At 41.3% G+C, this 58,916-nt stretch overlaps 3 protein-coding genes and 2 long non-coding RNA genes across 8 annotated transcripts; 3 read left to right on the top strand and 2 right to left on the bottom strand.

The window, feature by feature from the left end:
• Positions 1-3,509: 3,509 nt before the first annotated feature.
• On the bottom strand, positions 3,510-7,294 carry LOC131303037 (PKS-NRPS hybrid synthetase cheA-like). Its single transcript, XM_058329830.1, has 7 exons — positions 7,142-7,294; positions 6,616-6,714; positions 5,351-6,537; positions 4,140-5,227; positions 4,034-4,044; positions 3,795-3,944; positions 3,510-3,605 (listed from the first exon to the last, which is right to left on the bottom strand). Exons 1-7 carry the CDS (start codon positions 7,292-7,294, stop codon positions 3,510-3,512), a joined length of 2,784 nt encoding a protein of 927 aa, XP_058185813.1.
• A 575-nt stretch (positions 7,295-7,869) lies between these two features.
• Positions 7,870-49,301, top strand: LOC131304777 (beta-galactosidase 10). 4 transcript variants are annotated; one of them, XM_058332152.1, is made up of 19 exons: positions 7,870-8,335; positions 9,329-9,424; positions 9,540-9,652; positions 9,792-9,858; positions 10,010-10,102; positions 10,686-10,829; positions 13,386-13,474; positions 32,382-32,487; positions 32,631-32,718; positions 32,874-32,992; positions 33,497-33,661; positions 37,050-37,258; positions 39,070-39,179; positions 39,390-39,499; positions 44,557-44,664; positions 46,071-46,181; positions 46,296-46,507; positions 48,133-48,469; positions 48,990-49,301. In XM_058332152.1, exons 1-19 carry the CDS (start codon positions 7,904-7,906, stop codon positions 49,098-49,100), a joined length of 2,820 nt encoding a protein of 939 aa, XP_058188135.1. In that variant the 5' UTR covers positions 7,870-7,903; the 3' UTR covers positions 49,101-49,301. The 4 variants fall into 4 exon arrangements, with proteins under 4 accessions (XP_058188135.1, XP_058188134.1, XP_058188137.1 ...); XM_058332154.1 differs by having other exon boundaries at positions 8,207-8,335; positions 9,339-9,424; XM_058332153.1 differs by lacking the exon at positions 7,870-8,335 and adding an exon at positions 9,022-9,076 and having other exon boundaries at positions 9,339-9,424.
• Positions 10,836-12,920, top strand: LOC131304781 (uncharacterized). The gene is made up of 2 exons (XR_009192472.1): positions 10,836-11,696; positions 11,813-12,920. It is a non-coding gene; the product is annotated as an uncharacterized LOC131304781 (long non-coding RNA).
• On the bottom strand, positions 21,785-23,942 carry LOC131304780 (uncharacterized). The gene is made up of 2 exons (XR_009192471.1): positions 23,609-23,942; positions 21,785-23,523 (listed from the first exon to the last, which is right to left on the bottom strand). It is a non-coding gene; the product is annotated as an uncharacterized LOC131304780 (long non-coding RNA).
• Positions 49,302-50,899: 1,598 nt separating the features above from the next.
• Positions 50,900-53,178, top strand: LOC131304702 (uncharacterized). The gene is made up of 3 exons (XM_058332033.1): positions 50,900-50,922; positions 51,052-52,335; positions 52,479-53,178. Exons 2-3 carry the CDS (start codon positions 51,207-51,209, stop codon positions 52,511-52,513), a joined length of 1,164 nt encoding a protein of 387 aa, XP_058188016.1. The 5' UTR covers positions 50,900-50,922; positions 51,052-51,206; the 3' UTR covers positions 52,514-53,178.
• Positions 53,179-58,916: the final 5,738 nt, after the last annotated feature.

The following is a 58,916-nucleotide window of genomic DNA, read 5'->3' as shown; positions in this document are numbered from 1 at the left end:
GGCTTAGGGGTTTGAAGGGATGCCAGAACATGCTCAAACTCCGAGGGATCCCTACGCGTTGAATTTTGTTCTTTGGCTGCATTTTTTTGTTTCGTTGACTTCCGACCGCGTGGTTGTGTATTCACTTTGGGTTCAAGGAGAGTACTGATTTTCAGATGAGCAAGCTCTTGCATTTTCTTAACATAATATAGCTTTACATCAAATTGATCTTCATTCAAGAACTTGTTGTAAAAACTATCAAAGTGAGCCAAAAGCGTCTCCTCCATCGAACCCTCATTTTGGGGTGCAAGCAAAGAAAGCCTCTTCCAATGGTCGTAGATTAACTCAATCAGTAGAGGGATATTTGCCATCTTCTAAGGAGCAATCTCATGAGCGCAAGGTAAACCATGGGTGTGCCTCAAAGAACACTCGCACTGACGCTTCGATTCCCCAAACCATTCGACTTGATGGGATGCCGCTAAAACAAGTGTCAGGGCATTTGACGAAACAACTCCCCTTAGCCTATCAAATAGAGTTGTCCTAAAATCATGTTGCACAGAATTAAGGCTCTTCTCAAACGAAGTTTTGACTTCAGTAACTTGTAACAGCATCAATCTGTGAATCTTCTCCCATATAGTATCAAAATTGCATTGCGAGTTTTCAAGATGATTTTTTAGCTTTGAATGAAGGACAAGTTGAAGTAGGTATAGTCGATGGCCCTACATAACTACCAAGTGTTAAAGTGTCAACCTGTAACACCCAAAGACCAACCAGGTAAGTGTAGGATTTTCTATAGTTTTATTCAGATATTAATATCTGAAAACTGGCACTAAATTCGGATATAAGAGTCCAAAAATGTTGACAATATTTGGATATTAATATCCGAAAAATTGTACATAATTCAGACATTAGAGTCCGAAAAGTTAGTAAATTTTTGGCATTATGTATCCCACTGTAAATACAGGATTCTCTACAATTTCATTCAGAGATTAATATCTGAAAACTGACACTAAATTCGGATATAAGAGTCCAACAATGTTGAAGATATTCGGATATTAATATCTGATTAGTTGTACATAATTCAGATATTAGAGTTAGTAAAGTTTTGGCACTGCGTGTCCAACTGTGTCGGGCCAGAACTGAAATTGAAAATGGAGGGCTTCTGAAATTGAAAATGGAGGGTGGGCTTACCTCTTGCTGCGATTTTTGCTCCGTCACTACAGCATCTGTGACATGTTTCTCAACATCCATTGTGTGATCTTCCGACTTCAAATCGTGGTCAACTATTGCTTGTTTATCAATGGAGGGAGAGGAAGCAATCGAGGTTTCCATTGACAATGTAGGAGGAAGATGAGGGGAGGAAGATAGGCAGACTTGGCTGCTGGTGGAAGGAGCCTGGTGGTGGGTGATGGCAGCTGGTGATGAAAATTGAGGAATTTGAATGGGAGAGGGAGGAGACGTTCTGGAAAGGAGGGAGGGAAATCAGGGAGATGATTTTTGGTGGCCGCTATTCGCAGCCCAGTTCTTGCTACTCGCAGTCAATCGCTATCTACAACCACCACCTTATAAGGAATTGCTACTTACAACCAAGAAATTATCCTTGAACTCCCCTTTTTACCCTTCTGTACAAAAAAACATACAGCCCTGAAGAAGGAACAAAAACATACAGCCAGGATCTGTTCCTTCTTCAGTACGACGTTCCTTTTCAAACCTAGGTTTTATTTCTTCTGTCCACAGCTCCATAGTCTGTTCCTTCTCTCCAGTCGACAGCTCCAACTCCCACCCCATTACCGCCACCACCAACTCCCACCCCACAGCCCCACCTCCCGTCTTGCGCTCTCTCTCCCTCCCTCCCCCCCCTCCGTCCCCGTGCATTTCTTCTTCTCCTTTTGCCCCGTTTCTTCTTCTCCTCTACAGCCACCAACACCACTCTCACCACACCACAATAACAGTACAACTTTGAGGCGAAGAAGGTGTGAGAAGAAAGCACAACACGCCGGCATCACCAACTATTTCGAAGTTAAACATCGGTAAAATTTTGAATTTTGTTATTACGCAGGTTTTGTTTTTCCTGATTTTTGTTTGAATTTTTTTGAGAAACCCACAGTGAGTATGCTACTATTTCGTATATTTCAGATTTGATCGAACATTAGAGTCCGATTGTTTTCCACAGTTTCGGGTATTAAAGTCTGATTGTTTGCCCCTTATTCGGATTTTAATATCTGAAATTCATTGTATTTAAAATTCATTCGGATTTTAATTTCTGAATAGCCCCCTAGTTGAATATTATAAAAGTTGAATTGTTAGGTCATTCAGAATTTAATATCCAAAATTTATTGTCTCATTCGGATTTTAATATCCAAATCTTTATACCCCATTCGGACATTACAGTCCGATTAGTCCCCTCTATTTCGATTAGCACCCCTTGGTTGTAGACAGAGCTGTAGCTTTTCTTTCAACCAATTTTTGAAGGCATCTTATTGTAAAAGCAAGCCAAATCGATGAGCTCTGTGGTCTGTACACGTGTTAATAAATTTGTAAGATGCAATATGCATGAATAATGCTCAACACACCAATTGTAGCTCTTTTATTATGCTTATAGAGATGCGATTTGACTTCACAACTATAACTCAATATCATGACACGTAGAAACACTTCCAATTTGTAACACAATAACCTAGTGAAAAGTCTGTTTTGATTACACTCCTAGAAATAGTGTCATTAACACAAATGCGAAGAAAACCCGTTTCTGAAATAATTAATTACTTTCGATTTTGATACCAAAGTCCAATTGGCTATGTTTTTTTGAAACGAGTCACCAAAGGTTGTTAATGTAGTCAATTGGTAACTTGGTATACAAACCATTGACATTGTCCAGGAATGATTGACAAAATTTTTGGATTTTAATATTTAGCTGAATTTGTAAGGTAAGGTCATTCGGAATTTAATATCTGAAATGTTTTGCCTCATTCGGATTTTAATATCCAAAGTATTTTACCCCATTCGGACATTAGAGTCCGATTTGTTCCCTCTATTTCAGTCATTAGAATCCGATTTTGAGAACCCATAAACATTCATAACATTACCCCACTCGGAGTTCTTTCTTCCCCATTGAAAAAGAATAGGAAAACCCTAGTTTGGCATGAAGAACTTGAAGTAATCTCTTGGAGTTTGACATGTAATCTGAAAATTTCTCTTCTTGTGGTAAGAAATCTTCCTTAAACTACGAGTATTGATGAATATGGGCATATAGAATCAACTTACATGGAAGAGATTTAAGAATTATGATTCTATAGTGCTTACATGGTGATTTTATACCTAATTCATCTTAAATTCTCAAATATTGTTGATTTGTGGATAATATGATTTTGACCATGGAAACCCAAGATTGATGTATGTTAGTTGATATATAGATGGATTATGACCATGAACTTGTAGAATTTTGAAGTTGCTTACTGCTATTGATGTGAAGATATTTTAGAAAATTTGGGTAGCATCCAAAGCTGCATTTTTCATCAAATTTGTTATACTTAGACAAGTTTATTGGTTATGGATCCTTTCAGTTCCTCACTCTTTTGGAGGACTTGGGATGGGTTCGCGATTATGCCACCTCTCCATTCTTGTTTCTGAACAGAATGTCACAGAGTTGACAACTATGAGTTTTCAAACAGAAATACAATATAAGAGTTTCATTGACGATCCGAAAACTATAAGCAGACGTAATCATCCAATTTTCATAACATTAGAACACATTATATAATACAACACATTAAATCGTTTCTCAATCTTCTGAATGGCTAATTGACATGGATGACCTCCTTTGTTGCTACGTCAACGCCGATGATTTCGTTGAACTTCTGAATGGCTGCAACATGTGCTGCATCCCAATTTTTAGCGATAGAAAGACGATATTTTTTCCAATTGCAAGCTATTGGTGGTAGAGGGGAACCTTTTTTAAGGAATACCTGTCAAATTGCATTACGTACTTATAAAAGATAAATTAAGATAGATTTAAAGAGACAATTCATTATATAGATGACAACAAATCATTTACCAAAATAATACCTGTACAAAGTGTCCACCGTCAGCAAACCCGATAGTAATAACCTTTCATTTCAAGGAGGGTAAAGGCTTTGATTGGAGGGGGAGGAACGTAAGACATTGAACATTTGATAAATGGACGACGACACAATTATAAGCAGATGCTATGATGTGACCCATGTCTGGCATTGTCATCCAATGTTCCTGGGGCGCCGGACTTTCATACCATGCCAAGATGTGAAGTAATTCCCTAGCCCTCTGCGTCCCCCCTACCACTTGTTCGTAAAGGTGTAAATGTGTTTCCAACTCTTTCAGCAAATCATTTCTTACCATTAACCACTCATGAACATCGTCTTTCATGAAGTCCGACACTGCTCGAAACCCATAATTCCCATCATCTTCAACATCCTTGACCGATTCTATGTAAGGTCTTTTTGCTTCTGGGAATTGATTGATGAAGGGGCATATAAAAAGTTGTGCTGGAACTTTTGCTTTCCCTTTCAGATTACGCCGCGGTTTCTCTTTGACGGGCTTAGGGGTTTGAAGGGATGCCATAACATGCTCAAATTCCGAGGGATCCCTACGCGTCGAATTTTGTTCTTTGGCTGCATTTTTTTGTTTCGTTGACTTCCGACCGCGTGGTTGTGCATTCACTTTGGGTTCAAGGAGAGTACTGGTTTTCGGATGAGCAAGCTCTTGCATTTTCTTAACATAATTTAGCTTTACATCAAATTGATCTTCATTCAAGAACTTGTTGTAAAAACAATCAAAGTGAGCCAAAAGCGTCTCCTCCATCGAACCCTCATTCTGGGGTGCAAGCAAAGAAAGTCTCTTCCAATGGTCGTAGATTAACTCAATCGGTAGAGGGATATTTTCCATCTTGTAAGGAGCAATCTCATGAGCGCAAGGTAAACCATGGGTGTGCCTCAAAGAACACTCGCATTGACGCTTCGATTCCACAAACCATTCGACTTGATGGGATGCCGTTAAAACAAGTGTCATGGCATTTGACGAAACGACTCCCCTTAGCCTATCAAATAGAGTTGTCCTAAAATCATGTTGCACAGAATTAAGGCTCTTCTCAAACGAAGCTTTGATTTCAGTAACTTGTAACAACATCAATCTGTGAATCTTCTCCCATATAGTATCAAAATTGCATTGCGAGTTTTCAGGATGATTTTTTAGCTTCGAATATGAACTCTCCACCCTATGCATAAATATGGCAAGATATTAACCGTAGCAAATGGCATGAATAAATGAAAATTTTCCAAAAACGCGTGAATAACATGAATATTAAGGAAAATGCCAGAGTTATGAATGAAGCGTTTACCTGTTACTTGTTAGGTTTCCGAAATGCATGACTTTGTCCGTCCAAGCTCCTACAAACCTCTCTTTGTAGGGTACCAACCAATTTTTCTCGACGTACTCAAGTGCTGCAGAAACCATTTCAAAATTACGCTTCAAAACACAAAGGCGCTCCTCATACTGTGCAACACTCGATGAAAGGACGACTAGGCCCCAACTGCAAATAAACTCCTCCCACATCTTGTCATCAAACATCTTTCTACACTTGGCTAATACGTTCTTGCCAATATGCCACCTACATAGGAGGTTGGTAGCTTGAGGGAAAACATGTTCGATGGCATTCATAAGCGCCAACTCTCTATCTGTGACAATAACGGACGGAAGCGCGTTGGGATACATCATGCCTTTTAGCTTCTCCAAGACCCAAGTGTAGTTTTCCGTTTTTTCACACTCCATGAAAGCAAATGATGCACAAAAAGTCATCTCCGTCGATGTTACACCAACAATTTGAAGCAAAGAAAACTTGTACTTATTCGTCTTGTATGTGCAATCCATCATAAAAACGTGGGAAAAAGCACGTAACATCTCCCCGGCAGATGAAGGAGACCAAAACAACTCCGTGACATTTTCAGTCTCGTTCCCACGGGTCCAATGAACGTAGTGGTACTTTTCTAGCCGATCCAACAAATGTTGCATTTGAGATTTTCCAGCTTTCTCTATCACTCGATACTTGTGTCGTACATTGTACACGGTTTTGATAGACATTACGTTCTCAGGATCTTGAACCTTCAAATGGGTTAAGATTTCTTTGGGTTTCACCAAAGCGACTGACAAATCAACCACCGTGCTAGTTTGCTCTGCCGACAACCTCCCGGCATACGAATGGCCCTCCAAGTACACCGCTGGAGGATGGTTATTGGTGCCATTGTGGACAGAGACAGTCCAACCATCATTGCCCTTTACAGCTTTCAATTCAAATGGGCATTCACATTTTTTGGTGCCCGTGGACCGTACTCTCTTCTTGACAGCTACCTCCTTCCCATCAACTTTCTTCACAAACGGCCTATACTTACCACTCCTTTCACATGAAAATCCCATCCTAGGTGTGCGATTCTTAATACATTTCTCAAAACCCTTAATCACAATGATAAACCCGTGTTGTTTACCAGTGCATCTTATCCAATCTACCAACGCTTCATCGGATAGAAAAACCTACACACACATAACAAAAAATTATAGCCCGTAATATAAAATTGCACAAGATAAATACTCTATCAAAAAAACACTTACCATCTCCGTTGTAAAATGCTCCGTATAATCGTTTGAAGGACAAGTTGAAATAGATATAGTCGATGGCCCTACAAAACTACCAAGTGTTGAAGTGTCAACCTGTAACACCCAAAGACCAACCAGGTAAGTGTAGGATTTTCTGCAGTTTTATTCAGATATTAATATCTGAAAACTGGCACTAAATTCGGATATAAGAGTCCAAAAATATTGACAATATTTGGATATTAATATCCGAAAAGTTGTACATAATTCAGACATTAGAGTCCGAAAAGTTAGTAAATTTTTGGCACTATGTATCCAACTGTAAATACAGGATTCTTTGCAGTTTCATTCAGAGATTAATATCTGAAAACTGACACTAAATTCGGATATAAAAGTTCAACAATGTTGACAATATTCGGATATTAATATCCGAATAGTTGTACATAATTCAAATATTAGAGTCCGAAAAGTTAGTAAAGTTTTGGCACTGCGTCTCCAACTGTGTCAGGCCAGAACTGAAATTGAAAATGGAGGGCGGGCTTACCTCTTGCTTCGATTTTTGCTCCGTCACTACAACACCTGTGACATGTTTCTCAACATCCATTGTGTGATCTTCTGACTCCAAATTGTGGTGTATTAATGGGTCAACTTTTTCTTGTTTATCAATGGAGGGAGAAGAAGCAATCGAGGTTTCCATTGACAATGTAGGAGGAAGAGGAGAGGCGGAAGATAGGCAGACTTGGCTGCTGGTAGGAGGGGCCTTGTGGTGGGTGATGGCAGCTGGGTAGGGATGAAAATGGAGGAGTTTGAATGGGGGAGGGAGGAGACGTTTCGGGAGGGAGGGATGGATGGGGAGATTTTTTGAGGTTGTATGTTCTGGGAGGGAGGGATGGATGGACAGGAGATGATTTTTGTGGTTGTATGTAATGAATTATGTAAGATGATAAAATGGTCAAATAACATGAGATTTTAGGGGTATAATGGTCAAACTGAATAAGGACATTTTTGTCCATAATTTATAAAAATTTTAATCGGCTGCGAGTAGCAAGAAGTGCGTTGCAAATAGCGGCCACCATAATATTTGAGTGATATAATCAGTGATGTAAACTACACTGTCTATCTTCCCATTCCCGACCGGTGCGCATCCTTGTTATGTCGATGAAAGAACCAGAATAATTGTTTGTCTGTCGCCCACCCACTCGGCACTGAATTTTTTTTTTTCACGCACCATCCCGATTTAAATCTCCTGTGATAAAGAATACAGGCCAGAATGAGCTGGAATCTCTCTCTCTCTCTCTCCTGTTAAATGCCAAAAACATGGCGGGACTGTCCTCTTTGTCAGCCGAACCGACCATGCTGTCATCAACGCGGCTTTTCCTTTCCCTTTCCCTTTCCCTTCATCTTATCCACGTGCTTGTACATAGATACTATTAGTGCAAAATACAGGACTCACCAGAATTCCCACCACCAGGAATATTCATATATATTCTTTGGCACTCTGTTGTCTGATCGAGCTTTCACTGAACAGAAAATGGCGAAGCTCTGTTCTACGAATCCCACACCCGTTAAAACCCGTCTTATTCTTTGCACTATCTTATCGACGGTATCGATATTGGCCACACTTGTTTCTTCAGCGGTTGCTAATAATGTGTCGTACGACCGTCGCTCTCTTATCATAAATGGCCAGCGGAAGCTCCTCATCTCTGCTTCCATTCACTACCCTCGCAGTGTCCCTGCGGTGAGTGAGTCAGAGTCCCCTCAATTTCTCCTTTCTCTCCATTTTACTCACTACCTCCTCCCAAAATTGCTAGTCTTATACTCCATACGAAAAAATTAACTCCTCCCCTATTTGATCTTTTTTTCATAAAGGAAATCGTGTAGTACATTAATTTGGTACGAGAGAATTTAAAGAATCATACACAGAACAGTGGACAAACAATTTGGGACGGATTTGCACCTGGGTTTCCAAGAAAATGCGGAAGAAACAGATACAAGTTTCCATAACTGAAACATAATTTTGTCTGTTTGAGTTGTGTTTTCCATTCTTCTCTTGTTTTTTTCTTTCTTTTTTTTTTTTTTTTTTTTTTGTCAAAGAGAAAATAACGTATTTCGCCGTGCAGGATTTGATTCGCTTTTTAGTTTTTTTTTTTTTGTTTGTTTCTGTTTCTTATCTCTAGCTTTTCCCCCTCTATTTTTGTAGTGATAGATAAGTATTTCACGGCGTTGGATATGATTAGCGTAAATTTTCTGTTCAAGTAGTAGTAGTAGTATTGCACATTTCGTGTTAGAGCTTGTGTTGTTGCAACTGTTGGGTTTGTGAAGCCTATTTTGGCTTTATATTACCATAAAGCCTAATTTGCCTGGTTTGGTGATGTAGACCTCGGATATAAATACATGCTACAGCAACTTGTATAATCATACTCTTTTCTTGAATTGTGTATGTACTCAGTTTCACGATTGGAAAATCATATTAAAATCGGTGGGTCTTTTCTGTTTGCATTTGGTTGGTATTTGTACGTTTGTTATGTTGTGGTTTGGCCCATTTCTCAACAATGGCAATCATATTTAGTTAATCTCTGGTTTTCTTGATTGTGTCAAAATTTGTGTGAGGGGAACCAATTTCAGACTATATTTCTCTCTTCGTAGATAAAGATGTTTAAATGATTGCTAAGGTGCCTTTTATTTCTGTCTAATGTTTTTTTTGTGTGCATATTAATGCTGTATGCGTTAGATGTGGCCAGGATTGGTTCAAACTGCAAAAGAAGGAGGTGTGGATGTTATTGAGACCTATGTGTTTTGGAATGGTCATGAACTTTCACCAGACAATGTGAGTGAAGTTCGATCTATTTATTTACTATATTGTTCCGTTGGGTCTCATACAGTGTATTTGTTCTTATGAGGACATATTGGCTTGGTTTTTTTCTTTTGCCTACTATGTGTAGTATTATTTTGGGGGCCGATACGATTTGGTCAAGTATGTCAAGATTGTTCAGCAGGCTGGCATGTACATGATTCTTCGAATTGGTCCATTTGTGGCTGCTGAATGGAACTTTGGGTATGTTGATAGTTATCGAAGTGGTAATCTTGTTATTCAAAAGAATTAAATGACAGATTTGGTTTAATTGTAGTTATGATGGCCGATTTTGGTATTCGATGTTTCTTGACAACTTCTAATCAGAAAATGTATTGCACAGTGGAGTACCTGTTTGGTTGCATTATGTGCCTGGGACTGTCTTCCGGACTGATAATGAACCCTTCAAGGTATAGAAACCAAATATCTAATATGATTTCAGTAACTTATATTTTACTCAAGGTATTGCAATGTGACCCCCATCTGGAAAAAAAATTTGCAATTGGTTTATTAATATGAACTATGGATCATATTGATTCGTTTGTCCATCTGGGTTTCCAGCATTACATGCAGAAGTTCGTGGCTTTCATAGTGGACCTTATGAAGCAGGAGAAGCTTTTTTCATCACAAGGTGGTCCCATCATTTTGGCCCAGGTAAGTTAAAATTTAAAACTCTTTGGTAGCAGTCTCCTTTCCTGAGTCACAAACACACAACCACTCTCTCCTTGTGTCCTTAATCCAACATTGCAACCTGTTGGTTACTGATTGCCTGGTTAAGGAGATTGCCACGAAAGGCATTTTTGTAATTATCCTCTCTCTTGCTCCCATTAACAATGCTTCAGGTATGTAATTAGGTGTAGTGTGAGCGATTATGGCTTTTGGACTAGTGAAAACCAGAAAGGTTAGATTGGTTTTCTTGGAATGGGCTCAAAAAGCATGGTTCTAATGAAGTTTAATGTTGAAGAAATTAAGACTTGCTTTGAACTTGTTGAAGGAAACAATGATACTAAAAAGCAGAAGCCATGACAAATGCCCGACAATGCTGACACAAACATGGGCAGCAAAAGGACATCATTCACTGGATCTTGACTAGACTCTAGACTCTAGATTGTCCAGAATTTAACAAGAATGCGCATCTCCTGGAATAAGCCAACTTCCTTTGCATATGTCTTGCTTTGCACTATGTGGTATCCTCATATTAACTTCTCAAACATGCAAAGCTGTTTTCCATTTGCAGGTAGAAAATGAGTATGGAGACATGGAGAGAAATTATGGAGATGGAGGGAAGCGATATGCCTTGTGGGCCGCCAACATGGCTGTTTCCCTAAATACAGGTGTACCTTGGATAATGTGCCAGCAGTATGACGCTCCTGATCGTGTGGTGAGAGTTGTTACAATAACTCGATATCTTCCATCAAATGTTTTCCTTATTAGTTATTAGTTTATCTACTTGGAGTCTTCAACATGTATACAGAAATCTAGATTCTACATCACCATCCTCAAGCTAATGATGTAAATCAATGGACAAGTCAGTTATATTTCAAAAGTCTAGCTGGGTATTTGGATTTTCCTCGTTCACTTCTTTTTATTCTAGTTGACTGGCCGCTTGCCTGGCATTTAGGCTAGCGCCCAACATGGGGAACTCAATTCCGTTCATTTTGTTTTGAAATGAACTAATCCATGTAGGCAATTATGGGAAATTGCATGAGTAGTGGTTGTTTTCATGTAAGCTCACCTTCATAAGACCAAGTTTCGAAGGTTTGGGTGAAAGAACATTGTATCACATGAAGAATATGAAAAAACACTGCACACACATGGACATTTTTCATGTGTTTGTGCTCGCTCCTTGATGAAAAAACACTACACCAATTCAAATCTCAGTGAAGCACTCCATTCTCTTATTGAAAACAACTAAATTAGTGCTGAACAACATTTCAAAAGAATAATATGAATACAAAACATATAAAACTATGCCCCCAGAAGCAGAACATTAATCACTGTCTACGATTAAAATCATTATCTTGTGTACGATTGTAATCATAACCACTTGTAGAATAATCTGTAGTTTATCAAAATCAAGTTGTTCATAATGCTATTATGTGTTGCCCGATTAAAAAAAGGCCATTACATGTCAGCTGCTTGTGGTTGCTCGTGAAATATTTTCTACACTGGTATACTCATTCTCACTGTGTCTCCAACCAGAAATCAGGGCTTTTGCAGGGTGTTTCTCTTTTTTTTTCCAAAAAAGGTGAGCATGTTCTGACAGAGGGTTTAAGTTAGTTTGGATGTTATTTTTTTATCTTTATTATCCTACCACTATTGAGCATCTGGATTCTAGACTTTAGTAGTTGGTTTCTTTCCTAGATATTTCGTGGTGGTTTTAGACTACAGGGAAAACAGTGATAGTTGGAGGGTAAATGCTTTCCTCAACTTTTGCCCATTTACGCGTAACATATATTATAATTACTTGTTTTGCCCAAAGGAAAATGCTTTGTCAAGGGAACATGAGTAAATAAGCAGGCTAAATGTCTATGTCCATGTCCTTTTGTAAGTAATACTTGGGCCAAAATCACTATTTAATCAAGGTATGAAAAGCCTGTTCATGACACTCTCTCTTTATGTATAGCAAGGTTTCTTGACTACACTTGCATTGTGATTATTGGTGCCATTTCTTGGTCTTACAATGTATACTTTAACTCTAGGCCTCCCATTGCTTGGGCTCAGTTCATCTCCCTTCTGAATAAATAAATTGGCTGAAACACTGGCATATTTCTTGCCCCTAAGGATGGAGAATCAGCTTGAAGAGAAACTAATGGCATGTTGATAGAAGAGAATGCCATGTAGAAAGGGAAGGGGGTCAAGCTTAGTCCTTGGAAATGATGTATTTCAAGTATGTGATATTGACAAGGGAGAAACTCTTTGTGGAAGACACATTAGAATAGAATACTTCAGGGAGACAGCTTGATAATTCAATGCTGGATACAAGCCACAGGAGGGATTCTAGAAGCACCTGCCTGGTTAAACTACAAAAGGGATTCTAAAGTAACCGCTTAACTAGTCATTTCAAATGAATGCACACATGCTTGGGATGTTTCTCCATGCTCGTGCATTACTCCCATTATGCAGGAAGAGATACCTTGTCAAGCTTTGTCATTTGAATGGAAATGAACTTGAAATATGTTTATTTGTGAGGGAGAGAAAGATAGCGTTTGTCCTAAAATTGAAAGCCATATTAGGCGCAAGACTGAGCAATGTGGTGGCAGGTTGACTTGAGTACAAACTCAGAGATAGATTGGAGCAAGAATGAGGTTTTCATTTGGCAATGGAGTAAGTGTATTCTGATGGCGGAAATTGCTTACTTCTACAATTTGTCTCCGGTATTTATAGATGTATGTGCAGCTATGATGGCATACCAATGAGTCGAGGAGACCCTATTTATGCCGGCTATTGAAAGAAGCACAAGTGGGAATTGGATTAAGATTAAAGAAGAACTTGCACCAATGGATTACTATTAGACTTCTTCAAGGTTTTCTCCCCTATTGTACGATGTACATTGATATGCAGTTGACCATATAGAACTCTGACTGCATTTCCATTATTACTTCACAATACGTTGAGCATTTGCATCTTATACTAAGAAATGATCTTAAATTGTCGAATTGCTTTCATAGAAATGTCTTCCTGAATGGTATAGTTTTTCATTTTTTCATTCTTTTTAACTGCATGATGATTGCTTTTAATCCATATCCTTATCATTCCTCTTTCCTACTGGAAATTTTTGTTGTGTACTTGAGTGGTATGAACTGAACCACTTGATGTATGGTTCACTTATGTTGTAATATCACCTGTCTGTGGAGAAGCTAAACATTATGAGTGGTAGCTGATGGTCATTTGAATCTTCGTTCAGCTTAGATGGCTGTAATTGTTTCTTTTGCAGATCAATACATGTAATTCATTTTACTGCGACCAATTCACACCAAATTCTCCAAACAAGCCCAAAATGTGGACTGAAAATTGGCCTGGATGGTATTACTCGAATTACTTTTACTCTATCAAATCAGATTTCTCCTCTCTCTCTCTCTCTCTCTCTCTCTCTCTCTCAGTGAATAATATGCACCCGCAATATTCTTTTATCACTCTTATATGATAATAATCAATAAATCAATTCCTAGATTCTAAGTTATAAGTTAATATTAGTCTCAGTAAAAACGAATCTTTCCTGGCTGTCATCCTATACTTTGTGCTGCCTTTATACCTCATACTTCTGTTTTTGTACATTAGCCTCATTGTCTTCGAAGAAATGTGGTGAAATATATGAGAAAACATGATAATTCTATCAAATAATAGGAAGTACCACAAAACTAGCACAGTAAGTACTATGAAATACATACTGTGTTAATAACTTAAATGAATGCACATCTTTTTAATTTTATCTTCTGAACACTAGTTTTTATTTTTATTTTTTTGACAAAACTGAACACTTGTTTCCTCCCATACCTTTTGTGATATAACTTATAAGCAACTGATAATCATTCACAACCACCTCTTTTTTTAGTGTAAACTTTTAACATACATATCTATATCAGCAATATTCAAAATCTACATGTCTACTTTTATATGTTTTGAAAATTTTGACTGAATTGTCATGATTCAAGATTCGATACAATTCACGATGTGGGAAAGGGCCAATTCGATTCTCATTTAGATTCACAATTTGACAACCTTGATTCCACATCGAAGAAGTTTCAAGAAACCTACAGGATTTGAAATCGAGGTTTCTGTAGGGGTTCGATTTGACAGGATCTTTACCGTGGTTCAGATTAGGATCCTTCCTCCGCTCCTCCGTGCTCCTTCCGCTGGACCTGCAACAAGTCATTAGGGCAATGGTTGCCTAGTGACCCTCCGACGATCAAGTTAGATCTAGGGAGAAGTGTTTTAGATCTAGGGTTAGGGCTGAATGGCATACCTCTCTAGGTGAGTATCCCTGTGTATTTATAGACCTAGGTTTGCTTGGCCTCCAAGCTAGCGCATGGAGGATACGCTCGGGTAACCGCCTCGGGTGACGTCATATATGACGAAAGGGATAAAGTGGTTACGGAACACATGGCCAGGTCAGATCCCAATGATTACTTGTTGCACAATCCTCACGGGACCCATCTGGTGTAACTACTTCTCTCAGACGGACTTGGGAGCTTATGACCGGATATGCTCCGTGCTGTTGGATACCAATGGAGCCGCCACCGAGGCACTCTTCCGACTGTTCAATTGAACAGAGCACCGGGACCTTCCACAGTTTGTATCAAGTTACAGACCGGATCCCCATGGGACTTCAGTTCATGGTATCTCTGCTAGGTTACCGAGCCCATTAACCGAAGCCACCACAATAGCCCTTCAACTTGCTGGAGCGCTACCTCTTGGCTCTAGGAAGTTGATCCGGCTCGTGAACATGCTTGAGTCATCATTCCCCAGGTAACAGAGGTGAAAAACGACTTCAATAATTGCCAGATTGCTAGCCCCAGCCCTAGGAGCCACGTGTCGATCATCGCCGAAGTGTCCAGTGTTGTGAGTTGTCTTGGCATATGTTGTGTCAATTGATTGGTACGAAACGTCCTTTCTGGGACACGTGTTGTCTCTCCAGTGGCTTGGTGATTCGGCACTCTGACTCGGTGCAGAACCCTTGCTGTTGACCGTCCGATGGGGACACATGTCAAAGATCCAAGGCTAGGCATACGACGCTTCGTTTCCCGCGTAGCTTTTCAAACGTTCCACTATAAATAGAGAAGATGGAGATAGGACGACCAACCCTTCTCTATCTTGAAGACGAAATGCTGCCGCCACCGTTCCCCGCTTTCGATCGAGATTTCGAGTGTTTTGGCAGTAGATCTTTCACACAAAACTCAAGTATGTAGAGCTCCTTGCGTTAATCTTTACCCCTTGATCGCTTTTTTCAAGTTTTTCAACGTTTTTGGCACATATTGTGGCGGAGACGCCGCTCGCCGATGTCTGGTACATGGTGGTACAGGTGTTTTCTGGCATTGTTCATGTTCTTCTCGACGCCCATCTCTTTCCCGAGGTATATCTTCTTCCCGAGGCCGTAAGAATAGTCAAGCCCTAGGTGCTCTTCCCGAGGAGGGGTGTCCTGCTACTGACCGAGACCTATAGGTTTCGAGGAGCGACTACCATTTTGTCCCGAGTATTAGACCTTCCAGTTTCCCCTAAGCATATAGCTAACGGGTTATTGCACATCCTTTTTCTTTGTTAGGTAGGGGCAAATGGTCGTTGAAGTCTCCTCAGACAGTTCCAGCAGCTCTGCTGCTTCTCTTATCATTCCCGAGGAAATCCGTGAGGCGATTCGGATCCGAGCGTTCTACCGAACCCCAGTAGACTGCATTGAACCTCTGGACCCTCTCAGAGCTCTGCACCCTGTTACAACATTCGACCTTCGGGCAGGGCCGGCTCTGAGATTTTGGAGGCCTAAGACAATCTTCAAAAGTGAGGCCCTTAATAATTGTAAACGAAAATAATAATAATAAGTCGATCACACTGAATAATTTTGATTTGGATATAGTATTTGTTTGCAATAAGAACTACCGGAGTAGTAGCATTTAAGGGGGAAAAAAGATGAATCCATACATCTACCAATAATTTTGAAGGCCCCAGAGATTTTTGGCAATCCCGCGATCTTTTACTCATCCTTTTTGTTTTTTTCTTTTGTTTATTCCCGCATTTTGTGTTTCATTTTTTGGGGCCATTGGGGCTTAAGTATAAAATGTCTTCTTGGGTTTAAAATTGAGCCCTAAAACAACACATATATACTTGGTCTTAGAAATAGGTGGAGGCCCTATTTTTTGACATTTTTTGGGGGCTTAAAGCCCACGCCTCTTGGGCCTTAGCCCAGAGCCGGCAGTGCCTTCGGGAGATGGAGGCTCCTAGCATTTCGAACCAAGGACCGGGGTCGTTTGCAAATACGCCCGAGGAGGTCCGGGGTCGGAGGAGGCCGATGAGGCCATGTCCTTATAGGAATCAGTACTTCAACGGTGCCCCGGGCGCCTATGCAGAATTTAAGAGGGTTTACAGCATCCCCCTGGACATCGAGGTCCGGTTGCTGCCGAATTTCGACCCCCACGATCTTCCGCACCGGCCGGGAGAGTTGATTTTTCCCTTGATGGCCATCACCGAGGGGGGAGTCAGGTTCCCCCGTCACCAGTTTGTGCGTCGGGTGCTTCGAACCCTGTCACTTACATCCTCCCAGCTCACAGTTAATTTATACTGAATCATCACCAGCATTATAGAGCTGAGGAGGCAATACAATTTGACGTTCAAGCCAGAGGAGCTCTTCGGAGTATACCTGGTAGGGATCAATCGAGAAAACAATTGGTACTACCTCTCCTGCCGGACGGGGTATGATACGTTTTTAATTGATCGACTACCCGACTCCGAAGAGTGGGCGAGCATTTACGTCTCGGTCTCTGGGAACTTTATGTTTGGGCCCGAAGAGAGCATCGATACTACAACCACAGTCCAGTTTGGGACCGGAACTCTTGGTCGGTTGATTTCTTTCTCCCCTGCATTAGCTTGTTTTTCGGCTTATATACTGATTTTGCTTTCTTCTGATTGCATCTTGCAACTGAAGGCGTCATGCAAGAGCTTCGAGAAAGGGCAGTCCGAGCTCGGATCACAGTTGGTTACGCCATCCCGCTCACGAGCCAATTTGCCCCGGACCTGCTCGGATACATGCCGACCTACACGAGCTACTTGAAGAAGAAGCCAAGGCAGCAGGGGGTTCCACGAGCATGCTGAGGACGAGGTAGAGGGAAAGGCAGAGGAAGAGGAGAAGAAAGAGGGGAGGAAAGAAGCAGTGGGGAAGCCGGTACATCGGAGACAGAGGGAAGCAACTCTGGGCCTTGGGGCATCATTCGTGAAGAGATCGACCGAGTGACCCCCGAGCAGACAGGACTTAGCAGGGAGATGGCTGGCCGAGGCAGGGAGGTTTTGAACTTGAGGTGCCAAAGGCCGAGGGATCGCTGCGTCGATTTTCCACCCGGGGCAACTGGTGCTGGGAGTTCGTGGGGTGTTCCCATTTCTCCAAAGGGGCCCCCGGAGAAGAGAGCTGGGCATGAGAAGGGGGTTAGCTGCCGAGGAAAGGATAAGGAGACCATCCTTATCACCGAGGAGGAGAAATGAGAAAGAGGGACTAGCGAGGGAGAGACCGATAACGAGGCCAAGGTGCGTGCGAAGGATATCCCCTGGGCTCCCGAGTTCCGCCATTATGCTGGACGTTTAATCCACCAAGCCGACAACACTTACAACATTGGTAAGGTGTTCGGAGTGCTTCGGGCTTGCATCCTTTTGAGGGATGCCAAGGTTGTGCAGGGGTGCACCGAAGACCTTACAGGAGAGATTGCATAGGCACTCCTAAATGTAAGCTCTTGTTGCTCTTCGTTTCTTCCCTTCGGTTGGATATTTTGCTCTTTGTAACATTTTCTTCCGTTTGCTGTTGGTAGGCCGGCGCTCGGGCTCTGGCAGTCAATGACAGATCACAGATGCAAAGCGCAGTAGCAGGAGATCGAGGAGCTGAAGTAGGCTCTTGCGATGAGGGAGAATGACCTGAAGATGGCTCGGGAAACCTGTGACCTTTACCTCGCGGACTTCCAGAGATGTGACAGAGAAAGGGTACTCACAGAGGGCTGAGCTGTCAAAGCTGAGGAGGATGCTACCACTCTTATGGTCACCCGAGCCTGAGAAGTCAAGGCCGGAAGGGACAAGGCCTATGGTGAGGGCTGGGACGCAGCCAGAGTGGAATACAAAAAGCAAGTCCGGGAGATCGAAGCCGAGCTGTACAGGGATTGCTTCTTGGACGGGCTACGCTACAGCCATGAGGCTCTGCTAAGCAAGCTTGATCTCCCTGAGGACCCCAACCACCTCTTGAGGAGCTTGTCTTGCCTGAGGAAGAGGATGAGGCTGTGCCGAACCCGAAGGCTGAGGTGACTCCCGAGGACAACGCCGATCCCAACATCGTCGCTCCAGCTGATACTTAGAATGGCTCATCCCTACCCTTTTTCCTGAAACACTTGTATTTTTTATTCACTATTTGATTGGACGGCTCCGGACATTTGGAGCTTGCTGATCCAGGGGTTTGTAAATAATTTTTGTTGTGACTGGCGCCGAACAGTTGGCTCGAGCTAGATCCTTGGTAGGATTTATCTTGCATCGTACATTCAGTTTGTAACTCTTGGTAAATGAATGTTTTCTTTTCCCAAACACTTGTGCTTATCTTTGAGATGCTTGCATGAATTTATGGTTGCTGCTAGGGTGTCGTGCCCCCTGCTTCGGTTAGACTTGTGGAATAGTAGAACAAGTTTTAATTGAAGCATGCACCGAAGCATACTCGAAGACTTACGATGTTCGAAAAAATTAATTTGTTGGTACCCCCTGCTTCGGGCGGGCTTGTTGTGCAAACAGGCAAAGAATCGAAGCATAGGAGTTGATGTCCGAAGCCCCTGCCGTTGGCAGGGTCGTAAGAAGCCGAGTGACCTAAACCGAAGCGAGTAGATAGAAGCTTTTTTTTTTTTTAATTTTTTTTTACGCCCCTGCTTCGGGCTAGGATGTCTCGGCTACTCGCTAGGGAATTAGTCGAGTGATGGACAAATTGTCACATGAGAATGTGGGGCTTCTAGGGGATATGGGCTGGGGTCCCGAAGGGGGGCTGGCGTAGGCCAGGAGTTCGGGACGTAGTGATGCCGAGCAGTGGGTGACTTTTTGGTGGGTTGGAATAAGGGGCTCAGGAGAAAGCCGAGTATCCTTAAGGCGATCGACCGAGGAGGCCGGGCTGACTTGGTGGGAATTCGTCTGAGGGTGTTACCCAAGAGAGGACATAATCCCTGAAGTTGAAATAAAACGGTCCGAGCGATGATATACCGAGTGATAAAAAATAAACAACAGTAAAAGTAAGCACAAATACTGTCACGAAGGGAAAATTCTCATTGATACTTGGTTGGCACTGTCGCTACGTAAGCAAGTTGTCCGTAAAGCAAAATAACTTTAGAAGATAAATTCTGAGAACAAAAAATGATGAGGCTTTGGGACTGAGGTGGTGCTAGCCATAGAACTTCTTCAGGTTTGCATTCCAAGACTTTGCAATAGGAGAACCATCTAGCTTCTCGAACTTGTAATTGCCTGAACCGAGGTGTTTAAGGACTCGGTAGGGACCCTCCCAACTGGGCATTAGCTTTCTTTTCTTGGACTTTTCCACCACTTTCTTCCAAACAAGGTCGTCGGGTTTGAACGACCTAAGACGGACGCTACAGTTGTAGCCTTTGGCAACCTCCTGCTGGTACGAGGCGAGCCTGATCCTTGCATTTTCACATTCTTCCTTGGCCACGTCGAGGTACGAAGCAATGGTGTCGTTATTGACCGACTCGTCAAAGTTTTCAGTGCGGATTGTTGGAAGCCCGACCTGGAGGGGGATGACAGCTTCCATGCCGAATGCCAAAGAAAAAAGGGTGCGTCCGGTAGAGCGCCGATGGGTAGTTCGGTAGCCCCATAGTACCCTAGGTAACTCTTCGGCCCATTTGACCCGGCGTGATTCGAGTCGGAGCTTGAGTCCGGAGGAGATAGCCTTGTTGGCGGCCTCGGCTTGGCCATTTCCCTAGGGGTATGTCGGAGTGGACGTGTCCCACTTAATGCCATATTCGTCCAGGAGGGACCGGTGTTTCTGCCCGGTGAACTACTTCCCGTTGTCGGTGATGATGGCGAAGGGTACGCCGAAGCGAGAGATAATGTTTTGCTAGACAAAACGAATGGCGTCGGCTTCCTCAATGGTGACCATGGGCTCGGCTTCGACCCATTTGGAGAAATAATCGGTGGCGGTGAGAAGAAATTTGAACCCCCCAGGAACAACAGGGAGCTTGCCCACAATATCCATGCCCCATTGGGAGAATGGCCATGGACTGGTGAGGGGGCTGAGGTTTCGGGCCAGTTGGTGGATGATGGGGAAAACATCTGGCATTTTCGGCAACGCTTGACAAACTCTTCGGAATCATGTTTCGTTGTTGGCCACCAATAACCTTGAGTAATGGCTCGGTGCGCGAGGGAACGTCCTCCGGAGTGGCAACCACTATCACCAGCATGGAGCTCTTCGATGATGCCTGGTACTTGGTGGGGGTGTGCGACCAACAGGTATGGGCCCGTGAACGATCTTTGGTAAAGCTTACCGTTCGGGTTGAGCCAGAAGAGAGCGGCCTTATTGCGGAGTCGGTGAGCATCCTTGTTAGGGGGAAGGATGTCGTTTCGTAGGTAACCAATAATTTCATCCATCCAGCTCGGACCGAGCTCAATGTTGTGTACCTCCTGTTCCTCGGAGACGTGCTCGATGCGAATGGCTTTGAAATTTTTGGTGGGCCGGACGGTGGAGCTGAGATAAGTACGCATTCGGTCGTTCCGAGCTTCATATTCCTCGGTAAGCTGGTTAACAACTAACATGGAGTCGCCGAGTCGCTATAAACGACAAGTTCTTCGATGCCCAGTGCTTCAGCGGTCTTGAGTCCGGAGATCAAGGCTTCATACTCGGCCTCGTTATTTGAGGCTGGGAAATTGATAGAAAGGGAGTTTTCATGCAGTATGCCAGTAGGAGAGAGGAGTACGATTCCAGCCCCGGCGCCTCGGCTCTTTAAGGCTCCGTCGACATACATTTTCTAAACGTCGCCATGGAACAGTTTCTAGGCGGTGCTGGGATTGGCTTGGAGTGTTGGTTCGAGGTTGGGATTCATATCCGGGGCCGGGTAGTCGGTTGGTGTAAGTTCAACAATGAAATCAGCAAGAGCTTGGGCTTTTATCACTGTGCGGGGCTGGTAGTGGATTTCGTAGTTTGCGAGTTCCACGGCCCATTGGGAGATTCGGTTGGAGAGGTCCGCTTTCTGGAGGAGAGACTTGAGAGGGTACTCTGTGAGGACGATGATTCGGTGAGATTGGAAGTACGGAGCAAGCTTTCAAGAGGCCAAGACGAGGGCTAGAACAAGCTTTTCCAAAGGCAGGTAACACGTCTCGGTAGGAGTCATCTTCATCGTCTTACTGGAGTAGTATATGGGTTGGTGGTCTCGTCCTTTCTGACGAACGAGCACCGAACTGATAGCATGCGGAGAGACGGTGAGGTACAGGAAAAGGTCCTCCTCGTCCCGAGGCGTGGCGAGGAGCGGGGCCTCGAAGAGATAAGTCTTCAGTTGTTGGAGAGCTCAGTCACAGTCCTTGGTCTAGTTAAAGCTGCGTCGGCTGCCTTTCAGGAGAGCGAAGAATCACTGGCACTTGTCTGATTAGCGATTGATGAAACGGTTGAGGGCAGCGGCCATGCCAGTGAGACGTTGGACGTCCCTCTTGTTGTGGGGAGCCGAGAGCTTCTCAATGGCAAGCAGCTGAGCAGGGTCGGTTTCAATACCGCGTCGGGAGACGAGGTGGCCAAGAAACTTTCCGAAGCTGACACCTAAGGCACACTTTTCTGCGTTGAGACGGAGCTTATGAGTTTTGAGAATCTTGAAGGCTTCGGCGAGATGGGCCTAGTGATCGCCGGCCAACATGCTTTTTACCACCTATAGACACCCCAATCTGGGCTTCCAGATTAGTTTACTTTCGATTTTTTATTCTCCAATGATGAAACAGATCAAAAACACCCCGGGAAGTGTTTGAGCTTTGAGTGTTTGAAAAACCCCTGAACCCAATCGAAGCCAATTCAAAAGCCAAAAACCTTACTGGCACGCGTTGGTTGAGAGCTTGCGCGTGCAGATCAACTTGACAGGTGTTGGTCAATGGTCAAAGCTTGACCGTTGACCAACGCGTGAGTAGGTAGCTTTGACCGTTGACCAATGCGTAAGTAGGTGGTACATACGCGCGCTGCTCCTAAAACCGCGCGCGCGGGTCAAGCTGTCAGGTGTGGTCAACAGTCAAAGCTTGACCGTTGACCCGCGCGCGTCGGAGCGCAACCCGCGCGCGCCGGTCAAAACCTGTCTCCATCACCTTTATGGATTGGTAAGCTTAACCACCAAGTAACCTTTAGCCGGCCTCGTGGACTGGCTAAGCTCCATACCTATCTCATCTCTCCCTATATATACCCCCCATGGTTCATCCATTAAAAGGGTTCCAAGTCTTTGAAAAAGGGTTCAAAAAATTCAAAGGCTTGCAAAAATTCATTTTCAAAAGGTTGCCACTTTGTACTCTTTTAAGCCAATTAAAGAGATACAAAGGCATCCAAGAGCACAATTGTTCTTCCTCCTTCAATCATCAAACATCCAACCCCTCATTCTAGCCCATAGTTGTCATGGGCGAAAAGCGCACCGAGGCGCAAAGTCCTGTTGGGCCTGAGGCGAGAGGCGCAAGGTGAGGGGCGCGCCTTTTTGAAGCGAGGCGCATCTATGCGGAAAAAAATAGAAAAAAATAGCGCACACAAATATTTCAAGTAATAAGCACTAAGCCAATGAGTTTACCATCCAAAAGATACATAAAAATATTTATGAAATGTCAAATAGCCACCGATCTCGAATAGAGAAAAACTAAAACGTCAAAATCAATAAAAGACAAGCATCCAAGTACTTTTCCTAGTTGCACTTCGATCATCCTAAGGAAGATTTAGTTTACTAATCATCGTCCATATCAACACCAAGAAAATCGTCATCATCTTCTTCTTCTTCACCAACGGATTTGTATCCCTCGTCATCTTCCTCTTCTTCCGTCGCTTCGGAACCCGCCTCTTCTTCATCTACCAAATGAATTGGATTGGATGTGGCACTCCTTGCTCGTGCTCTTGATGTTGTAGCTCTAGTTACATGGGAACTCTCTAACGCTCCAGAAGCTCTAGCAACATCAGTCCACGTTAAACTATCATCACCAAACACCTGCTCATTATCTTCATTAGATTCTCCATCCATCCTCCCACGCAACCACTCATTGCTTTCATCAACATTTGTCAAAGAAATGGGATCAATTGTATCTCGCATATCATATCGACGTTTTAGTGCCCTGTTATACTTGACAAACACCAAGTCATTGAGGCGTTTTTGCTGGAGCCTATTTCTTTTTTTGCTATGGAGCTGCAAGAATCAAAAGAACTTCTATTTTATACAAGGAGGTGAAAACAATTAATAGTTGTATATGTTATTTGACGTAGATACTTACATGTTCAAATACACTCCAATTCCGTTCACAACCGGAAGAACTATATGCAAGGCTAAGAACTCTTATCGCAAACTTTTGCAAATTAGGCGTCGTAGAACCATATGCAACCCACCAATCAGCTATGCATTTGAAGTTTTGAACTAATTAGCCATCAAGTTATGGTAAAAATAAATTATGAATAGACAATACCGTGAAATTGTAAATTACTTGGTGCCCTTGTATTTCTTTGCCTAATTGCTAGTAGCAGTCCAAAAAGTCCCTCAGCTTTCATGTAAACAGTAATCTCAGAAGTGATTTTATTTTGTATCTCTTCATCTGCAATCAACTTTGTTATGCAATCGTAAATCCCTATCATCACCTCAACATCTTGCTCAACTTGTGTGTTTGAGTAAAAGAACTCCGGATTCAAAAAATGTCCCACAACATGCAAAGGACGATGCAGCTAGATTGCCCACCTATTGTCAATAATAGCATAGATGTCTTGGTATTTTTCAACCTTTTCACCAAATGATTTGGCTATGGCTTCTTTTGCCCTATCCATAGCCTCATAGATGTATCCCATGGGAGGCTCTCTCTCGCTATCAACCAATCTCAACACCTTCACAAGAGGACCAGAGACCTTACGAGCGTAGACAATATTATTCCAAAAAGAAGCCATCATAACATAACTTGCCACTTCTTTGCCTAACTGCTCGATGTCCATTCTTCTGAAATGAACATCTTCCTCAAATTGTTCTTTTGTTGATGAATCCTAGATAAAGTGAGGAAAGCAGTTGCGAATCTTGTTTTTGCATGCCTCACCATTTCCTTTTCTCCGGTAAAATGCCTCATCATATTAATTACGCATTACGCCTGGACAGGCATAAATATAACCATTAAACCCAATGGCCTTATCAAAAACCGCCTTAAGATGTGGTATCTTGAAAATATCTTCCAACATCAAGTCAATGCAATGGGCCGCACATGGTGTCCAATAAAGATTTGGTTGCTTTCTTTGCAAAAACTTTCCTATTAGAAGTTGAAACAAAAAAGAAAGTATTACTACACAGTACAACCTACAAATGTTTAACACTTGGTATGAAATATAATAGATAAAATTCTTACCTCGGCACTATCTGTGACAATTTGGACTACATTGGGTTCACCGACGAGATCCACATACTTGTCAAAAAGTTCAAACAACCTTTTTCCATCCTTAGAATAGCTTGAGGTATCGATGGACTCAATAAACATTGTTCCCTTTGGCCAATTCACCAAAATATTGATTAAGCTCCTCTGATTCCTATCATTCCATCCATCCATCCGCCATTATAGAGCATCCATATTTCACCCAATCCTCTTTGTGATCCTTCATCAAAGTATTTACATTTTAATCACCTCCTTCTTCAAATAGGTGACTCGTGTCTCATGGTAACTTGGTGGTTTCATGCCCGGGCCATATTGCCCAATAGATTCAATCGCAAGCCCAAAACTCGGATATTTAACTGTATTAACCTCCCACAAGTTGTTTCTTTGCCCGATAAACCCCGCCATTTGTTATTTTGCCACAAAAATTACACTTAAATTTATTAGTGTTCGTGGGATCTACCAAACTATTATACTTCCATGCGGGATCTGTTCTATTCGTAGTTTCTTTGCTTGACATCTAACAGCAAAAAAAAAAAAAACAAGTTCAATTTACATTAGGTAATCCCCTGACATTAGGAATCAACCACAAATATATACGTATTTTCTTATTTTTATTTATTTTTAAAACCCCTCAGGTGGGTATTTGATATCTATTCTCCTATTTTTATTTTTTTTCTTCTCTGTGTCATATCATACATATACACCGATACACGTATGAGAAGAGAGAGAAAGAGAGAGAGAGAGGGGAAGAATACATCAGGAGAGACGAGAGACAGAGAGATCGACGAAGTAGAGACAGAGAGATTGATGAAGCAGAGAAAGAGAGATGGACGACAGCAACAGTGAGAGATCGACGACAGCAGCAGTGAGAGATCGTCAGCAGTTCGTCGGCAGTGAGAGATCGTCTGAGAGATGAGAGATCATCAGCAGTCTCGGCAGAGAGATCGTCGGCAATCTCAGCAGTGAGAGATGAGAGATTGAGTGAGAGAGGTCTCGATCGAGTGAGAGAGGCTGGCGAGAGGTAAACCCTTTTGTGTTTTTTTGGTTCAGATCTAACGGCGAGGGTTAGATCTTCAATATCCTAGGGCAGAGATCAAATTTTAAAAGAAGCGCGCTTTTCTTGCGCCTCTCGCTTCGTTGCTTTTCCTCTTCTCTTGCGCCTACCTTGTGCCTTATTGAAGCCGCTGCGCCTGGGCTACCTCAAGGTGCAAGGGGTGCGCTGGGCCTCGCCTCGCGCCTAGGCGCGCTTTTGACAACTATGTTCTAGCCTTCAAATATCAAAGCTCAAATACTCTTTCAAACCCAAAACCAAAGGTATAGCATACCTATTGTTTTCCTGTTTTGATCCCTGACGGGGGATGGTAGGGTCAAGGCTGGTAATCAATACCATGCTCTGGCCCTAAAGCTAGTAGGGTTTCAAAAACTGTCCTGGTAGGAATCAGCACGTGTCGGTCCATAGCACGTGCGCGCCACTCTATGGCTGCACACGCAGGACCGCATGGGGATTGGTTTCCTACTGTTTTACTCCCTCCGTCCCACAATGTTTGGCATTTTCAGGAATGCGTGCCATTTTTAAATTGCATATATCTTTCAATCCATAATGTTTTAGGCAATTTTTTAAACTTTGTATAATAGAACAAATTAAACTCTATCAAACAAGATCCATATTGCTTATAAAAAAATATTATGGATTAAAAGATATAGTTAATTTTTTCATAAGGCTGGAATAGTGAAAGTGCCAAACATTATGGGACGGAGGGAGTATGTCTTTTACTTTGTATAGATCACTGCAAGCATGTTAACAACCAGTTTACTGCTTTCTTTTGTTAGAATTGCTAGTTTTAGTTCAATTTGTATTTCTGTTGCTTTGGGATACCCTTGGGATCATTCTAGATATGTTCCAGAACCCATAAATATGTAAACCAAACACTGGTTAAATGGCTTAGACACACGCGCCCCGGAGCGTCATACCCGCGCGCCAGTCTGTGTCTAACCAGTGAGTGGCCTTGCATGGGTAACTTGGCCTTAGGCCGTTGTTTTGTTCCCACACTGTTTATGGGATATTTTGTTCATTTGTAGGGCTTTTTAGCCTTTAAATTGTATATTATAACCGTTTGGTTTGTCCTGGGTGTGCACTGGTCCTTCCAGAGCTCAGAGGGTTTGAAAATAAGAGTTGTGGGCTTAGACTTACTGGTGCGCGCAGGTGTGATCAACATGCAATGACTTGTTTAGTACCTGCTGGTTTCTACCCGTGCACGACACCAAAACAGGGGCGTTCCAGTCTGTTTAAACTCCCACAGCAGTCTGTTTTTATCCTATACTAACTGTTTTAATAAGCGAGCATGCTATCTATCACATCCTGCAAACATGTTACAGCTTTAATCCCCATTAAACTATTCCCCGCCCCTAAATGGCTAAAGAATTGATTAATCAAACAGAATCGCAAACATCTTTTGCAAATGCCTAAGTAAAGACCGATCTCCGGATTGGGCGAGAGGGGTGCCTTAAAACCCTTTCCCTCTCGTAACCTGACTCCCGAACCCAGATATGGTTATGACGGACTGGTGCTTTCCCTTTTTCAAATCAAACAGCGCAGAGAGCATTTCAAGTTCGATTCCTTGGGTGTCGGACCTTTAAACCCAAGTGGCGACTCTGCATTGAGCGCTCGTCTGCCAAAAGCATGCTCATCGATCCGCCTTTTTCAGGGCATGCTGCCCACACTACCATGTCGTCGATGCAAGCCATTATGGTGTCTCCTAGCAGACGCTTGAACATCTTGGTTATCATACAATGAAAAGTAGCCCCTGCATTTTTAAGACCGAAGGGCATGACGAGGTAACCGAAGATACCGTGAGGGGTGATGCAGGCCGTGTTCTCCACATCGCCTTCGCTCATGGCAATTTGATGGTAGCCCTTGTAGGCGTCCATGAAGCTTAGTGTCACGGGGCTGTTTTTCGCCTAGAAATCTGCCTGTGATGGCACCAAGTTTGCCAACAACCTGGTCTCAGCCAACTAGTGTTTACTCACACACCCGATATGTTTGAACGTCTAGAAACACACTCAAGAGTTACGGGAACCGTCCCAACCTTTATTAAGCACCAACTTACAAAGGAATACACTCAAGAACCTAGACAGAACATCCCCCTCTCGGCCTTAGGCTACGAAAATGCTTGCCTAAATAGGCTTACAATCATAAAAACGTGGCCACTAAGTATATGAGATCATGGGGCCAACCCATGATTTTGCAGTTGACACCCCCAAGTACCTTAGGGCTGTGCTGGCACTGCCAGAATCTGCCAACACACTGAAACATGAAACTGGCTGGAGATAACTGCCGATAACTGCCCGTTTCTGCGTTGGACACCTGTCCCATGCTCCCAGAAACATGTGCAGAATGCTGTTTAACCGTCAATAACCGTTTTGCCTGAGCCAACTCAAGTCTGCCTCCGTTTTGCCCGAGCTAACTCAAGGCTGCCTGGCCAATTTCATGATCCAATCCCCAACTCCCAATACTTAGCCGTTTTTCTCAATTGCCTTGTCCCACAAGCCTGCTTCCCGTTTAGCATCCCTGCCTCGATATCATCGGGCCATCACGTGCATCACGACTGCCACTTGCCTTAGGGGCCAGTGTCGACACCAACCGACACCGTCGGATCACCTTGTAAAGACATGCCTGCCTCATGCCTTCGTTTCCACCGGTTGGCTAGGGTGCAAAGTGCCACCGCTAGCCAAGCTTAGCAAGCCTTGGAAATCAAGGTGCTAACACTTAGTCAGTCATGTCCAGCCGTGGCATCGACGAGCTGATCGATCCGTGGAAGGGGGAAGAAGTCCTTCGGGCAGGCATCATTGAGGTTGGAATAGTCGACGCATACTCGCCACTTGCCATTCTTTTTCTTGACCACCACTGTGTTGGCTAACCACTTAGGGTATTGAACTTCTCGGATGTCCCGAGCGTTTAGGAGTCGGTTAACCTCTTCGATGACGGCTTCGGAATGGACCGGGGAAGATCGTCTTGTTCTTTGCACAATCGGGCGCTTGGTTTTGTCAATGTTGAGCTCGTGGCAGATGAACGATGGGTCCACTCCGGGCATCTCATACGGGGTCCAGGCAAATACTTTGATGTTACTTTTGAGGAAGTCAACCATTTGGTTCCGCTTGGTGTCACTGAGTGAGGAACCGACAAGGAAAAAATAGGAGCCGTCCCCATTGATGGGGATGGTGATGAGGTCTTCAATTGCTTTCTCGTTGGCTCTTCTGCCGATGTCTTCAAGGATTGGGGCCTCGGGAACTTCGATGAGATTAACCTAGGACATCTGTTTACTGCTTCGGACCACATTAACATAACATCGTCTGGTCTCCATAGATGTCTTCTTGACGTCCATAGGCACTTATGAAGCGGACCACCTGGTGATAAGTGGAGGCGATAGCCTTCAACTTATGAAGCCAAGTGCGCCCGACGATGGCGTTGTAAGGGCTAGGGACGTCCACCACAACAAAGTCCAAATCGAGAGTTACCGACCCGGCACGAACGGGGAGTGTAATCATGCCCAGAGGGTGGGCTCGCGGTGCCCCTTCCCAATTCTGACAGAATGGGTGGAAGAGGCGGAGACGTTGCCGGCATTGAGCCTCTCGAAGGGAGATGGCTTCCCTCGAAATTTTTTGGGGCTGGGGTTAGGGGATCGGGTCTGCTCCCTACGCCACGCACCCTTTTCAGTACGAGCGCCGTCTTTTGGTGGCTCGAGACGGTCTTTGACCGAGGAACGACGCTGGTGCTCCACCAGGTGGCCTCCATGACTGCGAGGGGGGCTATGATGGCTTCTTCGTCCGCCACGGCTCCCGACAGAGTGGGATGGGGAGATCTGTAGGAGATGCTTGATCTCTGCTAGTTCGTCCCGGATGTGCTTGTCATGCTCTACGATCGTCGTAAGGTCATCGATCTTCCGTTCCACGTGGCGGATGTAAGTGTGGAGTTCAGAGAACGGGCCCGTGTCTAGCGTCGAGGCTGCGGCTCCGACTCTGATGGACATGTGAGCCTTCCCCAGGGTGTTGGCTCCGTCGGAGCCCAAGTTATGGTCCCCGAGGGGTCTGAGCCCGAGTGTGGTATCACTGCGGTGTGTTTCTTTGACCTCCACCATATCTGGATTAGGAACGATGAACGGAGTCCTCTGGAAAGAAGGAAACGAATGCTGAGAGGATGGCTAGATCCCCAGCAGAGTCGCCAATTGTAGGGGTTTGATTTGACGGGATCTTTACCGTGGTTCAGATTAGGATCCTTCCTCCGCTCCTCCGTGCTCCTTCCGCTAGACCTGCAACAAGTCACTAGGGCAATGGTTGCCCAGTGACCCTCCGACGATCAAGTTAGATCTAGGGAGAAGTGTTTTAGATCTTGGGTTAGGGTTGAATGGCATGCCTCTCTAGGCGAGTATCCCTGTGTATTTATAGACCTAGGTTTGCTTGGCCTCCAAGCTAGCGCATGGAGGATACGCTCGGGTAACCGCCTCGGGTGACGTCATATATGATCAAAGGGATAAAGCGGTTACGGAACACATGGCCAGGTCAGATCCCAATGATTACTTGTTGCACAATCCTCACGGGACCCATCTGGTGTAACTACTTCTCTCAAGTGGCCTCGGGAGCTTATGACCGGATACGCTCCGTGCTGTTGGATACCAACGGAGCCGCCACCGAGGCACTCTTCCGACTGTTTAACTGAACAGGGCACCGGGACCTTCCACAGTTTGTATCAAGTTGCGGACCGGATACCCACGGGACTTCGGTTCACAGTATCTCGGCTAGGTTACAGAGCCCATTAACCAAAGCCACCACAGTTTCCAACTTAAGTTCAATCCATATTAAGAAACCTAGTGACTTTGCTTCTGCAAAATCGAATCTCCGATCTCGGGTTGATGATTATAATCTTTCAAATGACAGTGGTAAACTCACCTACAATGTTGAACTAGAAACATGAAACGTTTAATCTTGCCTCCTAATTCAGGTTAGAGTTTAGAGGTTTTCTCAGAAAACTTTAGAAAAACAATAATGTTGTGACTGTGAAAAAGTTATGGGCAACCTTCTTTCTTAATGACCCACGAGCCGGAAAAAGGGCATAAGGCGTATGAAATACATATATGTGATGTGACTTGCATGGATGATATGTGTCATTTTCATGGTTATTGTGTCCCTAAAAGGCTAAAACTAGAAAGGTGTACAAGCAAGATTTGTAGGCCACGTTTGTGAAAAGATCTTGAATCGGATTCAAGTATTATTGCTGGCGGGAAAAAGGACCTGAGGCATAAGTGAGAGATCAATTGGGATAGTTATTTAGTTGTTCATATGAACACTCCATCCAAAAAAATCCAAAACTAATAGTATCTTTATAATTCTTATTGTTTCCTTTTTAAAATATTACAAGTCAAACGAGGATTTTATTCGGTCAAAAATTTTTATTTGCACCTTTTCTCATATTTTTGGAACGGTCTTTCTATTGTCAGCCCAATGGGTTGACAATAAGCACACAAGAGAATAAGGAAAACACATATTTTTATATATTTTTTTACACTTTTTAATATACATTCACACTTCTTATTGTCAGCCCAGTGGGCTGATTTTAGATTTTTCCTTTTTGGAATATCATAACCCTAAAATAAGCTTTGAATTGGTATTGATCCCTGTCAAGTGTCATGTTTTCATCCATGTTCAAGTTGAGACACGGGTGTCCCCGGCTTAAAAGTAGTTCAATTTATTGGACATGCCACGTGGTGTGTCCCATATGTGTCCCTGTATGCCTCCAGCGTGTCGCGTGTCCCTGGAGTGTCTGAAACAGCTACGACAAGCAGTTAGGAGTTTGTGCATCAGGTAGTCACTAGCCAGTGATAATCCCTTTTGAAAGGGAAAAATACCTTTCTTCTCTGCGAATTATTTTTTGAAGAATGGAATCCACGAAAGGGGTTAAGTGCAAAAAAATTGACTATATATTGTTTCTTATTTTTTTATGGTTTTATATCAGTGAAAAGATCAAATACTGAATCCATTTTTTTCTGGTAGTCAAGCCGATTCAAAAATCTTGAACATGAGAGGTTTCAAAAGCTTAAGAAAGTTTTTTGAAACTGAATGTGTTAAGGAAGCTAACTATGGATGATTCAACACATGCTCTCTTGAATAGACTAGACTACTAGAGGCTTACAAGTTCTATAAGATAGCCCTAACCAGCCTTTACAGCATTCTGTATTCTTGGTGATAAGAGGAGTAATTTTGGCATTTCTGTACTGAATATAAAGAGGCTAACAAATGTCATCTTGATCTTATTTTGACCACACATGGTTATTCTCATTCCGATTGCACGAAAATTGAAGCTCACATTGTCAAAAGTTAACGCTATGCATAGTGTCCCACCCTGTCAAAGATAGTGAGATTGATGGATAGAATAGTAAGGGTGAATAAACTTGTGGAAAAAATTAAATTAACAGTGAACTAGAACAGGTTACTTTACTTTGCCTGCTGATTTTGGACTCAAACTCTTTGGATTCCTTGTTCTGTAGCTGATCCTATTTCAGTGATACTTGAAGCGTTACCCAATGCATAGGGAATTTTAAGTCCTATTGTCTCTGTTAAACAGAATATTGCAATCAGTGCTGAACATTTTCAGGTTCAAAACCTTTGGGGGTAGAGATCCTCACAGACCACCTGAAGATGTTGCTTATGCGGTTGCTCGTTTTTTTCAGAAAGGGGGTAGCTTGCAAAATTATTACATGGTATTCTTAGTTATTTTCCATCTCATGGTTATAGAATTTTTGTTTACCTTGTCATGAAGTGGGAGAGGCATTCAATACTTAATGTGTTGTTCCTCTGAAATTCTGTAAGAAGCGTAATATTTGGTGGTCTCCTTTGCCTTTAGTATCATGGTGGGACAAACTTTGGTCGCACTTCAGGAGGCCCATTCATTACGACAAGTTATGATTATGATGCACCTATTGATGAGTACGGTGAGTTTTCTTTCGTTTTTATCGGCCTTTTATTTATTTTTACCAGCAAAGTACGGTATGGTGAGTTTTCCGTATTACTCATTCCAAAGGCACCCACTCATATGGACCTCTATTGTGGAAGGTAATAAATTCTGTGGTTAATATATTCCTTCTAGGGTTACCTAGGCTTCCCAAGTGGGCACACCTAAAGGACCTTCACAGGGCTATAAAGTTATGTGAGCATGCACTTCTGAACAGTGAGCCAAACCTGCTCTCACTAGGTCCATTACAGGAGGTGACTATTCTCCTCCCTCCCCTATCTTTGAGCTTCCGACTGATAAAGCACTATGAATGCATTGCTGAGCATTGTAATGTTTAAAGTTACTACATCAGTATGCTTTTTGGTGGTTTCCATGTCTTTCTGGATTTCAGATTTGGCTTTTTAATCTGATCTATGATTTGTACATTTTGCTATGCTTTGATTTCCATTGTGAATTTTACAAGGGGGTCATAAGTATCAATCTGTTGGTATTTATTTTTATAGCAACATTTACATAATGTAAAAGTCTATTGGCCGATATTTTAGTGTTGCGCTTCCGGATGTGATTCTGAAAAGAGAGCTTCTGATGATGTGATGTGTTTGTATTTATGTACATGCATTCTCTTGAACACAGAAAGTTAATTGGTTTTGGCATAGTTAAGTACTTTACTTATGATAGGTAATTTGTTTTAGTTCTGACTTCTGGTTGGTTGCTTGTGCTTTTAGTGGGAACATTTATTGATTAACCACTCGTTATAGGTGGATGTCTATGCAGAACCTTCTGGTGCCTGTGCTGCCTTTATTGCTAACATGGATGATAAAAATGACAAGATAGTTCAGTTCCGGAATATGTCGTATCACCTGCCAGCATGGTCTGTTAGCATATTGCCAGATTGCAAAAATGTGGTGTTTAACACTGCAAAGGTGATTTCCCACCATCAAAATAACATTCCATCTGTTATGCTGTAAAGTTCTTATGATTTTACTTATCAGGAAAAGTTTTGGTGTGTGGAAGTATTGATATTGTAAATTGCAAGTGTTTGAGATTGTCCTCATCGATTAATTAAAATCTCCTAATACTAGTATATGAGTCTAAGCGGCCTCTCCATTCATTGCCAATTGGTTTTCAGTTGGATTCTTTAACAAGGTACCAGAGTTAGGCTTTTGGAGGTTTTTTGGACAAGACTCTCTTGATTGATTGCCCTGTTGTTTGTGCCTTAACCGTACCTTGTCTCGTTTTGATCCCTATGTTATGGATAGTTTGTTTACCTCTCCACGTATGGATTAGAGGTTGCACGTGCAGGGGAGTGTTAGAGATTGTCCCACATTCATTAATTATAACCTCCAAGAAGTAGTATATGAACCTGCACGGCCTCTACAGTCATTTCCATTTGGTTTTGAATTGAATTCTTTAACAATAACCGTGGCCTAGGGTCAGATGCATTCAGAAATAAGTTAAAGGTGGTAGAGAGACTAGGTGGAAATCAAATTTTTGTGGCCATTGTAAAAACTGTAAAAGTTTATGGCTAGCAGGCAACAAAAATGTAGCCACACTCAGTAAGAATAGAATACAAGCAGCTAGTTTTTCTAGATTTAAGAAGCATGGATATGGACACAAGACAAAACACGGTGTTAGAGCTTGTCCCACATCATTTAATAATTACCTCCAAAACTAATATATGTGCCTGGGTGGCCTCTCCACTCATTGCCAATTGGTTTTGAGTTGGATGCTTTAACAAGTAGTTTTTAGTTTCTCTTTGGGAGGTAATATGTATCTCCCCGTTCTTTGTATCAGTTATATACTTTTATAACATAATTTTGGATTACCAAGACGCCCTAATGCGTCCATAACATACACCCACAATGTCCCTAACATGTCTGACTAAAATAAAGTAAAAAAATCAAACACATTTAGGTGTGTCTGAAATTTGTCCGGAGAGTGTTTTGTCTGAGTTCGTCCTGTATTGGACATGGATATGTTAGGCCTTTAGACGTGTCTGTGTTTCTTATTGCAGATAGAGCCATTGTGAATGGGTTTCTGATGTGGCCTAAAGCCCTTGTATAGCATTTTGGCCCCTGAGTGCCTTCAACATCTTGCTTTCTTGTCTTCTCTATGCCATGATCTCTTGTGCTACTGCTTTCTGATTTCCAATCCTAGCTGCTGATGTAATTGCTATTTCCATTATTTCCCTCGGCCATGACTAGGTAGTTCAGCAATGTTTGTTTATTTTCCTCGTATAAATTGAGGGTTAGACCTCGCACTTGAGATTGATAACATGCCAGCTGATACCATACTCATCATCCTTAGACGCGTGCGTGCGCGCGCACTCTCTCTCTTGGTGTTTCAATTTCATGGTGCAAGTCAATTGTGTTTGTTGGTGCATGTCACTTAAGCTATACAATGTTTGCCAAGCAGGAGAAAGTCATTTGAGTTAATGGTGCAGCCCAATTTGTTTGATGGTGTATGCAACTTATGTTTAGTGCACTCTGCGTCTTGCGATGTTTGCCGAAGCAGAAGGACAAAGTCATCGTTGTATCAAGAGCCAGGCACGGACCCAAGGGGGGTCACCGCTTGATTTTATAAAATAAATATTAATAATTTTAAATATCTAAATTATATCCAATAAATTTATGATAGTGTTCTAATAAAACTACTACTCATTTTCTTTACGAGGATTTTTGCATGATCTATTTCTTAAAGTGCGAATTTTCACACAATCTTTTTTGTACAAACGCATCCCCTTCTCTATTGTAAGATACAGTTTCACATATAGTCACCAATTTGTTATTATACATATGTAAATTGTATTAATTAAGGAATTATTGACGTATGGGGTAAGTTTACTAATTTGTGTGCCCCCACTAACACAAAATTCTAGATCCGTCCTTGTCAAGAGCAAGTCATTTATATTAACACAAGTCAATTGTGTTAGTTGGTACATGTCACTCATATTTAATGCGCTCTGCAATGTTTGTGAGAGGAGGAGTGCTATAGCACAGTTAATATGGTGTTGTAGCACTACTTTGTGTGCAATGGTGAAGATCGAGTCGCTATGTTAACGGAGCAAGTCATTCCTGTTTAGGGAGCTACTAAATTATGTTACTAGAGCAAGTCAGTTGTGCATATGGGCCTCAAAAGACGATCTTGCCCAATCAATGTCGCATGCCGCACACATACACCATTTCCATCCAAAACTCTGATCCATGTTATCTATTGGACTGATTAGCCACGCCAGATGAAATTGAGAGTTCTCTATAGGGACCAATTAGACATGCTTACTAAACTATAGGGACCATTTTGTAATTTACCTTAGTTTTGGAGGTGATAATTACCCACTCACTATCTAGACTCCCTTGGACGTGCAACTCCCTACACATTTGGAGAGGTAAACAGTTCGGATCATAGGGTTCACATCAAAAGAAAGTGCACTTATGCCAATAAAAGTGGGGAATCAATCTCAAGAGTCATTCCCCAAAGCCTCCTAAAGCTAAGCTATGATCCCATATTAAAGCAAATAATGCAAAGTCTTTTGGCATTGAGTGCAAATGCTGCTCAGCTCAGATGTTAGTTTTGGAGGCGACAATTTTTTGATGTGGGACAAGCTCTAACAATGGTCATAACCTATGAAGCATGGGTACTTGTAAAACTCCCACGTATCCATACCAGTGAATTTCCATGGTGCTTCTACAGTTGTACTTTCATTGTACTTCTATGTGCATACCAAATACACGAAACATGCATGGCAATAGTTTCCTTTAGGTTTTTTTTCCCATTACCCTAGAAGTACTCAATATACCCAAGTCATAGCCCTTCTAGCATTGTACTAGTTTCTTTATATACAAAGAAGAGGGTAACTTCATAGGACTTTTTCTTAATGCTTACCGTGATTCAAGAAAAGAGATTTCAGTTTGTTCGTCCCTCAATGGAATGACATTGAATTTGGTTTGGACCTTAAGTTTGGCATTAAACAATGGTTGATATGTTGGATTGTTAATCAGCTATGTCATTAAACGATTTCTTTAATTTTCTTTGCAATTATGATGTGCCACGAATTCCTCTAAATTATGGAAAAAACATCATACCCCAACCGTATCCGTATCCGTATCGTGTTTTTAAATAATGTTTTTCCATATCGACGTACACAAATCCTTATCGACTTATCGTACATGTGCCATTACTGGTATTCGTACTCATACATGTGCTTCATAGTTCATGACATTTACAGTGTCAATGTGCGAATATATTGTTCATGATTTTATCTATATTTGTCCTATTAACGAGATTCGGGACTTACATTGGTACTTGTAATAGGTTGGGTCTCAAACTTCTAAAGTTGAGATGGTACAAGAGAATTTGCAGCCATCATCTCCATCAGTAGATGGAGACATAAAAGGACTTCAATGGGAAATATTTGTGGAGAAAGCTGGGATTTGGGGAGAAGCCGATCTTGTTAGAAACGGGTTTGTTGATCACATCAATACCACGAAGGATACTTCTGACTACCTATGGTATACAACAAGGTTGGTTTCACGAAAGAAATAATTACCCATGGAAGAAATAATTACCCACACATTCCTTGGTTGATCTATTTCCTTATAGAAGGCTTTTTAGAGGTGGATTTACCTTTCCTTGAGTCTAATCACCTTAAATTTTGTTGAACGTTAGGTTCTTCAGAGATCTTTATAGCAACTAAAGTAAAGGTCTATTCATTCCTGGCTACACTATCATAGATTCATAGGAATATAGACAATTTCCGGTGTTCTAAAAGTTGCTAGGCGCTAGTCGGGAGACCGGGCAATGCCTAGCGCCTACGCCGATTAATTGGGGATTAATCGGTGCCTAGAGATTAGTCGGTTTTTCCTTTTTTATTTTTTAAAATATTCTCCCCCCACTCCCCAAGTTTCCACAAGTTTTGAGTAAGTAGAATTGTTACATGGTCTTGGGTAGAACTCAATCCCAAAAGCTAGTTTGTTGAAGTGAGGGTGCCCTCACGCTTATATGCTTCATAATACTTTGGTACCCAAGCGATGCAGGACTTCTCTTCACTAGAGCAATATAAGTAGAACAGAACATTAAATAAAATCCGAAAATGAATGTATTAAACATTCATCCATCCATCAAAATCAAATTGTTTAATGTATAAAGACATGGAAACTAAGCACTTCCAATTTACTATACATTTATGAATTTCCTGTCAATGTCATTTTTCAACCCAATCAACCAACAAATACATATTAATATATTACATGCCTACTGCCTTTGGTTCGTGTCATTCTATAGGTTTCTTTGTGTTCCAACTTCCAACTACAGGTATCAATGACAATGCCACAAATAAATTATATTGGAATCGAATTAAAACAATAAATATTACACAGAGAGAGACAATGAGATTATGAACCAGGAGAGAGAGAGAGAGAGAGGCCTCATTCCGCCTAGCCGAGAGAGAGAGAGGCCTCATTCCGCCTAGCCGGCAAATCCCGCCAAGCCAATTAGTTGCCGACTAATCCCGCGTAGCAGCAATCTAATTTCCCAGACACCTAGTCTCCTGCTTAGGGCACTAATCGCGGCGGCAGGGCACCACCTAGGTTGATTTTTAGAATGCTGCCAATTTCATAATGGTAAATCTGGGCACATTGGCTTACCGCATGTGGTGACTAATAGTTACTAGTGGAGTAAGTACCATTAACTTTGTGGGTTCTTGCCAGAATTTGGCAGATCCACTAATGGAGGGACTTACTAGGGATTTAGTGTGGAAACATCAGAAGGGGATATGACCTAGGCCCACATGATGAATTGCCATGCCAATGATAGAAACTAGACTCAACCATTGAAAGATTGTCTTGATTTCAATGAGACAGAGTCCTCAGACTCCGAGATGTTGTAGTTTTGAAAGTTCATAGGACCCTTCTAATACAGCCATATGAGTGTCTTGGAGCCAGATTCATTGTAAACCAGGTGCATAACAAATTCGGAGTTGGTGGGGTCGAACAGTATTGCAAGGACAACAATGTCGTAGCACACCTTGAAGCATAGTGTACTCATTTCATATTTCCTCGCATAGGGATTCTTGCGAGAGAGTAACTATCATACATGTAGATCTCTGATCAATTTGACTATAAGGCAATCTGTTATAGTTCTATATATGTTACTAGGGGTCGCTTAACTTGAGTTTCTCCAAGCAAATTTGATCTGTTCAGCTACTACACATTCTAATTGTACAAGCTAACAGACTGTTATAATAAATCTGAAACAGACAATATATGCATTTAAGTTTAAGTGCACTGGCACTCTAATGTAGCTCTCAGTTCTTACAGCATATCTTCACTTGCAGTTTTCATGTTGGTGAGGATGAAGAGTTCTTGAGGGACGGAAACCAGCCAATACTCATAGTTGAATCAAAGGGTCATGCTGTCCATGCTTTTGTGAATCAGAAACTTCAAGGTAAGCTATGTCCGTGAGACTCCACTAACTTACAGTTTCCTTCCGCGGTATAAACCACTGTACAAAGATATGCTGTCTTCCGTAGTTAAAGCTCCGTAGGCAGAACTGAATTGTCACTTCAAATCAAAATAAATATCCTTCATTATAGTGCCAGACTATGTGTCGTATGCTTCCCCATAATTTAGTTATGCTTTATTTGTTGCTGTCCAGCTACTGCGTCTGGAAATGACTCTGTATCAACCTTCAAACTTCAGTCACCCATTTCTCTAAAGGCAGGGAACAATGAAATTGCTCTTTTAAGCATGACTGTCGGGCTACAAGTAAGTTTCCATCTGTATATTAAAATTGTGTTGCCTGTGGTAGCTGGAAGTGATTATTGGCTGATATTTGTTACAACCTATGAAGCACCGACACCTCTAGAGGTCGAGGTATCGCAGTGTCGGACACGGGGACACCGCGGGGACACGTACGGGACACGCCACGTGGCGTGTCCCATAATTTAATTTGAATTTTTCACGGGGACACGGCGGGGACACGGCTGGGGACACCGCAGGGACACCGATGGGGACACGGCAGGGGCCAAACGGCAATTTTTTAAAAAAAATTGGGGGCCAAACTGTAATTTTTGAAAAAATTGGGGGTCAAACTGTAATTTTTTTTAAAAAAAATTGGGGCCAAATTATAATATTTTTAAAATTTTTGGGTGCCAAACTATAATTATTTATTTATTTATATATATAAATAAATAAATAAATATACACGTGGCGTGTCCCCCGCCGTGTCCGTGTCCCTGTCCCCATTTTTTTAGAATTCCCGTGTCCCAGTGTCTTTGTCCGTGTCGGTGTCCATGTCGGTGCATCATAGGTTACAACTTAAGCAACGAATTCATTTTTCTTAATTCATGTTGGAAAGGGAGTATCAACTGAGTTGGTGGTACTTAATGGCAGAACTGCAACGCAAATTGGTTTTTGGATTATTTATACGAGATTCATTCGATGGTGTTGGTTCCATTTTCTGATTCATTTTGTTCATTCATTCAAGGAATTTGGCTGTTTGATTTAATGGCAATGACTTTATGCTTGATTATAGACATGAGTATTCTTGCCTTCTATGTTTCGTATGGGAAGAAAGCAGAGTAATAAGACTTCAATTTTTCACTTTCCCATTTATATAGGGGCTTGACTCAATGGTTCTTGAGAACTATACTTGTAACTTTGCTGGAATGGCTGACTGGTTTTTCCGGGTTGCTTGAACAGACCTACTATGTGCAGAGACTATTACCCTTATTGACTTACCATATATCAGAAATAACCAGGGACAAATGGAAGTTCAAGATTATTAAGCTTCACATACTCTATCAATTCCAACTGAGAAACATTCATAATGACTGGAAACCAAAAGCTTGTCTTCGTGGTTACACAAAATAAAAATTAAGTCAAATATCTGAAAAGCATAAAGACACTTAGATATTGGGAAATCGAAATGATTTTGAAGATACTAAAAAAGAGGTATTATATTGCCCCATTGAGCTACAAGTATTTCTTGTACCAGTTTTTTCAGTTCCCATAGCCACATTGTTAAATCCACATGTGTCTTTTGAACACTGCTGGCCCCTAGCGCGGGTAATCAAGGAGGGGGGTTGGGTGTCAAATTAGTCAGATCTTGTGTGAACATATATAAAACACTACATAACCTGCAGGTGAGACAAGTGAACTTTCAAATTACTATATAATTTCACCATGGGTCAGCCAGGCATCCTTATGTAAGTTACAACTGACCGTTTCTGGGTAAGGAATAGGAATACAGTATGCCATATGCTCTAAGTTGGGACAGCTATACGGTGAACTTTTTGGGATGACGATATTGAATGTAATTTTTCAAGCTAAGCGCCGAAGAAAAATTGCATTGCTTTCATGTAAAACACATTCTTTGGGAGTACCACTGTACCACGACAATATTTGTTAGACATGTTGTCTTTGCTCTACTCTCTTTAAATGGTTTATTTGGATACATTTGATTTTTATAACAGAACTATTAAGGAAATAAATAGGAAATGCTTTGGATCACTAAGTTACACAGTTTTGGAAATGCCGTCCCAAAATGGTGACTGCTCCGGGTAGCATGTTCGTCCTTAGTTGCTTTGATTACAGACAAATAGACAATGCATATACAGGATAAGGTCCGCTGTATATTTTCGGTTCTGGAAAGTGCATTGCACTAATAGAGGACTAATTACTAAATTAGGAAAGTGGAAAGCGTTGGATAAAAAAAGGTTAAAAAGAAGCAGGTCAAAAACTGAAAAAAAGGCATGTAATTCTAGTAAAAACAGAAGTGGAAGGAGAGAAGTGGGGATTGAAACTCCTTGAGATACCAAAGAGTGAACAATCTCTTTCCCTAGGAAGTGGAGAGGTTATAGATAGTGAGATCCATAGAATAGAAGTAGGTTTCCTTAGGTGAGGGGTACTTTTGGCATGTTATTCAATTGATGAATACCTACAAAATTGAAAAGAAAATTCAGTTGATCACCTAGAAGGCTAGTGATGCTTTACAAGACAGAATGTGTGCAGCTACGAAACAATACAACGATAAGAAGAGTGTAGCTGTGATGAGAGTGCTTAGATGGATGTGTGGTAAGATCAGAAAAGATACATTGGGTATGATACTATTGCAATGGTAGGAGTAACACCAAAATGGTAGGAGTGCTTAGATGGATGTGTGGTAAGATCATAAAAGATACGTTGGGTATGATACTATTGCAATGGTAGGAGTAGCACCAAAATGAGGTAGAGAATTGACTAAGATGAAAGTGAGACAATGTATTGTGTCTATGGAACAATTGCATTTCTTCTGACAGCTAGATCCAATCCCCTGGTCCTTGCAGAAAGGAAAAAGAATTTCACTAGCCAACGCCATTGGAATTTTGATATTATACATTGGAAAAATCCTTTTTGTTATTTTTAACAAAGGAGGAGAGTCGAATACCAGTAGATGCAATTGTAACAAAGATTGATGGGGTTACTAGTAATGGAAATAGAGGGAAGGGAATCTAAAGTGGCAAGAGTTTCCTGTTCTAATTAAAGAAACAATAACACACGCTTGGAAGAGTGTATGACATGGTGAGCGTCCGATGAGTGTTGATGTCCAATACACACAACCCTCTTATAAGTATTTTGTTTCTTAAGAGCCACTTTATGTATTGCCATTTTGAGCGAACATATTTCTTCTGGAGCATGTGACAACGATAAATGAAGGTAATACAACATTGACAAAGCGCAAATATTGAGAAAGGTAACATAGCTATGCTATGAAGGTTCAAAAGCAATTGTTTGTTGTTTATGAAGCATGGACACTTCTAAGAGGGGTGCATGTAATGCTTGACATTGACACTTGCCAACCACTCTAAGACACTTGTCTGATTCTCGTCCAACGTGTCTGATACTCATCCAAGCGTGCCTTAATGTGTCCTTATTTTTCTAGAATTGGACATTCCTCAAACTATTGAAAGTTGAGAACCGGTCACTCTTCGGTCACTTTGGAGTGCACATATCAATTATAGGCAAACATGAAATACTCTGTTTGGACAACTAGGAATACATTTTCATCACTTGGTCCTTTATGTTAGGAGATCTATGGTCTTTTTGTTAAAGCATCCAACTCAAACCAAATTGGCATGAGAGGAGTAGCTTGCCTAGGCTCATGTATTGGTTTTGGGTAGGGCTGCAAACGAGCTCAGCTGAGTCGAGATTTGAACAACTTGGGCTCAGCTCGACAGAAATCTAGTTGGCTCGAGCTTGGCTCGATCTCGAAACAAGCCATGGAAATTAGGCTTGAACTCGGCTCACAACTTTATGCATGAGCTCGAGCTTGGCTCGCTAAAAGCTCGGTACGTGCACTCAGGAGGTGTAATCAGCGTGCAAAGGCGGAGTGCTCTACTTATATGGGGTTCTCTCTGTACTAGGTGTACATTTTTCAGATGTGGGACTGGCAAAGTTGGGGAACCTCTCATATGCATATTCTTTTGTTTTGTCCCACATCGAAAGATCAAAGGCTCATCGGCCCTTCCTTCCATTATAAATGCTTCCACTACCGTTAAACTTCATTTGCCAGCTGTATTGGCACCCTGCGTGGTGGTACTTGGAATTCGTTCCAAAACCTTCTTTGCCAATCAACAAGTTCAAGTTATATACATAATATATATAGAGTCAGTCTCAAATGAGGGAGTCCTTATTTTAGTTAAAATGCGGACCTCCTCATTTCTCCCATTTTTCGATCGAATTTCGATGATCCGAGCCGCTCAATGTGTTCAGAACGTGATTTTAAGGGTACCCGCGAGAAATCGGCAAAAAAAATGACCGGGAAGGGCTTCATCCGAACAGTTTTTGTTTGAACCGTTCGATAAAAAACAAACAAAAACTGCTTGGATGAAGCCCTTTCCGGTCATTTTTTTTGCTGATTTCTCGCGGGTACCCTTAAAATCACGTTCTGAACACATTGAACGGCTCGGATCATCAAAATTCAATCGGGAAAGGGAGGTCCGCATTTTATTAAAATGAGGTGGTCCTTACGGGAGACGGACTGTATATGTATATGTATATATATATATATATGCACACACACGCATATGTATGTACAAGTATGTGTATATATATAGTCCGACTCGTGAGCTCATCCGAGCCAAGTTAATAGTAGCTCGGGCTCGGCTCAATTTCAAAACGAGCTGTTAAATAGAGCTAAGCTCATTCATTTGGTCACCGAGTCAAGCTTGAACGAGCCTTTTTCGAGCAGCTCGGCTCATTTGCAGTCCTAGTTTTGGGAGGCGATAATTAATCAATGTGAGACAAACTCCAACACTCCTCGCACATGCGACCCCTGACTCACACGTGGAGTGGCGAACAAAGGATCAATCAAATAGGGTTCACAAAGCTATATTGTACAAATGTATGCAATATTTATTTTTAACGTGTCGTCAACGTGTCGTGTATTTTTAACGTGTCGTCAACGTGTCGTGTCGTGTCTTTCATTTTTATTTAATACCGATGTGTAAAAATAGCCATATATGTGTGTAGAGGTTATTCAATGCCTCTTTTTTGCCCTAGTGCTAGACCAGGAAAAACGATGGAAAGGAGGATGACCTTGGGTGTGGGTTCTTATCATAAATAATCATGACTACATGTTTTTAGAAGGATATAGTTGACATCGTTAGTGACATGCATTAGACATATAAGAAAAGATATGTGTCTAATATAGCTGAAAATAAATGCAGTGCTCCTACTATTAAACCTGCTTTCTTACGCCGTGCAAAACATATCATGCCAGACTACTTATTTTCTTATTTTCTGTTCAAGTTTTTCTTCTTCTATTTGCTCCTTGAATGCAGAACGGAGGACCATTTTATGACTCGGTTGGAGCCGGCTTAACTAGTGTGCAGATTTCGGGTTTCAACAATGGACCAAAGGACTTGTCAATAGTTAATTGGACCTACAGGGTAACTCTCATTTTATTTTAGTTTTCTGCTTTCCACATTGTGAACTTCTAATCCATATCTCGCTGGTAAAGCATCAAAGGACTGTAGTAAGGTTTTGAAGCAGAATTTTTTTTTATAATGGCAGAAAATTTTCTACGTAACGGCAAAATTTCTTACAAATTTTGTCTGTAACCAACTCCAGGAAAATCCGTGGTTTGGCTTTGTTAGGATAACCTTCATTATCTTTAACATCTGGGATATGCAATAAAGTGATTGTAATCAATGTAGTCAAGGGTTTTCCTCTCCAAAAAAGGAAATAGGTAAATATATACCGAGACCTGCCCTGCCATTTTTTAACTCAAGACATTAGGTGGTATGTATTGAGACTGGCAGATATTTGGTTGGCACCTCCTTGTGCCCAATTGCTTTTAATTGTTCTTTAGGCATTTTGATTGCATATAGAAAAGCGTTATGTGATTTGGAACCTTTACACTTTTATGGGGCAATTGGAGCAAAATGCGAGGGTCATTGACTACGAGTTTGAGGAAATTGTCATGTGTTATAGAGTGCGCCATTTGTCACTTCTTTGGGGTTCCATTTCTCCTCACTTTAAGTCTTTTTTACTTCTACAGATCGCAGGGCAGTAGTCTCTCCCTTTTATTAGCTTCTCTCTTGTATTTTCTTTTGGTGAATACTTTGTCCTCCGTTCTTGTACTTTTTCATATTATTTGATTTTTTTGTTTGTCACCTATCTATAAGCAAGGAGAGAATCACGAAAGCACCTTCATACAACATAACAGCTTTAGCTTCTGCTGAATGATATTTCCGTGTATCTTTTTTTTTCTCCCATTGTTTTTTCCCTTTAAATTGGCACTCGGTATTGGCAGGCATCAAATGGTTCATTGGAGCGTGTACATCATACATGTGCAAATCCTTAAACTAGAGTCCTTAAATGGAAGCAAGCGAAAGTAATTTCATCCTGGATCAAATCAACTACGACCAAGGGATATATTCATCGTAACTTGACAAATGATGAACTTTATGGTGTAGTTAGTATTTGTTTGAAATCTCATTGGCCGGTCAATTTTGGTCGAGCTTGAAGTTGACGTGGCCAATTCAACTTTTAATTGAGTTAAAAATGGAGTTCCTGATATTTCCAGTTGTCTATTGACTAAATTCCACCAGATTTCTGTTAAATTGCCAAGCCACCTCTGCTCACTCCCGTGTCTTTTGGGAGCACATATTGGCATTGTAAATGTTCATGTAACTTTAAAAAGAAGCGGAAGGTGATTACTTGTTAGGTTGCAAACAAATTCTCAAATGCCTGTAACATTTGTATGGGATGCAATTGGAGGCATATGTTCTTCATTGATACTGAGTGGATCATTTCATCTGATGCCTTTCCTCTCTTTTTTGGGACTTCACAGATTGGATTGGAAGGAGAACACCTAGGTATATATAAAGCTGATGGTTTGAGTAGTGTAAAGTGGATATCAACTTCAGAACCACCAAAGGAACAGCCTCTCACATGGTACAAGGTGAACACCTGAAAATTATTGTCCAGTGGCAGTAAATGAAGCCAGTGTTATTTTCTGATGGAATTTCATTGCCATAACTACAAGTGTCACATGAAAATTGTTTCAAATCTGCAGGCCATTGTGAATGCTCCACCCGGAGATGAACCTATTGGAATTGACATGATTCATATGGGAAAAGGACTAGCCTGGTTGAATGGAGAAGAAATTGGAAGATACTGGCCTAGAAAAAGCTCTAAACATGATGAGTGTGTTCAGCAATGTGATTACAGAGGCAAATTCAGCCCCAACAAATGCAGCACTGGGTGTGGAGAACCATCACAGAGATGGTAAGCCATTATTAGATTGTTAACCACCAACTCATCCAAAAGCTTAAGATATTAGAGAGAGGGGCCACTTTATTATTTGCATTCTCAACACGCCCCCTCACGTGTACCCAAGCTCTTCTCCATAAGCGGGTTAAACATGTGTAAATTTTAATCATTAGGGAGGCAGTGAGGTTCGAACTTAGGATCTATTGCCTGCTTCGATTCTATGTTACAGCTTCCAACTCAATACCAATTGGCAATGAGTGGAGAGGCTGCCTATGCTCATATACTAGTTTCAGAGGTTGTAATTAACCAATAACACTCCCCCGCACGTGCGACCCTTGACCCACACGTGGAGAGATAAACAACGGATACATAGCATAGGGATCACAATGAATGACACAAGGTGCAACTAGCTCTGATAGCATGTTGGATTGTTAACCACTAACTCATCTAAAAGCTTAAGCTGTTGTAGAGAGGGCCAACTTCATTATTTATATTCTCCAACAGCCATAAAGAATAAAAATGAAGAGCTTAGAATCCACATATTTTTGGATTTGGGATTGTTCACATCATCTATCATCCAAGTGCATTGTCAAACAATTGAAAGACAATGATGCAGCCAATTCAAAGTGGATGCTGGGTTTCATAAAACTTAGGAACATATAGAAGCATGCAGTATCTAATTTGGCACGTTTAGCGTATAAAATCGTTGGTTTTGAGACAAATTGGTCATTTTAGGGTAAGGTAGATACACTGAATTATTGATATCATATAGACCGTGAATATTGATAGACATTTACAAAGTTTTAAAGAGCAGCAATTGTCTTGGTGCTTCGACTTTCATTAAAAACAATTTCTTAACTAATTCTTGAGATTGCACAAAGCGATGGTTTATGAAGCGCCGACACCTCTAGAGATCAACGTTTCGCAGTGTCCGGACAAGGGGACACCTCGGGGACACGTATGGGACACGCCACGTGGCGTGTCCCATAATTTAATATAAATTTTTGAGGGGGACACTTCTTGGTAAAGCATGTGACCGACCCGACTTATCCATAAAATGCAAAGACAAGAAGTGCACTTGCCGTCCTTCATACCGGAAGTCCAAACACTTTCAGAAATGGAAGTTTCAATCTCCTGGCAAGTTTTCAAAGTTTCCAAAATCTGGCACGGTTGGGGACACCAATGGGGACACGGCGGGGGTCAAAGTATAATTTTAAAAAAAAGTTGGTGTCAAATTGTAAATTTTGGGGGTCAAACTATAATTTTTCAATAGGGTTGTATTGAACTTATGTATGTCTTGTTTTGTTTGAATGGTATTGAAACTATGTATTTTTCGTTTTGTCCACATTTTGCCATTTAAATTTGGCAAAAAATTGAAAAAATATATAAACAAATAAATAAATATACACGTGGCGTGTCCCCTGCCGTGTCCGTGTCCCCATTTTTTAGAATTCCCGTGTCCCCATATCAGTGTCTGTGTCTGTATCCGTGTCCGTGCATCATAGGCGATGGTAAGTGTTTCCTTTTGGTTCGACCTGTAATGGATTGAAAAACAAAAACCGGACAATGGACCTTTATGTTTATATGTACATGTGTGTGTGTGTGTTTGTTTAAGGTAATTATTTTTCTGCATGGATCAGGTACCATATTCCAAGGTCTTGGTTCAAACCATCTGGAAACATTCTGGTGGTCTTTGAGGAGAAGGGTGGAGATCCTACAGAAATTCGATTCTCAAGACGGAAGACCACAGGTTTTTGTGCTATTGTTTCTGAAGATCACCCCACCTTTAAACCTGAATCTTTGGATCAAGATGGAACTCAGGACTACAAGAACAATGTTATAGTCCAGTTGAAGTGCCCCATAAATACTCGCGTTTCCACTGTAAAATTTGCTAGCTTTGGAACTCCTTCAGGGACTTGTGGGTCTTACACCACTGGTGACTGCCATGATCCCAGATCAAATTCTGTGGTTGAAAAGGTAAGACTTGCTGCTTCTGTAGTCGTGTGCTAACTTCTTCCAAGTTGTCAAATTGGCTAACTAGCTTGATTGATTGAAGGGTCTAGCATCTATCTTTTTTCTATAAGGAATTAATCCTGCTATGTGGAATAGTTTACAGGACTATGGCTACAAGCTGCAGCTTTCCCTTCCCCTATTTCTCAATTGCCTCTCCTACCAAATGTTTTATATAAGCACATAAAAAGAGTAAATAGTGCAGATCTGAGTCCAATTTTTAGCCATGACATGTTCCGTTGCAGTATGCCGGATAGGAAGAACTGGAGTTGCTTATCTTGGCAATTCCTCCTCTTGATCCTTATTATTGTAATTTTTTGATATTCTAAAGGTTGAATGGGAATGTACTTTTGGCATGACACGCTATTTATACTGCTCATTTTTACTAGAATTTCAGCCTTCCAGATATTCGAGTTCTGAGTGTGTTCCTTTTTTCTTGCATGTAATCCTAGATTTCTCTCGCTGACACGCTTGAATAATATTGCAGGTTTGCCTAAATAAAAATAAATGCACAGTGGAATTGACAGAAGAGAGCTTCAACAAGGGATTGTGCCCGGGCACAATTAAGAAACTTGCAGTTGACGCAATTTGCAACTGAGTAGCCAATTTATCTATTTATTTGATTTGATCACACGAAAGTTTAAATTGTTTTTCTGTCATGGCCATTAAGTTCACCAAAATTCATCTATATATAGGCTGAGCAGGGTCCCTATTGTCATTTTAGTCCTTTTTATTGTTGGTAATCGAGGTATAATATGTTGAATAGCTGTTAAGCATATTTGTGCTAACTTACGCTCCATTTGCGTCGGGTGGATAACATTTTCTAGTGTTTGGTACAACGAGGAGACGACTCAGACGAGGTTGGATTGTCGTGGGTGAGACGTGGGCTCTGAAAAAGGTGGGTTGGTACCACAAGAAGAGCAACAGATACCAACAATAACCAAATCAACAGCCTTTACTGTGTCCTTTATTTAACTTGTTTTTAACTAATTTTTATTGAAGGATTGTTAAGCCATATAAAAGTGGTCAAAGCAATATTCACCAAGTGGGTACAAACACTAAGTAGGTTAGGATCGTAGAGAGAACACAACACAGGATTATAAGTAACTGGAATATTATTACTCGGACTAGCTTGGATTACATTACGGGGATGTCCTCCTTTTTATAGGGAGCAAAAGGTTGCTTACATCATCTACTGCATCATACAAACAGTAACTATTCATAATTAGATATTACTGTACAAGGTGACACGAACCGGGGCAAAGGATTAGAATCATCCATTGAAAACATTGTAAAACCATTCTGGAGCAGACTGATTGTGCAGTCACCAGATACAAGTCGCAATTGCGATTTTTGCGTGGCCGCGAGTTCTTTGCACCAGAAACAAAAAAGGTTACTGAAACAGAAAGATTACTAACAGAAGCAGAAAAATGGAATCACATCAGCCTAGGATGGATTGCCATCTCATCTTGCTCCCTCAATTGCATTATTAGAGCTCCGATTTTTACCCCCTTGGAGAAAGATAAATAACAAAATCAATTCCTTGAGCATCTCCAACCTAATGCCCCTCTATAACTCTCTTTGGGAGGATCAAAAAAAAAATTTAAATTCAAAAAGTGATTTAGATGGATTCAATATTTATGTTCACTCCAACAATAAATCTCTATATCTCTATTTTCATCTTCATTTTAAATTTTATCTCACTTTGAGTCTAATAATTATGTACTTCAATGTCAACTTTAATTATTTCCCTAGTTTTATATTCAAAAAGTGGTTGGAAGGATCATTTATGTTCTTTCCTCATACTCCAAATATGAAGGATGAAAATTAATCCTCCAATTTGGAGGCTGTTAGATGATGGATCTATTTGTATTTAGTGTAATTATATGTCTTATCATGTAATTAGTTTAAGTATCTAGGACCGTAGTGCAATTATTATACAGCTTGTATATATATTTTTTACGTTGAATGAAATTAACTCTAATGGGTTTTCTCCCTATTATGATTACCCTAAAACTGAACATGGTATCAGAGCGATAGAACCTGGCGACCTACGACGTTCTTCTCGTCGCTGCGTGAACAGTACTTTCGGGTGAACAGTGATCGTGAACAGTGCCGCGTGAACAGTGCGTGAATAGTGATCGTGAACAATTATCGCGTGAACAGTGATCGTGAACAGTGATCGTGAACAGTACTTTCGGGTGAACAGTGATCGTGAACAGTGCCGCGTGAACAGTGCGTGAATAGTGATCGTGAACAATTATCGCGTGAACAGTGATCGTGAACAGTGATCGTGTGAACAGTGCTTTGTGAACAGTTCTTCGATCAGTCGGGGTTTGCCGTCACCGTCGATCAGATCTGTTCTCGCCGATCAAATCTATTTTTTTTCTTTTTCAACACTGTTTCAGTCAAATCCGAAGGTATTCAGTTGATTTTGTTTAGGTTCTAGAGTTTTTGGAACCTTTATTTATTATTTTTGGAGTTCTAAAGTTGCTGGGAACATTGTTTATTGTTTATTTGGCATTATTGTTCTGCTTTCAAGATGTCAGAAGAGAAAAAACAGGCTTCCGCTAGTGGCAAGGATGAGTTGAGTCGTGTAGGGACTCTGGATAACTCTCCACTAGATATTTGTCCCATCAAACTGGATGGCACAAATTATTTACTTTGGTCTCGTACTTTTACATTAGCCATTGAAGCTAAAGGGATGTCTGAGTTCATTGAAGGCCCTGTTACTGAGCCTACTACTGATGTTGAACTCAAGACGTTTAAATCTCGTCGATCTTTAGCCATGACTTGGTTGTTTAATTCTATGAAGGCTGATATTCGTAGTCCTTTCTTGCTTCTTAACACTCCATATCAGATTTGGACTATTGCCACACAGACTTATTCTCAGCAGGGCAATGATGCTCAGTGTTTTGAGTTGCGAAAGCGACTTCGTACTATGGATCAACACAATCGATCTGTTGCTATTTACTTTGCTGATCTTAGTGGGGCCTGGCAAGAATTTGATTATTATCAGGGGTTTCAAGCAGTCTGTTCCGTTGATGCTGGTGCTTGGTTAAAAAGAATAGAGAAAGAGCGTGTGTATGACTTTCTTGCTGGTCTTGATGTGGAGTATGATCCAATTAGAGTGCAGGTGTTGGGTCGTGTTCCGTTTCCATTTTTGGGCGAGGCCTATGCCATTGTTCAACAGGAGGAGAGCAGAAGGGGTGCTATGTTACAAGCTCCTACTTCTGATCGTTCTGCATTGGTTGCTATTCCGCAGGGACAGTTTGGGTCTGGCAGTGGAAAGTCTCAGTCTGGTACTACCAGTGGGATCATAGACCGTATGTCACTCCAGTGTGATTATTGCCACAACACTGGACATACCAAGGATTTCTATTGGAAGTTACATGGTCGTCCTTCTCGTGGGCGAGGTAGTGGACGTGGAGGTCGAGGTCGTGGTCCCGGGCGTTCTCAGGCTCAGGCACATGTTTCAGAGTTTGCTACCTTGTCTGATTCTGGGTTCAGTATAGGAGTTCAGTCACCTTCTGATTCTGTTGGCAGTTTCTCTCAGAGGGAGATGCAAGCTCTCAGGCGTCTTATGGCTCAGACTGATTCTTCCTCTACTATAGCTCCTACTTCCACAGCAGCTCTTACTGCATCCTATTTTACTCATTCAGGTATTCCAGCTAGTGCATTTACTGCCTCCTCTGGTATTCCTTGGATTATCGATTCTGGTGCTTCAAATCGTATGACAGGTTGTTCCTCTGTTTTTTATTCTTATTCCACTTGTTCTGGTAAGGATAAGGTTCGAATTGCCGATGGATCGTTCTCTGCTATTTCAGGAAAAGGTTCCGTTCGCTATTCTCCCTCTATCTCTCTCTCTTCAGTCCTCCATATTCCAAACTTTGCCACTAACCTTCTTTTAGTTAGTAGTTTTACACATTCTGCAAACTGTTCTGTGACATTTTTTCCTACTCACTATATCTTTCAGGAACTGGAAATGGGGAAGGTGATTGGCAGTGGTAAAGCACATGGTGGTATCTATTATCTGGAGCATGCACCTCATCCATCTCAGCCATCTTTATCATGTGGACAAGCTCTACGGGCAGATATGAGTTCCACTCTTTCTTTGTTACATCGGTGGCACCGTAGATTGGGTCATCCCTCTTTTGGGATATTAGAGAAACTTTTTCCTACTTTAGTTAAACATTGTCCTAGGGATCAATTTTTTTGTGAAGCCTGTGAGTTTGGAAAACATAAACGCTCTTTTTATGCACCTATTAATAAACGAAGTGATTCTCCATTTATGGTTATCCATTCTGATGTTTGGGGTCCTTCTCCTGTTACTTCTTTAAAGGGCTATCGATGGTTTGTTACTTTTATTGATTGTTATTCTCGTGCCACATGGGTGTACTTACTCCAGTCAAAAAATGAAGTATTTTCCTGCTTCAAATCTTTTCATAAGATGGTGTGCACTCAATTTGATACACATATTAAAATTCTTCGGAGTGATAATGGGACTGAGTATATTGATAAGATTTTTCGGACATATCTAGATGATAATGGTATTATTTTTCAGACGACTTGCGTTGACACTCCACAACAAAATGGAGTCGCTGAGCGTAAAAATCGTCATCTTGCTGGGGTCGCTCGATCTCTTTTGTTCACTATGAATGTTCCCAAATATTTATAGGGAGAAGCTATTTTAACTGCTACATATCCTATCAACCGTATGCCATCAAGTGTCCTTAATTTTAAAACACCTATTGAGTGCCTGGCAAGCAGTTGTCGAGTTACGACTCTTCCACCTAGGGTGTTTGGTTGTGTGTGTTTTGTTCATGCCCCAAAACCTTCTGGGGGCAAGCTAGGACATAAAGCCCATAAGTGTATTTTTGTTGGGTACTCTCCTACCCAAAAAGGCTATAAGTGTTACGATCCTTATTCAAGGAAGATGTTTGTCTCTATGGATGTTACCTTTTGGGAAACAGAGGTTTTTTATTCTCCCTCTAAACCATCTCTTCAGGGGGAGCATCAACAGGAGGAAGAGATGTTTACCTTTTATAATCATAGTGAGGGGGAGAAATTTTTCTATGATCATAGTGAAGGGGAGAAGGAAAACACTGGAGAGGAACCAGTATTTGTTGAAAGGGAAACACATGATATTGGTGGTGACATTGAGGAACAACTACCTGCACGACAACGACTGCAGGGAGCTGGCTTACAGAGGTATGCTAGACGGAAAAATGGAAAGTCTTCATGTACGTTACCACTTTGTCAATCACAATCACCCAATCCAGTTCCAAATTCCTCAGTTGACTTTTCTGGTAATGATTCTTCTCTTATTGAACCTCCTCCTATGGATCCTGACAATCTTCCTATTGCTATTCGAAAAGGTGTTAGATCTTGTACTCAACATCCTATTTCACAGTTTGTTTCTTATGACCGTTTGTCTCCTTCGTACCATGCATTTGTCTCTTCTCTTTCTTCTATATCTATTCCACAGAATTGGCAGGATGCATTTAAGATACCTAAGTGGAAAGGAGCTATGGTAGAAGAGATGACGGCTTTGAAAAAGAATGGCACCTGGGATCTAGTGTCACTTCCAGGAGGGAAGAAACCAGTGGGCTGCAAGTGGGTGTTCACTATTAAGCAAAAGGCTGATGGTACAGTTGAGAGATACAAGGCAAGGCTTGTTGCTAGAGGTTTTACTCAAACTTATGGTATTGACTATGAGGAGACGTTTGCTCCGGTAGCGAAGATGAATTCTGTGCGAGCTCTTCTCTCGTGTGCTGCCCACTTGAATTGGCCTCTTCAACAGTTTGATGTGAAAAATGCATTTCTCCATGGTGATTTAGAGGAGGAAGTTTATATGGATATTCCACTAGGTTTCTCTTCTCTTGCAAGTGAAGGAAAGATGTGTAGATTAAAGAAGGCACTTTATGGGCTGAAGCAGTCACCTAGAGCCTGGTTTGGCAGGTTTTCTAAGGCTATGCTGAGTTTTGGTTACAAGCAGAGCCATGCAGATCATACGATGTTTATCCGGCGAAGTAATGGTAAGATTGCTGTCCTTATTGTTTATGTTGATGACATAATAATGACAGGCAACGATGTGAGTGAGATTCATAACCTTAAGTCTCGTCTAGCTCAAGAGTTCGAGATTAAGGACTTGGGATCATTGAGATACTTCCTTGGAATGGAAGTAGCGAGGACTGATAGAGGTATCTTTATTTTTCAACGCAAGTATATACTTGATTTTTTGGAAGAGACAGGCATGTTGGGCTGTAGACCTGCAGATTCTCCTATTGAGGCGAATCATCATCTTAGTGGAGATGTGGGGGAGCGTACTGATAAAGAGAGGTATCAGCGACTTGTGGGTCGACTAATATACTTGGCCCACACTCGACCAGATATTACTTATGCAGTAGGTGTTGTTAGTCAGTTTATGCATGATCCTCGTACTTCACATCTAGATGCAGTTTATCGTATTTTGAGGTATCTAAAATCAGCTCCAGGAAAAGGAATTTTGTTCTCTAATCATGGCCATTTGCGATTGGAGGCATTCACTGATGCTGACTGGGCTGGTTCTGTGGATGATAGGCGCTCTACTTCTGGCTATTGCACTTTCCTTGGGGGTAATCTGATTACCTGGCGAAGTAAGAAGCAATCGGTAGTCGCTAGGTCTAGCGCAGAAGCTGAATATAGAGCTATGGCTAATGGTGTTTGTGAGCTCTTGTGGCTCCAAACTTTGTTACTTGATTTGGGGTTTGCTGATAGTGTTCCGATGAAACTTTACTGCGACAATAAAGCTGCCATTAACATTGCTCATAATCCCGTTCAGCATGACAGAACGAAGCACATAGAGATTGATCGACACTTCATCAAGGAAAAATTGAACGAGGGTTTGATATGTATGCCGTTTATGAGATCTGAAGATCAGTTAGCTGATATATTCACAAAAGGGCTGGATAGCAAGAGTTTTCATCCTATTGTGTTCAAGTTGGGCTTGATTGATATCTTCGCACCAACTTGAGGGGGAGTGTTAGATAATGGATCTATTTGTATCTAGTGTAATTATATGTCTTATCATGTAATTAGTTTAAGTATCTAGGACCGTAGTGCAATTATTATACAGCTTGTATATATATTTTTTACGTTGAATGAAATTAACTCTAATGGGTTTTCTCCCTATTATGATTACCCTAAAACTGAACAGAGGCAAATATATCATGGGTTGGAGTGCATAATTCTTCCAAAATAGATGGATGGATGAAAGAAGATTTGGAGTTATGGAGTATGCATTGGAGATGCTTCTATGGGGTGTATCGAAAAGGTTTAGGTAATGAGGAAAAAAGGGGTGTGAACAAAATTTCCACAAGAATAAGATTACCGATATGCCCCTTAAATCTCACCAAAACGCTTTTTGTATATATTCTCATTAAAAAGGACAATTGTATGAACTCTCACATTATTTCTTTATGAGATTAAATTCTTTCCACCAGTAGAAAATCTCACCTTTTTACTACCGCCTTTTTCGGTCCTACCGTGCGTTTATTGTTGATCTGAACGTTCATCTTGTAGACCACACATAATAGTGTATCCGTGCAAAAAATAAACTTGATCGTGATAATGCCACGAACACTTTCTTTAGTGCCACGACATGATGTGCTCTATTGACTGCTATACCCTCCAGGTAAGCAAACTTTCATCATTACTCTTTCTTCGTCTTCTTCTCTCTCTCTCTCTCTCTCTCTCTCTCTCTATGTGTATATCTTTTTTCTTTCCCTATCCGCTACTTCCCTTGCCGACAAGCACCATCACCCTCCACAGATCCACCTTCTCTTCTTCCTTTTCTTCTCATCCTTCTCCATCACCATAAGGCCCCTATTTCCACCCCCGCCCTATTCTGTTATCCTTCTTTATTGACTGAAAAAAATAGAATTAAAATACATGCCTCATTAAACCTCCTTCAATAATTCGATTACATCCCCCTCCATGAACCATACATGCAAATAAAATAAGGGCGCCGCTATTCGCAGCCCTCTATTTACTCCCGTAGCCCACTAAATTTCGGTAAATGATTGTTGAAAATCATAAATAACATTTCGGTAAATTGCTGTTGAAAACAAGATTATATTTCGGTAACTACATGTCGAAAATATGTTCAACTTTCGGTAAACAACTGCCGAACATGCATTTTCAGTAAACATCTGTTGAAAAAAATATTATAGTTCGGTAATTGGACGCTGAAAATATATCTCAATTTCGGTAACTAACTGTCGAGTATAATTGAAAATTTTTAACGGGCTATGAGAGTAAATAGAGGGCTGCGAATAGCAGCGCCCTAAAATAATTACAGGAGATCATCATCATATTTTCGTTGTGTAAAAACCAATTAATAGAAAACGCAATCACCCATTTCTCTCTCTATCATCATATTTGATGTTGTGTTTGATTCCTTTTCACAATATTAAATAGTAACATAAATCGATCTTAAAATATAAATTGTGTAATGAGTATGTCTGTGCTGCAGGATTTCATTGATCAACAATTGCTATCATGGTTGTCATTACCGAAGGAGGAGGGTGTCGATCTGGTCTTAACCTGTGCGATCGAGATGGGTCTACATCCAAGAATGGCCAAGGATATGAAGACAAATCACAAATCATTGCCCTTTGCGATTGTATCGTCGGCGACCGAGAACGAATTGATGAGTGAGAGAGTAGAACGGGCAAATAAGAAAAGTGATTACAGACTTTTCTTACAGAAGCAGGAGAGAGAGAGAGAGAGAGAGAGAGAGAGAGAGAGAGAGAGAGAGAGGGGAAATAGGGGTATTATTGTAAGACAACTTAACATTGTCGTGGCATTAAAGAAAGTTTTCGTGGCATTATAGCCACCCATTAAAAATTGAATTTTGTTTTGTAAAATGGAGTTTATCTTTGTTATTATTGACAGAAATTAGATCATTCATTTTATAAATCAAAATTTAAATTTTGATATATCTATCGACTTTTGATGAAGTTGATTTTTTGCATGGCAATACTATACTGCGGGTCTTATAATATGAACGATTTAAATTACAATAATATATGTGCGGTGGGGACCACAATGGACGGTGATGAAAAAATGAGATTTCACAAAAGGGGTGCATATAATTTATTCTCTTTCTTTATTGGCTCACTTTTATCCATCTATTTCAACTATCAAACAAATTATTTTCTAGTTAATCTCTCATTTTTAACTAATTTTCCCTTGTAATACATCCACAACTTATTCGCCCTGCTTCCTTGTCCCTGAAAACTTTATCTTCCCATCCAATAAGCCATGTGCTCTTGTCAATAGATTGGGTTGGATAGATTATAATTTGTGAGATTAAATCTCATCCGCCGGTGCTAGAAATCATGATTTTTCATCATTATGACTCTCCGGTCCCTGTATTTGTGATTTGAACCATTCGTCTTGTGGGGCCCACAAAGTAATACATTCATTCAAGTAATTAACTTGATTGGACATCAATAAAGGTATTAACATATAAATTTCAGTTTATAAAAACGAAGGAACAGTTTTACCATTCATTTGGTAGACTAAATTTAAGTTTTTGATATATCCATCGATGTCTAATCAAATTAATTTTCTTACGTAAATATATTACTCTGTGGACTTTACATGATGAATAATTCAGATTATAATAATAAATGAACAGTAGAGTCCACAATAGTATAGTGATGAAGATTATAATAATAAGTGAACAGTAGAGTCACAATAGTATAGTGATGAAAAATTCACTGTTTCCACCATCGGCGGAATGATTTTAATCTCTTAAATTTGTTTATTTCACCTGAAATATGACCAAAAAAAAAAGTACAGTAGTAAATAAATAAGAAAAAACAGAAAACTACAGAAGCGCAGCGATGTAAAAGGGGACGACTATTCGCAGCCTTGCATTTTCTTCCATAGCCTACTACTTCAAATAGCCCCTTTCTAATATTTTAAAAAATAATTCTCCATATAACCCATTAAATGTACCTGATCTTCCCATTATACATTTCCCCTCTCAAAAATTACACTTTAACTCTCACCCTACCCACAACCACCATCTCCACCTCTATAGCCACCACCTCCACCTCCACCTCCACCTCCGTAGCCACAACCGCACCACCGCCACTCCTGCCAGAACACCGCCGCCACACCATTGCCGCACCACCGCCTCTCTTCAAGGTGTCGTTCTCTCTCTCTCTCTCTCTCTCTCTCTGTGTTCACCACACACACACACACACACTCTCTCTCTCTCTCTCTCTCTCTCTCTGTGAGCATATACATACATGTATGTATATATACAATAACAGCAATTAAATCACTTTCGGTAACAACATGTCGAAAATATGTATAAAATTCGGTAACCAACTGTCGAACTATATATACGAAAATCATA

Source organism: Rhododendron vialii, chromosome 10a (assembly GCF_030253575.1).
Source record: "Rhododendron vialii isolate Sample 1 chromosome 10a, ASM3025357v1".
In the NCBI taxonomy this organism is placed as follows: Eukaryota; Viridiplantae; Streptophyta; class Magnoliopsida; order Ericales; family Ericaceae; genus Rhododendron; species Rhododendron vialii.
The sequence above is the reverse complement of the archived record's forward strand: the minus strand, read 5'-3'. Positions and strand labels throughout refer to the sequence as shown.

Bases quoted from the DNA above. Each gene is read 5' to 3' on its own strand.
- LOC131304702 (XM_058332033.1), top strand. From the start codon at position 51,207: ATGTCTGAGTTCATTGAAGGCCCTGTTACTGAGCCTACTACTGATGTT. The intron at 52,336-52,478 runs GTTCCGTTCGCT...TATATCTTTCAG, and splicing joins CTCTGCTATTTCAGGAAAAG to GAACTGGAAATGGGGAAGGT.
- LOC131304777 (XM_058332152.1), top strand. From the start codon at position 7,904: ATGCCAAAAACATGGCGGGACTGTCCTCTTTGTCAGCCGAACCGACCA. The intron at 10,103-10,685 runs GTAAGTTAAAAT...TTCCATTTGCAG, and splicing joins GTCCCATCATTTTGGCCCAG to GTAGAAAATGAGTATGGAGA. The intron at 44,665-46,070 runs GTAACTCTCATT...GGGACTTCACAG, and splicing joins TAGTTAATTGGACCTACAGG to ATTGGATTGGAAGGAGAACA.
- LOC131303037 (XM_058329830.1), bottom strand. From the start codon at position 7,294: ATGGAAACCTCGATTGCTTCTTCTCCCTCCATTGATAAACAAGAAAAA. The intron at 6,715-7,141 runs GTAAGCCCGCCC...TGGGTGTTACAG, and splicing joins AGCAAAAATCGAAGCAAGAG to GTTGACACTTCAACACTTGG. The intron at 5,228-5,350 runs GTAAACGCTTCA...ATTTATGCATAG, and splicing joins GGAAACCTAACAAGTAACAG to GGTGGAGAGTTCATATTCGA.